General features: G+C 42.1%; 7 protein-coding genes across 7 annotated transcripts; 1 reads left to right on the top strand and 6 right to left on the bottom strand.

Annotated features, from left to right (window-relative positions):
* Positions 1–11119: 11119 nt before the first annotated feature.
* LOC146641323 (uncharacterized) lies at positions 11120–13702 on the top strand. Its single transcript, XM_085399488.1, has 4 exons — positions 11120–11235; positions 12205–12353; positions 13063–13227; positions 13305–13702. Exons 2-4 carry the CDS (start codon positions 12297–12299, stop codon positions 13470–13472), a joined length of 390 nt encoding a protein of 129 aa, XP_085255614.1. The 5' UTR covers positions 11120–11235; positions 12205–12296; the 3' UTR covers positions 13473–13702.
* Positions 13703–15558: 1856 nt separating this feature from the next.
* Positions 15559–17568, bottom strand: LOC146641324 (E3 SUMO-protein ligase ZBED1-like). The gene is made up of 2 exons (XM_085398499.1): positions 16435–17568; positions 15559–16193 (listed from the first exon to the last, which is right to left on the bottom strand). The coding sequence occupies exons 1-2, from the start codon at positions 17505–17507 to the stop codon at positions 15644–15646; spliced, it is 1623 nt and encodes a 540-aa protein (XP_085254625.1). The 5' UTR covers positions 17508–17568; the 3' UTR covers positions 15559–15643.
* A 6858-nt stretch (positions 17569–24426) lies between these two features.
* LOC146641325 (E3 SUMO-protein ligase ZBED1-like) lies at positions 24427–26456 on the bottom strand. The gene is made up of 2 exons (XM_085398500.1): positions 25323–26456; positions 24427–25061 (listed from the first exon to the last, which is right to left on the bottom strand). Exons 1-2 carry the CDS (start codon positions 26393–26395, stop codon positions 24512–24514), a joined length of 1623 nt encoding a protein of 540 aa, XP_085254626.1. The 5' UTR covers positions 26396–26456; the 3' UTR covers positions 24427–24511.
* Positions 26457–33418: 6962 nt separating this feature from the next.
* LOC146641326 (E3 SUMO-protein ligase ZBED1-like) lies at positions 33419–35813 on the bottom strand. The gene is made up of 3 exons (XM_085398420.1): positions 34680–35813; positions 34057–34408; positions 33419–33616 (listed from the first exon to the last, which is right to left on the bottom strand). The coding sequence occupies exons 1-3, from the start codon at positions 35750–35752 to the stop codon at positions 33419–33421; spliced, it is 1623 nt and encodes a 540-aa protein (XP_085254546.1). The 5' UTR covers positions 35753–35813.
* A 6973-nt stretch (positions 35814–42786) lies between these two features.
* LOC146641327 (E3 SUMO-protein ligase ZBED1-like) lies at positions 42787–44749 on the bottom strand. Its single transcript, XM_085398467.1, has 2 exons — positions 43616–44749; positions 42787–43336 (listed from the first exon to the last, which is right to left on the bottom strand). Exons 1-2 carry the CDS (start codon positions 44686–44688, stop codon positions 42787–42789), a joined length of 1623 nt encoding a protein of 540 aa, XP_085254593.1. The 5' UTR covers positions 44689–44749.
* Positions 44750–51746: 6997 nt separating this feature from the next.
* LOC146641328 (E3 SUMO-protein ligase ZBED1-like) lies at positions 51747–53636 on the bottom strand. The gene is made up of 2 exons (XM_085398536.1): positions 52564–53636; positions 51747–52296 (listed from the first exon to the last, which is right to left on the bottom strand). Exons 1-2 carry the CDS (start codon positions 53634–53636, stop codon positions 51747–51749), a joined length of 1623 nt encoding a protein of 540 aa, XP_085254662.1.
* A 6959-nt stretch (positions 53637–60595) lies between these two features.
* Positions 60596–62603, bottom strand: LOC146641329 (E3 SUMO-protein ligase ZBED1-like). Its single transcript, XM_085398516.1, has 2 exons — positions 61470–62603; positions 60596–61230 (listed from the first exon to the last, which is right to left on the bottom strand). The coding sequence occupies exons 1-2, from the start codon at positions 62540–62542 to the stop codon at positions 60681–60683; spliced, it is 1623 nt and encodes a 540-aa protein (XP_085254642.1). The 5' UTR covers positions 62543–62603; the 3' UTR covers positions 60596–60680.
* Positions 62604–70071: the final 7468 nt, after the last annotated feature.

The following is a 70071-nucleotide window of genomic DNA, read 5'->3' on the forward strand; positions in this document are numbered from 1 at the left end:
TGTGGTCATAAATATGTTGTACTTGTAAAAAAGATTTGTATGTGTAAAAAAGATTTGTGTGTGTAAAAAAGATTTGTGTGTGTAAAAAAGATTTGTGTGTGGACTTAGCCAAAAAGTACATGTGAAACTCGAAGCAGCAACCTTCCGATTACAAGGCGAACTCCCAACTCTTGAACCACGACTGCCCCACAAATAATTAACAAAATATTTATGACCACAATTTGAGCCCATAGATGAGAAGCAAAAAAGAGCCGGCAGGTGCTAAAAATAAACCTTAGACTCAAACGTTAGAACAGGCCTTTCCCCGCAGCACGCCGTTGAATAAATACTCACGAAGAAAACGGCGGCCGTTACAACTTATGTATCGTTTCATGCATCGGTTAAAACACTCAACTCCAGGTACACGATGCCCAGCTCAGTCGAGCTGCCCGAGATTCACAGAATTTACAGAAAATGTTACATTTTTGTGATTTCTATGTTATCGGGGCTATAGATGCTTATATTGGGATATGTGATTTTGGTCACATCGCACAGCCCTACTCTGAGGTCATAGCAAATTAGAACAAATGAAATATTTCACTGGAGCTTTAGATCCCTCTCTGTCCACAACAGAGGAAAAACAAGGCACCAGTGAAGGATCACCCTGCTGTGCTTTGATCAACATTTCTCTGGTCATATTCGCATGACACAACTGCGGATCAATGTCAGTTTTCGGGTTTTGTTCAGCCTCCGCGTGCACCTTTGGCAAGCAAGCGGTTTTAATCAAACCCACGCCTGCGGGGAATTTAGTGCCCATCGCTTCTTTTCTTTTTAATACTGGACACGCAGCAATCAAATGTCCTGAGTCGTGACAATAAAAACATTCTCGACCGTTTGATCTAGCAATGAACGCTGATACATTTTTACGCACTGCTCGTGGTGACTTTTTTCGTTCAGAGAAATTTTCCTGAAACGAATTCTGTGCACAGAACACACTTTTGTGCGTTAAAACAAACTCGTCAGCCAGGAGTGCCGCGTTAGTGAGAGACGACACCTTTTGTTCGTTTAAATAAGTCACGATGCGTTCCGGCAAACACTTTTTAAACTCCTCCAGCAAAATAAGGGTTTAACTCTTCCACGGTTTTAACTTTACATGAACAACACCATTTCTCAAACAACACATTCTTTTCTCGCGCAAACTCAACAAAAGTCTGGTTAGCAGTTTTATTAAGATTCCTAAATTTCTGCCGATATGCTTCAGGGACAAGTTCATACGCCTGCAGCACAGTTTTCTTAAGAGTTTCATAATCTAAACTCTGCTCAATAGACAGGCTTGAACACACTTCTTGGGCTTTTTCCACAAGCTTACATTGGAGTAAGAGGGACCAAAACTCTTTCGGCCACTACCTATAACTATAACTAAACTAAAACACAAGCGGTTCATTAAAAGACATGAGGGTTTTTTTTTTTAACTTTATTATTGCTCAGTAATAAGACAAAAGTATTTATTACCTGAGTACGAGATTCATAAAAATACACCATAGCCATGCATTAGTTTAGTTTGTTTATTTTTAGCAAATGCATTTTGCAATTTAGAATAAATCTGCATTCATGTGCAAAATGTAGCATTTCCCAATGAGATTGAGAACATGCAGTGCCCTCACAGAAAGGGCCAAACAATTTCAACAACAGTGAGAGGTTCTGAATCGAGGTGTTTTAAATTGTAAGGTAAAAACCTTACAAAATTAAAGCTCCAACCCAAACAATCCCCCACGAGCAAGCACTTGGCAACAGTGGGGAGGAAAAACTCCCTTTCAACAGGAAGAAACCTCCAGCAGAACCAGGCTCAGAGAGGGTCAGCCATCTGCCGCGACCTGTTTGGATGGGGCTGATGCGAGACAGAACCAACACTGTAGGATTTTAAAATTGTTGAAATCTTGTGAATTGTATATATCATAGTCGAAATCATAGCCTGATTTCGACTATGATTTTGTAGGGAAACAATGTTTTCAAAAATTTCCCAAAACAACAACAGTTCCTAGTGGTGTTTGAAGAGGATTGTTCAGATGAATTGTTGTTATTATTCTCCTTAACAACAAAAACCTTAATCCTCTTCTCCTTCATCCTGTTCACTTCAGATATCAACATTCTTGCTACATTATCTTCAAAGTTTAACTGCCTGAATTCCATGGCAGTCTGTACCATCAGTTTAGACTTATATGTCTTCTTTAGACTCTTATAAACGGCTCTAACAAGTTTGTCTAAAGATTTTGGAAGTTGTGTGGGTAGTTTACCCACAGCCATTTCAATGAGGTTTTCTAAAATGGCAAAAATGTTGACCTGCTTTGTTGCTGTGCCTGTCTTTAAGGCGACCATGTTGTTCAGCCTAACAAGAAACTGAATTATAAAGTTTCTTTCTTTAGTTTCTTGTGTCCTTTGCCCTGGACTGGGGATCTGTTCTTCAGACGTTTCAGCAGGACTGGTCTGATTTTCCCAAACAACAGAACCCTTTATCCTTTTCTCCTTTACCTTATTGATCTCTGATATTAAAATTCTTGAGACATTTTCTTCAAATGTTGACTGACGAAATACAATGAAAAATTGTAGCAAGTCCTTGGAGTTGTACATCTTGTGCAGTCCACGGAAAACAGACTTAACCACCCTGTTTATAGATGTTGGCAGTTCTGCAGGTAATTTTCCTGCAGTTTTTTCTGTGACTGTTTTGATGAGTGAAAACATGTCGATGGGTTTTATGACTAATTTAGTTTTTGTTGTAATGGTGTTTGAAAGCTTTACAACAAACTGAACGATAAAGTTTTTTTCATCCATTTCTCGTCTCTCTGCCTGTGTACGGGTCATAAAGACGGATTTGAAGAGAAGTGTCTGCATCTCCTCTTCAGATATTTCTATGGGCCTGGTTTCCTGTGGACTGTCTCCTTTAAAGGAATCCATTTGAGTTTTTTTCTGTGCTGTTCTCTGATCCCGTTGCTAGTGTCTGTAATAACTTTTGTTTCTAATGTCTCTGCAAAGCAAACCATCGGTGTCGAATTGTGCGATACAAATAAACTTGCCTTGCCTCCGCCCCTATTTATGAGCTGGTAGGACCAGATCAAAGCTGAAAATGTATCACGTGACACCGACGTCAGCTCTGGAGTGTGATGTCACAGCAGGGTGTAGCGACTGTTTTTATGTGTTGTCGTTAGCAACAAGGACGGTAAAACCATCGTGTACGCTTGTTTATTTCCCTTTCACAATAAAGCTCAAGATCCTGTTGAGACTTTTCAAAATAAACTGAATGACGTGAAAGAGTGTTTACGGATGAGTATGGGCTCAAATTGTGGTCATAAATATGTTGTACTTGTAAAAAAGATTTGTATGTGTAAAAAAGATTTGTGTGTGGACTTAGCCAAAAAGTACATGTGAAACTCGAAGCAGCAACCTTCCGATTACAAGGCGAACTCCCAACTCTTGAACCACGACTGCCCCACAAATAAATAGCAAAATATTTATGACCACAATTTGAGCCCATAGATGAGAAGCAAAAAAGAGCCGCCAGGTGCTAAAAATAAACCTTAGACTCAAACGTTAGAACAGGCCTTTCCCCGCAGCACGCCGTTGAATAAATACTCACGAAGAAAACGGCGGCCGTTACAACTTATGTATCGTTTCATGCATCGGTTAAAACACTCAAATCCAGGTACACGATGCCCAGCTGAGTCGAGCTGCCCGAGATTCACAGAATTTACAGAAAATGTTACATTTTTGTGATTTCTATCGTTATCGGGGCTATAGATGCTTATATTGGGATATGTGATTTTGGTCACATCGCACAGCCCTACTCTGAGGTCATAGCAAATTAGAACAAATGAAATATTTCACTGGAGCTTTAGATCCCTCTCTGTCCACAACAGAGGAAAAACAAGGCACCAGTGAAGGATCACCCTGCTGTGCTTTGATCAACATTTCTCTGGTCATATTCGCATGACACAACTGCGGATCAATGTCAGTTTTCGGGTTTTGTTCAGCCTCCGCCTGCACCTTTGGCAAGCAAGCGGTTTTAATCAAACCCACGCCTGCGGGGAATTTAGTGCCCCTCGCTTCTTTTCTTTTTAATACTGGACACGCAGCAATCAAATGTCCTGAGTCGTGACAATAAAAACATTCTCGACCGTTTGATCTAGCAATGAACGCTGATACATTTTTACGCACTGCTCGTGGTGACTTTTTTCGTTCAGAGAAATTTTCCTGAAACGAATTCTGTGCACAGAACACACTTTTGTGCGTTAAAACAAACTCGTCAGCCAGGAGTGCCGCGTTAGTGAGAGACGACACCTTTTGTTCGTTTAAATAAGTCACGATGCGTTCCGGCAAACACTTTTTAAACTCCTCCAGCAAAATAAGGGTTTAACTCTTCCACGGTTTTAACTTTACATGAACAACACCATTTCTCAAACAACACATTCTTTTCTCGCGCAAACTCAACAAAAGTCTGGTTAGCAGTTTTATTAAGATTCCTAAATTTCTGCCGATATGCTTCAGGGACAAGTTCATACGCCTGCAGCACAGTTTTCTTAAGAGTTTCATAATCTAAACTCTGCTCAATAGACAGGCTTGAACACACTTCTTGGGCTTTTTCCACAAGCTTACATTGGAGTAAGAGGGACCAAAACTCTTTCGGCCACTACCTATAACTATAACTAAACTAAAACACAAGCGGTTCATTAAAAGACATGAGGGTTTTTTTTTTTAACTTTATTATTGCTCAGTAATAAGACAAAAGTATTTATTACCTGAGTACGAGATTCATAAAAATACACCATAGCCATGCATTAGTTTAGTTTGTTTATTTTTAGCAAATGCATTTTGCAGTTTAGAATAAATCTGCATTCATGTGCAAAATGTAGCATTTCCCAATGAGATTGAGAACATGCAGTGCCCTCACAGAAAGGGCCAAACAATTTCAACAACAGTGAGAGGTTCTGAATCGAGGTGTTTTAAATTGTAAGGTAAAAACCTTACAAAATTAAAGCTCCAACCCAAACAATCCCCCACGAGCAAGCACTTGGCAACAGTGGGGAGGAAAAACTCCCTTTCAACAGGAAGAAACCTCCAGCAGAACCAGGCTCAGAGAGGGTCAGCCATCTGCCGCGACCTGTTTGGATGGGGCTGATGCGAGACAGAACCAACACTGTAGGATTTTAAAATTGTTGAAATCTTGTGAATTGTATATATCATAGTCGAAATCATAGCCTGATTTCGACTATGATTTTGTAGGGAAACAATGTTTTCAAAAATTTCCCAAAACAACAACAGTTCCTAGTGGTGTTTGAAGAGGATTGTTCAGATGAATTGTTGTTATTATTCTCCTTAACAACAAAAACCTTAATCCTCTTCTCCTTCATCCTGTTCACTTCAGATATCAACATTCTTGCTACATTATCTTCAAAGTTTAACTGCCTGAATTCCATGGCAGTCTGTACCATCAGTTTAGACTTATATGTCTTCTTTAGACTCTTATAAACGGCTCTAACAAGTTTGTCTAAAGATTTTGGAAGTTGTGTGGGTAGTTTACCCACAGCCATTTCAATGAGGTTTTCTAAAATGGCAAAAATGTTGACCTGCTTTGTTGCTGTGCCTGTCTTTAAGGCGACCATGTTGTTCAGCCTAACAAGAAACTGAATTATAAAGTTTCTTTCTTTAGTTTCTTGTGTCCTTTGCCCTGGACTGGGGATCTGTTCTTCAGACGTTTCAGCAGGACTGGTCTGATTTTCCCAAACAACAGAACCCTTTATCCTTTTCTCCTTTACCTTATTGATCTCTGATATTAAAATTCTTGAGACATTTTCTTCAAATGTTGACTGACGAAATACAATGAAAAATTGTAGCAAGTCCTTGGAGTTGTACATCTTGTGCAGTCCACGGAAAACAGACTTAACCACCCTGTTTATAGATGTTGGCAGTTCTGCAGGTAATTTTCCTGCAGTTTTTTCTGTGACTGTTTTGATGAGTGAAAACATGTCGATGGGTTTTATGACTAATTTAGTTTTTGTTGTAATGGTGTTTGAAAGCTTTACAACAAACTGAACGATAAAGTTTTTTTCATCCATTTCTCGTCTCTCTGCCTGTGTACGGGTCATAAAGACGGATTTGAAGAGAAGTGTCTGCATCTCCTCTTCAGATATTTCTATGGGCCTGGTTTCCTGTGGACTGTCTCCTTTAAAGGAATCCATTTGAGTTTTTTTCTGTGCTGTTCTCTGATCCCGTTGCTAGTGTCTGTAATAACTTTTGTTTCTAATGTCTCTGCAAAGCAAACCATCGGTGTCGAATTGTGCGATACAAATAAACTTGCCTTGCCTCCGCCCCTATTTATGAGCTGGTAGGACCAGATCAAAGCTGAAAATGTATCACGTGACACCGACGTCAGCTCTGGAGTGTGATGTCACAGCAGGGTGTAGCGACTGTTTTTATGTGTTGTCGTTAGCAACAAGGACGGTAAAACCATCGTGTACGCTTGTTTATTTCCCTTTCACAATAAAGCTCAAGATCCTGTTGAGACTTTTCAAAATAAACTGAATGACGTGAAAGAGTGTTTACGGATGAGTATGGGCTCAAATTGTGGTCATAAATATGTTGTACTTGTAAAAAAGATTTGTATGTGTAAAAAAGATTTGTGTGTGGACTTAGCCAAAAAGTACATGTGAAACTCGAAGCAGCAACCTTCCGATTACAAGGCGAACTCCCAACTCTTGAACCACGACTGCCCCACAAATAAACAGCAAAATATTTATGACCACAATTTGAGCCCATAGATGAGAAGCAAAAAAGAGCCGCCAGGTGCTAAAAATAAACCTTAGACTCAAACGTTAGAACAGGCCTTTCCCCGCAGCACGCCGTTGAATAAATACTCACGAAGAAAACGGCGGCCGTTACAACTTATGTATCGTTTCATGCATCGGTTAAAACACTCAACTCCAGGTACACGATGCCCAGCTGAGTCGAGCTGCCCGAGATTCACAGAATTTACAGAAAATGTTACATTTTTGTGATTTCTATCGTTATCGGGGCTATAGATGCTTATATTGGGATATGTGATTTTGGTCACATCGCACAGCCCTACTCTGAGGTCATAGCAAATTAGAACAAATGAAATATTTCACTGGAGCTTTAGATCCCTCTCTGTCCACAACAGAGGAAAAACAAGGCACCAGTGAAGGATCACCCTGCTGTGCTTTGATCAACATTTCTCTGGTCATATTCGCATGACACAACTGCGGATCAATGTCAGTTTTCGGGTTTTGTTCAGCCTCCGCGTGCACCTTTGGCAAGCAAGCGGTTTTAATCAAACCCACGCCTGCGGGGAATTTAGTGCCCCTCGCTTCTTTTCTTTTTAATACTGGACACGCAGCAATCAAATGTCCTGAGTCGTGACAATAAAAACATTCTCGACCGTTTGATCTAGCAATGAACGCTGATACATTTTTACGCACTGCTCGTGGTGACTTTTTTCGTTCAGAGAAATTTTCCTGAAACGAATTCTGTGCACAGAACACACTTTTGTGCGTTAAAACAAACTCGTCAGCCAGGAGTGCCGCGTTAGTGAGAGACGACACCTTTTGTTCGTTTAAATAAGTCACGATGCGTTCCGGCAAACACTTTTTAAACTCCTCCAGCAAAATAAGGGTTTAACTCTTCCACGGTTTTAACTTTACATGAACAACACCATTTCTCAAACAACACATTCTTTTCTCGCGCAAACTCAACAAAAGTCTGGTTAGCAGTTTTATTAAGATTCCTAAATTTCTGCCGATATGCTTCAGGGACAAGTTCATACGCCTGCAGCACAGTTTTCTTAAGAGTTTCATAATCTAAACTCTGCTCAATAGACAGGCTTGAACACACTTCTTGGGCTTTTTCCACAAGCTTACATTGGAGTAAGAGGGACCAAAACTCTTTCGGCCACTACCTATAACTATAACTAAACTAAAACACAAGCGGTTCATTAAAAGACATGAGGGTTTTTTTTTTTAACTTTATTATTGCTCAGTAATAAGACAAAAGTATTTATTACCTGAGTACGAGATTCATAAAAATACACCATAGCCATGCATTAGTTTAGTTTGTTTATTTTTAGCAAATGCATTTTGCAGTTTAGAATAAATCTGCATTCATGTGCAAAATGTAGCATTTCCCAATGAGATTGAGAACATGCAGTGCCCTCACAGAAAGGGCCAAACAATTTCAACAACAGTGAGAGGTTCTGAATCGAGGTGTTTTAAATTGTAAGGTAAAAACCTTACAAAATTAAAGCTCCAACCCAAACAATCCCCCACGAGCAAGCACTTGGCAACAGTGGGGAGGAAAAACTCCCTTTCAACAGGAAGAAACCTCCAGCAGAACCAGGCTCAGAGAGGGTCAGCCATCTGCCGCGACCTGTTTGGATGGGGCTGATGCGAGACAGAACCAACACTGTAGGATTTTAAAATTGTTGAAATCTTGTGAATTGTATATATCATAGTCGAAATCATAGCCTGATTTCGACTATGATTTTGTAGGGAAACAATGTTTTCAAAAATTTCCCAAAACAACAACAGTTCCTAGTGGTGTTTGAAGAGGATTGTTCAGATGAATTGTTGTTATTATTCTCCTTAACAACAAAAACCTTAATCCTCTTCTCCTTCATCCTGTTCACTTCAGATATCAACATTCTTGCTACATTATCTTCAAAGTTTAACTGCCTGAATTCCATGGCAGTCTGTACCATCAGTTTAGACTTATATGTCTTCTTTAGACTCTTATAAACGGCTCTAACAAGTTTGTCTAAAGATTTTGGAAGTTGTGTGGGTAGTTTACCCACAGCCATTTCAATGAGGTTTTCTAAAATGGCAAAAATGTTGACCTGCTTTGTTGCTGTGCCTGTCTTTAAGGCGACCATGTTGTTCAGCCTAACAAGAAACTGAATTATAAAGTTTCTTTCTTTAGTTTCTTGTGTCCTTTGCCCTGGACTGGGGATCTGTTCTTCAGACGTTTCAGCAGGACTGGTCTGATTTTCCCAAACAACAGAACCCTTTATCCTTTTCTCCTTTACCTTATTGATCTCTGATATTAAAATTCTTGAGACATTTTCTTCAAATGTTGACTGACGAAATACAATGAAAAATTGTAGCAAGTCCTTGGAGTTGTACATCTTGTGCAGTCCACGGAAAACAGACTTAACCACCCTGTTTATAGATGTTGGCAGTTCTGCAGGTAATTTTCCTGCAGTTTTTTCTGTGACTGTTTTGATGAGTGAAAACATGTCGATGGGTTTTATGACTAATTTAGTTTTTGTTGTAATGGTGTTTGAAAGCTTTACAACAAACTGAACGATAAAGTTTTTTTCATCCATTTCTCGTCTCTCTGCCTGTGTACGGGTCATAAAGACGGATTTGAAGAGAAGTGTCTGCATCTCCTCTTCAGATATTTCTATGGGCCTGGTTTCCTGTGGACTGTCTCCTTTAAAGGAATCCATTTGAGTTTTTTTCTGTGCTGTTCTCTGATCCCGTTGCTAGTGTCTGTAATAACTTTTGTTTCTAATGTCTCTGCAAAGCAAACCATCGGTGTCGAATTGTGCGATACAAATAAACTTGCCTTGCCTCCGCCCCTATTTATGAGCTGGTAGGACCAGATCAAAGCTGAAAATGTATCACGTGACACCGACGTCAGCTCTGGAGTGTGATGTCACAGCAGGGTGTAGCGACTGTTTTTATGTGTTGTCGTTAGCAACAAGGACGGTAAAACCATCGTGTACGCTTGTTTATTTCCCTTTCACAATAAAGCTCAAGATCCTGTTGAGACTTTTCAAAATAAACTGAATGACGTGAAAGAGTGTTTACGGATGAGTATGGGCTCAAATTGTGGTCATAAATATGTCGTACTTGTAAAAAAGATTTGTGTGTGGACTTAGCCAAAAAAGTACATGTGAAACTCGAAGCGGCAACCTTCCGATTACAAGGCGAACTCCCAACTCTTGAACCACGACTGCCCCACAAATAATTAACAAAATATTTATGACCACAATTTGAGCCCATAGATGAGAAGCAAAAAAGAGCCGGCAGGTGCTAAAAATAAACCTTAGACTCAAACGTTAGAACAGGCCTTTCCCCGCAGCACGCCGTTGAATAAATACTCACGAAGAAAACGGCGGCCGTTACAACTTATGTATCGTTTCATGCATCGGTTAAAACACTCAACTCCAGGTACACACTCAGAAAAATTATGGTTCTTAAATGGTTCTTCAGATGGCTTCATGGTTCTTTATTAAAGAACCATCATACGTCAAAGAACCTTTTTATTTTGTGGATGGTCCTTCAGCTATTACAAATGGTTCTTTAAAGAACAAAAGGTTCTTCATCCTTAGCAATCTAAGTTTGATGGTGTAAATGGCATAAATATTTATTCACTATAATGAGGCTGTGAATTATACTGTGTGTTTTCTTTGTGTGCATGTGTGTGCGAAGGGAGAGGGCGGGTTACCTGGCAATTACCCTTTAAGAGAAGATGGTAGGAAACTGAATATTCAAATAAAAGTTAGAAATATTTGCTTAAAAATATACTGGTGGCAGGGGTGGGGGCCAAAGCCTAAAGACCCTAACCCCCCCCCCCCCCCCCCCCACACACACACACACCCCTAACCCCACAAACACATTATGAATATGGTGAGTTAACAAACAGTAGACACAATACACACATTCAAGTACTGTACTTTAGTTTTAAATTTTAATAAAGCATTACTATTTTCTACTCCAAGGCATTACTTTTGAGATTATTATATATTTTTGAAAATACAGCATAATGATAATACTAGTTATTGTAAACTTTACAAACCACCCAGCAGTATGTAAAGTCAAATTATAAGATACAAGTAAATAACAATTGCAGAACAGAATGTCAGTGTAATGAACACACACTTCGTTTTGACAAAGCACAGCTTAGGTAAATGATCTGAGTAGTTGTTCATCACTGAGCAATTTGTTAATATGTGTTTCGAGCCAAATAAATGACAGAGAGAGAGTGACGTCAGAACACGTCATACTATAACCTCCCGGGAGCGAACGGAGGGGGTCAGTCGTTGGGATGCGCATGCGCAGACAGAGTGTGCGAGCGGCGGGCCTTGACCTTTCGGGGAAAAAAAACTCACGGACGGTGACAGCGAAACGGATAACAGTCTTCAGTACCTGCTGGACTTTGAAGCTGTGGATTCTGGGACTGTTAGAAAAGGTAAAACATTTCCATTAAAACCTTATTACTGTTTTGTTTTTGTTACTCGTCATTGTAGCTTGCTGTTAATGTTGTGCTAACAGTAGCGATTAGCTAGATACGTTAGCCGTTGAGGTCAGCGCAATTTAGTATCCGGTATACAGAAACTGTTTTCCTAACAAAACCACTGTTATAATTACGTGAAGGTGCTCCCAGCTAATTTGAACCTTTGGCTTCTAAAATATGTGGTTCAATTGCGTGCTGCGTACATAACCTAATGTCAGCTAGACCGAAATTAAAATTTAATATATTGTTAAAGTCACTAAAATGGCGCCTGAAGCCTGTTGTGAGCTCTGTGTCTGCTCTAGAAACTGAAATTCTGTAGATCTGAGCCGTACATTAAATACTCACATGAACCTGTACTTTGAATTCTGTATGAGCTGTATAAAATACAGCTATGCATAAGAGTTTTGAATGAATAATTAGATTAGATAACTCTTCATTGTCTAATCGAATTATATAGAAATGAATAGAAAGTGGTTCTTTAGACTGATGCCATAGAAGAACCTGTTTTGGTGCCACAAAGAACCTTTCAAACAATGGTTTCAAACATGAGAAGGTGTGTCTTTGACTGTTCCTGCATAACTTAGTTTCGGACTAGTTGACAAGTTATGCTCCGGTCATTTGATGTTTCCAAGATAGATGTTCTTTTGTAATATAGTTAAATTTTTTTGTATATTTAATTTATCCACCATCATACATCATACATACAAGCTAAGAAGAGGTCGTTATACTAACAAGAGGTATCAACGCTGGGCCAAAGTTCAGCACATGGTTAAAGTTTGTAATCCAGCCAGAGCTGAAGCAGGTAGCATCAACACATAAATCTACTCTACCCGGCTTAAATCACAAGAGCACCTCTGACCAAAAAGCTGTAGATTTTTCTTGTTTGCACAAATTAATCCAGATTCACATTAACTGTGTTCACAGCTCCAACAAAATGAGGAAGAGGAGGGGCAGAAACACAATTAGATTGAATTACAATTGGATGGAAGTTGAGGACAAGGAGAAGGAAGCTTTGGATGAGGAGGAAGAGAAGCAGCAGGAGCATCTTTAGGGATCCCTATGATGTCATTGAGGTTTGTTTCATTAATATGGTCCTCTCACAAAGAACGATGACATGTTTTAGTTCACGTACTTCCTGTATTAAATAGTGATATGCAAAATGTTGTGAAAAACCATGGAGCAGGTACGTATAGTGCATCTGCAGGTAAATGAACATCAAATCTCTAAGACAGACTGAAATCTGTATATTTATCACCCTTATGATAAAACCCATGTCAGCCATTGGTTTATGGACTTTGTATTTTGAAGCCTCAACATTTGCATTATTGCTGTTGCTATGTTGGGACCATATTAGGATGAGGGATCAGAATCTGGAGTCATGCACACTATTATTTCATTTAGTGTGTATCCATAAGATTCGTACAGCAGATCCAAGTTGTGCCTTGAAAACAGGAAAGTCGTCTGCATAGAGGAGAACTGTAATAGCAGGCTTGTACAAAGTGAGGCTTTGTGCTCACATTTGCTGCAAACACTCATTTTACCCTGTTTTGATGCAGCTTTCACTTGAAATCAGGCAAGAACTGGACTTATTTTTTACAATGTGTTCTTGTGAATTGATTGTGTATCGCATATGTTTGGTTTGACTTTCTGCAAGACAACAGTCGTCCACTGGCCAAAACAATTTTCCAAATACCTCCACGTGATCAAGCCTGGATTTAGAAAAGAATAGCAAAAAAAATCTGCACCTCCTGCTTCAGATGCAATTTGTGTTTGTGCGTTCAGAGGCAGCGGCGAGAGGGGAGACCTCGGGTCATCCAGCTGGAGAGCCTGACCAGGAGGAGTCGAACATTAACTCAGCTCTTCCAGGGCACCCTGCAGACTCGGCTGTTGGCATCGACGAGGGATGACGTGAACGCCAAACTGGAGTCCATCACAGGTCAACTGCAGGTATGCGAGTCAGACCTTCTGAGGAGGGTTTCACTTTTCTCTCTTCTTTATAATTGACTCTTTTCTCTCTCTTTCAGCTCCTTGTCTCAGAGTGGGAGGGATTTGAAGCACAAAGGGAGGAACTTGTCATTTGGTTGGCTGATATGGATGTCCGCCTGAGTGAGGTTGACCAGCTGACAGGAAACACCAGTGAAAAACTGAAACAACTGCAGGTGTGGGCTTGTTTTGATATGACATATATTTGATATGAAACATACGTCAGAGACATTGTCCTAAACTGGACTAACAAAGGACCATGAGTACAACATGAAACGTACATTACATAGCGTAAGGCTGAAGTTCATTGATCATTTTAATCATAAACTTGTTGTTGAAATGTTTTTACTGAACATGCAAATATCTGCTGATGAAAATGTGTTGATTTATTGGTCTGTTATGAAGCTATTGCTATTTCTAATGTGTTTTATCACTTTCTGATGTTTTATTAATTAAACAATACATGTATTATTTGTTGTGTTATCTGTAGATATAGTATTTATATATATATATATTTATTTATAGTATAGCCAATATATTTAATTATTACTTTTTAAAACACTAATATGTGACATGTATTAGTAGTGATGTTGTGCTGAGGGTTAAAATGCCTTTTTGTCTTTTGGTAACTACAAAATGACAATAAACCATTAATATATGTCTATGCTGTGCTCGTATTTATTTTACCCTACTCAAATTCAATTTATGATGCATTTTATTTTGAAAGATTTAAAATGGTTTTTTTAAAGAACCACTCAAAAAAGGTTCTTTAAAATGGTTCTTTTAAAGAACCATTTGAAGGACCTTTTTAAAAATGGTTCTTTAAAGAACCATTTTTAAAAAGGTTCTTTGAAAAACCATTAAAGGTGCCCCAAAGAACCATTTCTTGAAGCAGTTTAAGAGTCTGAATGCTCGGAAAGCTCCCGGCCCAGACGGTGTGTCTCGTCTACTGGACGCAGCCGGAGGGTTCACTTGGTTGTTTGCTCTCAATAGAAGCTGAGCGCGTCTCCGTGTCTGTGCTGGTAAACGATACTGAGTCCCAGTGCTCAGTAAACTGTACACCTGACCGTTATTCTCCCACTGAATCCGGTGTGTCCACGGTCCAACACGTGCTCAACACGATGGTGCTGACCGGTGCCCAAACACACCAGAACACCAAATAAGTAAAATAACACAAACACGAACTTCTCCATGGCTCGTCGGGATGGCAACTGCTCCAAAAGTGACACATGAAATAGGCTGACATTTGAGTTTGACACGGGAGGTGAGGGGGTGTTTTGAATATGCTTGACTCCGTCACGAGGTTGCGCACAGCATCACCGGCAAGGGGGCTTGGTTTGAGAGGTTTTTGGCATCTGTGATGTGATTTACAACCATCCACCCATGTACAGCAAGAAGCCGCACTCACAACCGTGGGCATCAGCAAGTTGGTGAAATTTAAACAAAACAAAACAGCATTCCATCTGAAACTCTCTTATTGTACCCAAAATACAAATTTTAGTGATTACATGTGGCTTCATTAATTATGTTCAAACGGATGAATACATAACGCAAGTAATAACTTTATGATCAGTCAGTGAATGAAGGAGCTCAAGAGTGCAAATATAGTTGCAATAAAGTGACAAATATGCCCTTTTATGTCAAACAAAGACCGAAATAAGTGGCATCAGTGTGAGGATGAGAATGAGCGATCCAACCTCACACTGCAGATATCAGGGCAAAGCACAGTGGGGGGGTTGCAGTCTGCGCGCACAAGAGGGCTAACAACGCTGTGAGTGACGGAATCCACCCAAACTGAGGAACAGCTTGTTCCCCAGAGCTGAAGCCTGCACTGTTTGCACTATAATATAATATAATATAATATAATATAATATAATATAATATAATATAATATAATTAGGGCTGTCAAATGATTAAAATTTTTAATCAGATTAATCACAGCCTAAAAATTAATTAATCATGATTAATCACAACTCGAAATATGACCAAAATGTGTGCAAACATACGGACAGATAGCGGATTTTTACACACTTGTTAGTGTTATTTAATGCTAAGACCACGCTGAGTGGCCTGCGTTCACTCAGCGTGGTCTGACGTAGGCTGGGTGTTGTGCTGGAAGCGAATTCATCACAGCCTAAAAATTTATTAATCGCAACTCGAAATATATGTGTATATGTGTGTATATATGTGTAAAAATCGGGACAGATAGTGGTTTTTAACACACTTGTTTGTTTTATTTATTATTAATTGTGAGTACAAGCAGTACAAGCAGAACAGGGCTTCAAATAATTGTGAGGGATTTTTACTGAATGTTTTCCACCCGTTTAAATCTAGCACATTGTTTTATCCATATACATCTTCAAGTTCACAGAACATAGGCCTAATTCAACAGGCAAAATGTGGAGGCAGGAGTGGCCAGGTATCTGCGAGCAAGGCGGGCCAGCTGGCTGTGGGCTCCTGCATGAGCTGCCCACCACTGTAAGGGACAGTCCTCTAAGGCAGTGCAGGGCTCTGCTCTGTAGCACTGTATGGCTCTGTCCTGCTGTACCTCCTCCTCTGACTCAGAGTCAGAGTCCATCTGCAGCAGGCTCAGCCTCTTCTTGGCTGGACCTTCTTCTGCAGTGTGTGATCTTCTAGGAGAGTCTTCATGCAGCATGCCTGCCAGTGTGGTCCACACTGCTTCTCTGTCAGTCTTGGGCACACTGCGTAGGTCTTTAAAACGTGGGTCCAGTGCAGTTGCGATCTGGAGCCATGCATAGTTGGTATGTTCCTGGCGGGAAGCAAGGTCTTCCTTAAACTTCTCTTTAAACCTCACCACATATGCAGGGTCCTCATCAGTTACTTCCATGACACGGCGCAGGTGGCAGAAGGCTGGTAGAACTACAGAGCAGGAGACGTAGGCCTCTCCTCCCAGCAGTTCAGTCACATATCTGCAGTGGAATACACACACACACACACACACACACACACACACACACACACACACACACACACACACAGAGATAAGACAGCAAATTAAAAAAAGCTTTTTAATACTAGGTAATATTAATAAAATATTTGATTTCATTTATTTTTTAAATAAGACATTTTCATAATAACAAAACTGATTTAAGATGTATGTTTGATACATTTAATCTAAACCTACAATTATGGTCACAATGACAGGCTCACCTGCAGGGCTCTAGAAGTGTCTCCAGTCTCTGGAGTTTGTCCCACTCTGGAGGCGTCAGGAGGACAAGTTTATGCTTTTGTTTATCCAGAGTCGCGGTTACTGCAGTTTGGTTGCGGATCAAGCGCTTCACCATCTCCAGCGTGGAGTTCCAGCGCGTAGGCACGTCCTGGGCCAACGGCTCCTGCTTGCGCCCCAGTGACACCTGCTCTGCGTTCAGCTCTGCTGTGTTTGCTGGGCTGTGCTTAAAATGGCCAACAATTTTGCGGCATTTGGCCAGCGCAGTGACAAAGCCACTGTCTGCGAGACTCACTGTGATGCATCTCTGTAGAATGTGCGCGGTACACGGCATGTGATTGAATGGCATGATGCGAGCCGCGGCGATCATATTGCGCGCACTGTCCGTGCCTACTGTTGTCACCTTCTCCTCAATTCTCCACCTGCGAGCAACAGTCTGGAACTGCTCTGCACAAGCCTCCGCAAAGTGCCGCTCTTCCGTTTTCATTATAGTCAGCGCAAAGGATGTCAGACCCCAGGCTTCAGTGATTAAATGCGCAGTAACTCCCAGGTAATTGTCATTACTCAATGATGTCCAGTGGTCTCCTGTCAGAGCCACGCATTCTGTGTGAACTAAAGCCTCTTCTTTTTTCTTTTTCTCCGTTTCATACAGTTCGTGGATTCGAATTGTTATTGTGCTTCTCGCTGGGGGCTTGTAGGACGCGTCCTGAGATGCAACCTTTAAAACATCCGCAAAGCCCTTGTCCTCCACAATGCTTAGCGGTCTGCAGTCCTTTGCTATCCATTTGGCTATATTGTCGGTCAGTTTGTCCAAAGAAGACTTACCGAGTGGCCTGCGTTCACTAAGAGTGGTCTGACGCAGGCCGGGTGAAGCTGCTGCCCCGACAAACGCGTGTTTGGCATTAAGGTGGTATTTTAAGGTCGAATTTGAACGGTGAAATTGAAACTCTTTACTACAGTGAGTGCAAATTACAACGCGTTTGTTTATTGTCCCATCTATGTTCTTCTTGTATTTAAATTCCCCATCCAGAAGGCCATCCGCTTCCTGCTTCTCCATTTTCAGTGGCGCGGTAAACAAATCAAGTGGAATTATGGGAGCGACTTATCTGCGTGTTGCGCTAAATAGTTAAATATTCTAACGTAATTAATTCCAAAATTTAATTATCGCAATTAACGCGTTAATTTCGACAGCTATAAATATAATATAATATAATATAATATAATATAATATAATATATCATGTTGCTATTTAATGTTTTTTGTTCGTGTTGCAGCTGCTCTGTGAGCCAAGCTTTCGTTGTCTAAATTCAATGGCAATATATCTCTGCACCACACGATGGCGATAGATTCTCACAGACAGTCTGTGCTCTGCTTCCGCCACCAGTCATCTTTAAATCTTTTTTTTAATTCAATGAAACCTTTATTTAACTGTCCATCTCGCGGCATTACTTAAAAAAAAATCATATTTAAATACAAAGAAGATTAAATACATGAACGACAGTAAATTGATAAAATAAGAGCAAATAAATATATTTACAAATGATAGCAACATCAATGGAATAAAAGCATGAACAGCAGCAGAAGGAGAAAGAGGCCTGTATCTACATTATTACTCTGGCAGCTCTCAGTCTCCATACAGACAGGACACGTTGCAGCGTAATTGCAGACAGGTGCGTGGGCCTGAGCTCCGCCCAGGCAGAATGACGAGTGGAAGAAAGCAGCAACACAATAAACATATGTAGCCTTGCGGAGCCGGCCGGGCAGACACCGAGACAGAGTGCAAAGATTTTATACGTGACAACACACACAAAAAAACACACACAACAAAAATCAGAATGTGTTTGTGATTTGGATTTTTATTTAAAGGTGAAACCTTTTTTCTTTTCTTGTTTTGCCAGATTAGACATTTTGATTCATTTCATTTAGTTTTTTTGTTTTACTTTGATGCTATAATAGATGTTTTTAAAATGTAGTCATATTTAATACTATATTGCATCATGGCAAAACAACAGTCTCCTCAAGCTGCTTTATACTGTAAGGTGAAAACACTACAGTAAAAGCCAGAAAACCCCAACAATCCAATGATCCCCTTTGAGCAAGCACTGGGCGACAGTGGGGAGGAAAAACTCCCTTTAGGAAGAAACCTCCGGCAGAACCAGGCTCAAGAAGGGGCGGCCATCTGCTGCGACCGGTTGGGGGTGGGTGGGCAATCTCAGTCCACGAGGGCCGGTGTCCCTGCAGGTTTTAGATGTGTCCTCGAACCAACACAGCTGATTTAAACGGCTAAATTAGCTCCTCAACATGTCCTGAAGTTCTCCAGAGGCCTGGTAACGAACTAATCATGTGATTCAGGTGTGTTGAGCCAAGGTGAGATCTAAAACCTGCAGGGACACCGGCCCTCGTGGACTGAGAATGCCCACCCATGATATAGGGAGACAAGATGAAGTATACTTCTAATGGCCTATTTTAGCAGTTAATTTTTAACAATCAACTGGTGGTAATCCATCATCAGAATTGAGGAAAGGTGGTGTTGATGGAGACTCTACAGGAGGATTCACTGGGGAAGCCATACCTGCACTTCTGCCAGGGTGTCTTGGACGTACCTGAATAAATGTAGTTTTCCCTGGAAGTGGACGAGGATTAATCTGAGACGGAGTCTCCTCAGAACATCTCCCCATCATGCTTCTATGGTCCAACGATGCCAGCTTTTGTCCTTTCTGTTTTTCTAATTTAAGCTGGAGTTGAGCGTCTTTCACTCTAGATTTTAGATGACCTATCTCTTTTTCTTCATTGCCAGCCTTTTGGATAATCTGGTTCACTGGTCCAATGAGCTCCTCTCTTTGTCGGAATAAAGCGTACTCGGAAGACTTTACCATGTCATTGTACTGCTTTTTAAATGATTCCAGCTCCCGTGTTTTATCTAGTAAAGCTGCATCTAGATCCTTGCATCTGATACGTAGACAGTTCAGCTGTTTTTCAAGAAACTCCTTCGTTGTTCCAACAAAGGGGGTGCCTTCCACTCCGTCTACGTATTTCTTTTTCAAGTTGTGGAACATATCCCTAAATTCCACCTTTTCTTTTCCTCTCAAGTGACCTGCATGTGGAAATGCCTTTTCAAAGGACAAAACGCACTGGCACAATTCCTCTTGGAAGTAGCGCTCTTTCTTCTCCAGCCAATTCACTTTGGATATAAATCTTTCCCGTTGCTTTTTTGTGGAGCGCAGTTTCTCTTCCAGCGCCACCTTTTCAGCCAGTGCCTGATTGTGTGCCGCTTTTACTTTGTGCCGGTCCACTGCTGTCTTTCTGTGGTTTTCCTGCTCTGTGCTTAGGGCCTTTTTGATGTCTTCAATTTTCTTTTTCAAAGAATCAACTTCGTCTTCAAGCATAGCCTTCATTTTCTTTTCCAAGGCCAGAGCTCTAATATTACTCTGGCATTTCTGCTTGATCGCCATATTCTGGGCCTTTTGGTCGTCTATCACTTTGCCCATTTGATCTGTCTCCTCTGTTAATTCTTTCATGTTTTTAACCATAAATTCATTTTCGTCTTGTAACTTTGTATTACGCGACAAAACACCGTCAATCCAACACTGCGAGGATTGACGTTCTTCCTCGCGTTCCTTAACCGCATTGACGGTCACACCTCTACTATTTTTTACTGCCGTCTGCAGCTTTTCTATTTTGGAGTCATACATGTTGATCACCTCTTCTAACTTCCTGTCTGCAGCATTTGCTTTGTTTTCCAGTTTTTTAGTATTTTCCTGGTAAAACTGCTGCATCTTATTTTTTTCCTCTGTGTGGCGTTTCAATAATAATTCAACAACTTGGCTGTTGTGAAATTGCTGACGTGCCACCTTTTCTTTCTCTGTTTCCAGCAGTCCTTGCAGGACTTGGACTTCGTCCTCGTGTTTTTCTTTAAGCTCAGCCAGAGTTTTCTCCGTCTCTGCGCGGAACTTTACCAGAGCTTCGTGGTCATCTTTTATCGAGTCCAACCTGTCTGCGATGTTTGTCCTGTCATCCAAGACCGAACCCAGCAGCTTATTATTCTGCAAAAGTTCATTGTTTTCTTTTGTTAGATCCTCGATCCGTTTCTTATTGACTGTATGCAGGTTTTTGAAGTAGTCAAGCTCAGTTTTGAGCTTTTCAACCTCGTCGATCATTGGCTGCAGTCTTTGCTCGAACTGTCTGGCATATGTTTCTTTTTCTTTTTCACTTTTTTTAACCATTGTTTTCGAGAAATTAACATTTCTGTCTTTGTTAGCTTTCGAACTCATTTCTGCTTTTTTATGTGCTGTATCACTCCAACAAAACGATAGCTTAATGAATTCCCTTTGACAGCTGTCCTCTATTTATAGACTTGAACATCAAAGGATGAAAGGACTGTCACTATGACATCACCACGTTCTGTGACGTAACAGGGCTTTGGAGCGTGATGTCACGGGGGTGGGCGTGGAAAGGATTTTGGGGGTCTAAACAAAGCGTGTCTTTTTTTTAAAACTTTATTTAACAAACAATGAGTATACAACATACGAACAGATGAAGTATACAACAGAACATGAACACAAAAAGCCAAGGGTGAAAGAAAAAGGTAACAATTATAAGAATACACGCAAAAATTCACATACATATATTGTTGTGAGAGCCTTTTTGTTGGTGCAGTCTGATATTGATTGTATGTGCATGTGCACATCCTTAAAATAATGACAGAAATATGGTGTTTTGTTAGTAAACTTACATTTATGGATAAAAAATTTAGCTAAAAGTATTAAGAAATTTATCATAAAAAACATTTCTCATACTTCTTGGGGAACTTAAAGAAACAGAATAAAACATTTTCCCATCGTAAAGAAAACTCCCTTAAAATATGGACAATAACAAAGCTGCTAAATTCCTTCCAGAATCTCTGTGTAAAAGAACAGTACCAAAAAAGATGTGTCACCGTTTCTGGATGATCCCCACAGAAAGTACAATTAGTATTTATGTCCCTTTTAAATTTGACCATGTAGTGACTGGCTGGATAACATGTATGTCGAATTTTAAAAGAGACTTCTTTCACCTTATTTACAATCAAATATTTATGGGGGACCATCCAGACTGTCTTCCGCTTGATATCTGGAACACTGATTGGAAAATTATATAGTGCAATAAAGTCGTTGTAAGTAAGTAGTTGTCCCTCTTTACTAACCAGCTGAGCCACCAATAGGATCCCATTTTGGAGCCAAGTTTCCAGGAAAAGTGATTAATTTTTCTATAAAATATCTCTGTTGTTCCAGATAAGGTATTTGTGAGGTGAGAAGTTGTGTTTATAAATGAGGGTCCACGCTAAGAGGACCTGCTTATGGAAGGATGAAAGCTTTATAGGGACTTTCTCAACATTGTAATTACAATTTCAAATAAAAGTAAAGCCACCAAAACGAGAGAAAATGTGGTATGGTATAAAGTTCCAGATAGAGGTAGGGTTTTAAGAAAATGTTTGGCCCAATTAATTTTGAAAGTGTTATTTAAAGTAGAAAAGTCTAAGACGTTAAGCCCACCTGATTCGTACTTATTCATCACAACAGTTTTTCTAATATAGTGCGTACGGTTTTTCCATATAAAATTAAAGAGCATACGGTCAATATCTTTACTACTTTTCTTATCCAGATGTAAGGAGAGAGCAGCATATGTTCATCGGGATATCCCTTCAGCTTTAGTAATTAACACTCTACCTTTCAAAGACAAGTCCCTTGTTCCAAGATGGCGCCGCCGCGTATGGATGCCCCGGTGCTTCAGTGCGTTACTTCTGTTTTGTTTTTGTGCATAACTTCTGTGTCTGGGCACTCCTCTGGATATTCTTACACTAGAGAAGAGCTTCTTAACTACAGGACTACAACACCTGTGGATTTACTTCCAATATTTGTCGCATCTGCGGCAGATTTACTGCAGACTCTGATCAGGAAAGTGAGACGCCGAAAGCGAGGAAAGCGAGCCGGCGCACTCGTGCGTCTGAGGAGACGCGGACTGCGAACTGCTCTTCCTGGGATCTTCCTTTCCAACGTACGCTCACTCAGGAATGAGATGGACGAGCTGGCCCTGATGAGAAGCATGAACAGAGACGTTGCCTCCTCCTGTGTCTTGTGTTTTACGGAGTCGTGGCTCTGTGAGGACATCCCGGACAGCGCGCTCAAGCTGGAGGGCTTTCATCTGCTGCGCGCGGACCGGCAGGCCTCTCTCTCTGGTAAGACCACAGGTGGACGTGTCTGCTTCTACATTAATAGTGGCTGGTGCACAGATGTAACAGTGATTGCTCAGCACTGCTCTTCCTCTCTGGAATACCTTTTTATTCACTGCAAACCGTTTTATTCTCCGCGGGAGTTTGCTTCATTCATCTTGGCCGCTGTTTACATCCCGCCAGATGCGGATGCGCAGGCAGCTCAGTGCGCACTCGCGGAGCAGATACTGCACATGGAGCGGACATTCCCGGACTCTCTCATCATTGCTCTTGGGGACTTTTACAACACCCCCCTCCTCACCCCACACAAAAGAGGATTTCACACCACCTCCTCCCACCACAACCCTTCATATTCATGAAGCAGATGCGAGGAAGCAGTTTAAGAGTCTGAATGCTCGGAAAGCTCCCGGCCCAGACGGTGTGTCTCGTCTACTGGACGCAGCCGGAGGGTTCACTTGGTTGTTTGCTCTCAATAGAAGCTGAGCGCGTCTCCGTGTCTGTGCTGGTAAACGATACTGAGTCCCAGTGCTCAGTAAACTGTACACCTGACCGTTATTCTCCCACTGAATCCGGTGTGTCCACGGTCCAACACGTGCTCAACACGATGGTGCTGACCGGTGCCCAAACACACCAGAACACCAAATAAGTAAAATAACACAAACACGAACTTCTCCATGGCTCGTCGGGATGGCAACTGCTCCAAAAGTGACACATGAAATAGGCTGACATTTGAGTTTGACACGGGAGGTGAGGGGGTGTTTTGAATATGCTTGACTCCGTCACGAGGTTGCGCACAGCATCACCGGCAAGGGGGCTTGGTTTGAGAGGTTTTTGGCATCTGTGATGTGATTTACAACCATCCACCCATGTACAGCAAGAAGCCGCACTCACAACCGTGGGCATCAGCAAGTTGGTGAAATTTAAACAAAACAAAACAGCATTCCATCTGAAACTCTCTTATTGTACCCAAAATACAAATTTTAGTGATTACATGTGGCTTCATTAATTATGTTCAAACGGATGAATACATAACGCAAGTAATAACTTTATGATCAGTCAGTGAATGAAGGAGCTCAAGAGTGCAAATATAGTTGCAATAAAGTGACAAATATGCCCTTTTATGTCAAACAAAGACCGAAATAAGTGGCATCAGTGTGAGGATGAGAATGAGCGATCCAACCTCACACTGCAGATATCAGGGCAAAGCACAGTGGGGGGGTTGCAGTCTGCGCGCACAAGAGGGCTAACAACGCTGTGAGTGACGGAATCCACCCAAACTGAGGAACAGCTTGTTCCCCAGAGCTGAAGCCTGCACTGTTTGCACTATAATATAATATAATATAATATAATATAATATAATATAATATAATTAGGGCTGTCAAATGATTAAAATTTTTAATCAGATTAATCACAGCCTAAAAATTAATTAATCATGATTAATCACAACTCGAAATATGACCAAAATGTGTGCAAACATACGGACAGATAGCGGATTTTTACACACTTGTTAGTGTTATTTAATGCTAAGACCACGCTGAGTGGCCTGCGTTCACTCAGCGTGGTCTGACGTAGGCTGGGTGTTGTGCTGGAAGCGAATTCATCACAGCCTAAAAATTTATTAATCGCAACTCGAAATATATGTGTATATGTGTGTATATATGTGTAAAAATCGGGACAGATAGTGGTTTTTAACACACTTGTTTGTTTTATTTATTATTAATTGTGAGTACAAGCAGTACAAGCAGAACAGGGCTTCAAATAATTGTGAGGGATTTTTACTGAATGTTTTCCACCCGTTTAAATCTAGCACATTGTTTTATCCATATACATCTTCAAGTTCACAGAACATAGGCCTAATTCAACAGGCAAAATGTGGAGGCAGGAGTGGCCAGGTATCTGCGAGCAAGGCGGGCCAGCTGGCTGTGGGCTCCTGCATGAGCTGCCCACCACTGTAAGGGACAGTCCTCTAAGGCAGTGCAGGGCTCTGCTCTGTAGCACTGTATGGCTCTGTCCTGCTGTACCTCCTCCTCTGACTCAGAGTCAGAGTCCATCTGCAGCAGGCTCAGCCTCTTCTTGGCTGGACCTTCTTCTGCAGTGTGTGATCTTCTAGGAGAGTCTTCATGCAGCATGCCTGCCAGTGTGGTCCACACTGCTTCTCTGTCAGTCTTGGGCACACTGCGTAGGTCTTTAAAACGTGGGTCCAGTGCAGTTGCGATCTGGAGCCATGCATAGTTGGTATGTTCCTGGCGGGAAGCAAGGTCTTCCTTAAACTTCTCTTTAAACCTCACCACATATGCAGGGTCCTCATCAGTTACTTCCATGACACGGCGCAGGTGGCAGAAGGCTGGTAGAACTACAGAGCAGGAGACGTAGGCCTCTCCTCCCAGCAGTTCAGTCACATATCTGCAGTGGAATACACACACACACACACACACACACACACACACACACACACACACACACACACACACACACACACACACACACACACAGAGATAAGACAGCAAATTAAAAAAAGCTTTTTAATACTAGGTAATATTAATAAAATATTTGATTTCATTTATTTTTTAAATAAGACATTTTCATAATAACAAAACTGATTTAAGATGTATGTTTGATACATTTAATCTAAACCTACAATTATGGTCACAATGACAGGCTCACCTGCAGGGCTCTAGAAGTGTCTCCAGTCTCTGGAGTTTGTCCCACTCTGGAGGCGTCAGGAGGACAAGTTTATGCTTTTGTTTATCCAGAGTCGCGGTTACTGCAGTTTGGTTGCGGATCAAGCGCTTCACCATCTCCAGCGTGGAGTTCCAGCGCGTAGGCACGTCCTGGGCCAACGGCTCCTGCTTGCGCCCCAGTGACACCTGCTCTGCGTTCAGCTCTGCTGTGTTTGCTGGGCTGTGCTTAAAATGGCCAACAATTTTGCGGCATTTGGCCAGCGCAGTGACAAAGCCACTGTCTGCGAGACTCACTGTGATGCATCTCTGTAGAATGTGCGCGGTACACGGCATGTGATTGAATGGCATGATGCGAGCCGCGGCGATCATATTGCGCGCACTGTCCGTGCCTACTGTTGTCACCTTCTCCTCAATTCTCCACCTGCGAGCAACAGTCTGGAACTGCTCTGCACAAGCCTCCGCAAAGTGCCGCTCTTCCGTTTTCATTATAGTCAGCGCAAAGGATGTCAGACCCCAGGCTTCAGTGATTAAATGCGCAGTAACTCCCAGGTAATTGTCATTACTCAATGATGTCCAGTGGTCTCCTGTCAGAGCCACGCATTCTGTGTGAACTAAAGCCTCTTCTTTTTTCTTTTTCTCCGTTTCATACAGTTCGTGGATTCGAATTGTTATTGTGCTTCTCGCTGGGGGCTTGTAGGACGCGTCCTGAGATGCAACCTTTAAAACATCCGCAAAGCCCTTGTCCTCCACAATGCTTAGCGGTCTGCAGTCCTTTGCTATCCATTTGGCTATATTGTCGGTCAGTTTGTCCAAAGAAGACTTACCGAGTGGCCTGCGTTCACTAAGAGTGGTCTGACGCAGGCCGGGTGAAGCTGCTGCCCCGACAAACGCGTGTTTGGCATTAAGGTGGTATTTTAAGGTCGAATTTGAACGGTGAAATTGAAACTCTTTACTACAGTGAGTGCAAATTACAACGCGTTTGTTTATTGTCCCATCTATGTTCTTCTTGTATTTAAATTCCCCATCCAGAAGGCCATCCGCTTCCTGCTTCTCCATTTTCAGTGGCGCGGTAAACAAATCAAGTGGAATTATGGGAGCGACTTATCTGCGTGTTGCGCTAAATAGTTAAATATTCTAACGTAATTAATTCCAAAATTTAATTATCGCAATTAACGCGTTAATTTCGACAGCTATAAATATAATATAATATAATATAATATAATATAATATAATATAATATAATATAATATAATATAATATATCATGTTGCTATTTAATGTTTTTTGTTCGTGTTGCAGCTGCTCTGTGAGCCAAGCTTTCGTTGTCTAAATTCAATGGCAATATATCTCTGCACCACACGATGGCGATAGATTCTCACAGACAGTCTGTGCTCTGCTTCCGCCACCAGTCATCTTTAAATCTTTTTTTTAATTCAATGAAACCTTTATTTAACTGTCCATCTCGCGGCATTACTTAAAAAAAATCATATTTAAATACAAAGAAGATTAAATACATGAACGACAGTAAATTGATAAAATAAGAGCAAATAAATATATTTACAAATGATAGCAACATCAATGGAATAAAAGCATGAACAGCAGCAGAAGGAGAAAGAGGCCTGTATCTACATTATTACTCTGGCAGCTCTCAGTCTCCATACAGACAGGACACGTTGCAGCGTAATTGCAGACAGGTGCGTGGGCCTGAGCTCCGCCCAGGCAGAATGACGAGTGGAAGAAAGCAGCAACACAATAAACATATGTAGCCTTGCGGAGCCGGCCGGGCAGACACCGAGACAGAGTGCAAAGATTTTATACGTGACAACACACACAAAAAAACACACACAACAAAAATCAGAATGTGTTTGTGATTTGGATTTTTATTTAAAGGTGAAACCTTTTTTCTTTTCTTGTTTTGCCAGATTAGACATTTTGATTCATTTCATTTAGTTTTTTTGTTTTACTTTGATGCTATAATAGATGTTTTTAAAATGTAGTCATATTTAATACTATATTGCATCATGGCAAAACAACAGTCTCCTCAAGCTGCTTTATACTGTAAGGTGAAAACACTACAGTAAAAGCCAGAAAACCCCAACAATCCAATGATCCCCTTTGAGCAAGCACTGGGCGACAGTGGGGAGGAAAAACTCCCTTTAGGAAGAAACCTCCGGCAGAACCAGGCTCAAGAAGGGGCGGCCATCTGCTGCGACCGGTTGGGGGTGGGTGGGCAATCTCAGTCCACGAGGGCCGGTGTCCCTGCAGGTTTTAGATGTGTCCTCGAACCAACACAGCTGATTTAAACGGCTAAATTAGCTCCTCAACATGTCCTGAAGTTCTCCAGAGGCCTGGTAACGAACTAATCATGTGATTCAGGTGTGTTGAGCCAAGGTGAGATCTAAAACCTGCAGGGACACCGGCCCTCGTGGACTGAGAATGCCCACCCATGATATAGGGAGACAAGATGAAGTATACTTCTAATGGCCTATTTTAGCAGTTAATTTTTAACAATCAACTGGTGGTAATCCATCATCAGAATTGAGGAAAGGTGGTGTTGATGGAGACTCTACAGGAGGATTCACTGGGGAAGCCATACCTGCACTTCTGCCAGGGTGTCTTGGACGTACCTGAATAAATGTAGTTTTCCCTGGAAGTGGACGAGGATTAATCTGAGACGGAGTCTCCTCAGAACATCTCCCCATCATGCTTCTATGGTCCAACGATGCCAGCTTTTGTCCTTTCTGTTTTTCTAATTTAAGCTGGAGTTGAGCGTCTTTCACTCTAGATTTTAGATGACCTATCTCTTTTTCTTCATTGCCAGCCTTTTGGATAATCTGGTTCACTGGTCCAATGAGCTCCTCTCTTTGTCGGAATAAAGCGTACTCGGAAGACTTTACCATGTCATTGTACTGCTTTTTAAATGATTCCAGCTCCCGTGTTTTATCTAGTAAAGCTGCATCTAGATCCTTGCATCTGATACGTAGACAGTTCAGCTGTTTTTCAAGAAACTCCTTCGTTGTTCCAACAAAGGGGGTGCCTTCCACTCCGTCTACGTATTTCTTTTTCAAGTTGTGGAACATATCCCTAAATTCCACCTTTTCTTTTCCTCTCAAGTGACCTGCATGTGGAAATGCCTTTTCAAAGGACAAAACGCACTGGCACAATTCCTCTTGGAAGTAGCGCTCTTTCTTCTCCAGCCAATTCACTTTGGATATAAATCTTTCCCGTTGCTTTTTTGTGGAGCGCAGTTTCTCTTCCAGCGCCACCTTTTCAGCCAGTGCCTGATTGTGTGCCGCTTTTACTTTGTGCCGGTCCACTGCTGTCTTTCTGTGGTTTTCCTGCTCTGTGCTTAGGGCCTTTTTGATGTCTTCAATTTTCTTTTTCAAAGAATCAACTTCGTCTTCAAGCATAGCCTTCATTTTCTTTTCCAAGGCCAGAGCTCTAATATTACTCTGGCATTTCTGCTTGATCGCCATATTCTGGGCCTTTTGGTCGTCTATCACTTTGCCCATTTGATCTGTCTCCTCTGTTAATTCTTTCATGTTTTTAACCATAAATTCATTTTCGTCTTGTAACTTTGTATTACGCGACAAAACACCGTCAATCCAACACTGCGAGGATTGACGTTCTTCCTCGCGTTCCTTAACCGCATTGACGGTCACACCTCTACTATTTTTTACTGCCGTCTGCAGCTTTTCTATTTTGGAGTCATACATGTTGATCACCTCTTCTAACTTCCTGTCTGCAGCATTTGCTTTGTTTTCCAGTTTTTTAGTATTTTCCTGGTAAAACTGCTGCATCTTATTTTTTTCCTCTGTGTGGCGTTTCAATAATAATTCAACAACTTGGCTGTTGTGAAATTGCTGACGTGCCACCTTTTCTTTCTCTGTTTCCAGCAGTCCTTGCAGGACTTGGACTTCGTCCTCGTGTTTTTCTTTAAGCTCAGCCAGAGTTTTCTCCGTCTCTGCGCGGAACTTTACCAGAGCTTCGTGGTCATCTTTTATCGAGTCCAACCTGTCTGCGATGTTTGTCCTGTCATCCAAGACCGAACCCAGCAGCTTATTATTCTGCAAAAGTTCATTGTTTTCTTTTGTTAGATCCTCGATCCGTTTCTTATTGACTGTATGCAGGTTTTTGAAGTAGTCAAGCTCAGTTTTGAGCTTTTCAACCTCGTCGATCATTGGCTGCAGTCTTTGCTCGAACTGTCTGGCATATGTTTCTTTTTCTTTTTCACTTTTTTTAACCATTGTTTTCGAGAAATTAACATTTCTGTCTTTGTTAGCTTTCGAACTCATTTCTGCTTTTTTATGTGCTGTATCACTCCAACAAAACGATAGCTTAATGAATTCCCTTTGACAGCTGTCCTCTATTTATAGACTTGAACATCAAAGGATGAAAGGACTGTCACTATGACATCACCACGTTCTGTGACGTAACAGGGCTTTGGAGCGTGATGTCACGGGGGTGGGCGTGGAAAGGATTTTGGGGGTCTAAACAAAGCGTGTCTTTTTTTTAAAACTTTATTTAACAAACAATGAGTATACAACATACGAACAGATGAAGTATACAACAGAACATGAACACAAAAAGCCAAGGGTGAAAGAAAAAGGTAACAATTATAAGAATACACGCAAAAATTCACATACATATATTGTTGTGAGAGCCTTTTTGTTGGTGCAGTCTGATATTGATTGTATGTGCATGTGCACATCCTTAAAATAATGACAGAAATATGGTGTTTTGTTAGTAAACTTACATTTATGGATAAAAAATTTAGCTAAAAGTATTAAGAAATTTATCATAAAAAACATTTCTCATACTTCTTGGGGAACTTAAAGAAACAGAATAAAACATTTTCCCATCGTAAAGAAAACTCCCTTAAAATATGGACAATAACAAAGCTGCTAAATTCCTTCCAGAATCTCTGTGTAAAAGAACAGTACCAAAAAAGATGTGTCACCGTTTCTGGATGATCCCCACAGAAAGTACAATTAGTATTTATGTCCCTTTTAAATTTGACCATGTAGTGACTGGCTGGATAACATGTATGTCGAATTTTAAAAGAGACTTCTTTCACCTTATTTACAATCAAATATTTATGGGGGACCATCCAGACTGTCTTCCGCTTGATATCTGGAACACTGATTGGAAAATTATATAGTGCAATAAAGTCGTTGTAAGTAAGTAGTTGTCCCTCTTTACTAACCAGCTGAGCCACCAATAGGATCCCATTTTGGAGCCAAGTTTCCAGGAAAAGTGATTTATTTTTCTATAAAATATCTCTGTTGTTCCAGATAAGGTATTTGTGAGGTGAGAAGTTGTGTTTATAAATGAGGGTCCACGCTAAGAGGACCTGCTTATGGAAGGATGAAAGCTTTACAGGGACTTTCTCAACATTGTAATTACAATTTCAAATAAAAGTAAAGCCACCAAAACGAGAGAAAATGTGGTATGGTATAAAGTTCCAGATAGAGGTAGGGTTTTAAGAAAATGTTTGGCCCAATTAATTTTGAAAGTGTTATTTAAAGTAGAAAAGTCTAAGACGTTAAGCCCACCTGATTCGTACTTATTCATCACAACAGTTTTTCTAATATAGTGCGTACGGTTTTTCCATATAAAATTAAAGAGCATACGGTCAATATCTTTACTACTTTTCTTATCCAGATGTAAGGAGAGAGCAGCATATGTTCATCGGGATATCCCTTCAGCTTTAGTAATTAACACTCTACCTTTCAAAGACAAGTCCCTTGTTCCAAGATGGCGCCGCCGCGTATGGATGCCCCGGTGCTTCAGTGCGTTACTTCTGTTTTGTTTTTGTGCATAACTTCTGTGTCTGGGCACTCCTCTGGATATTCTTACACTAGAGAAGAGCTTCTTAACTACAGGACTACAACACCTGTGGATTTACTTCCAATATTTGTCGCATCTGCGGCAGATTTACTGCAGACTCTGATCAGGAAAGTGAGACGCCGAAAGCGAGGAAAGCGAGCCGGCGCACTCGTGCGTCTGAGGAGACGCGGACTGCGAACTGCTCTTCCTGGGATCTTCCTTTCCAACGTACGCTCACTCAGGAATGAGATGGACGAGCTGGCCCTGATGAGAAGCATGAACAGAGACGTTGCCTCCTCCTGTGTCTTGTGTTTTACGGAGTCGTGGCTCTGTGAGGACATCCCGGACAGCGTGCTCAAGCTGGAGGGCTTTCATCTGCTGCGCGCGGACCGGCAGGCCTCTCTCTCTGGTAAGACCACAGGTGGACGTGTCTGCTTCTACATTAATAGTGGCTGGTGCACAGATGTAGCAGTGATTGCTCAGCACTGCTCTTCCTCTCTGGAATACCTTTTTATTCACTGCAAACCGTTTTATTCTCCGCGGGAGTTTGCTTCATTCATCTTGGCCGCTGTTTACATCCCGCCAGATGCGGATGCGCAGGCAGCTCAGTGCGCACTCGCGGAGCAGATACTGCACATGGAGCGGACATTCCCGGACTCTCTCATCATTGCTCTTGGGGACTTTTACAACACCCCCCTCCTCACCCCACACAAAAGAGGATTTCACACCACCTCCTCCCACCACAACCCTTCATATTCATGAAGCAGATGCGAGGAAGCAGTTTAAGAGTCTGAATGCTCGGAAAGCTCCCGGCCCAGACGGTGTGTCTCGTCTACTGGACGCAGCCGGAGGGTTCACTTGGTTGTTTGCTCTCAATAGAAGCTGAGCGCGTCTCCGTGTCTGTGCTGGTAAACGATACTGAGTCCCAGTGCTCAGTAAACTGTACACCTGACCGTTATTCTCCCACTGAATCCGGTGTGTCCACGGTCCAACACGTGCTCAACACGATGGTGCTGACCGGTGCCCAAACACACCAGAACACCAAATAAGTAAAATAACACAAACACGAACTTCTCCATGGCTCGTCGGGATGGCAACTGCTCCAAAAGTGACACATGAAATAGGCTGACATTTGAGTTTGACACGGGAGGTGAGGGGGTGTTTTGAATATGCTTGACTCCGTCACGAGGTTGCGCACAGCATCACCGGCAAGGGGGCTTGGTTTGAGAGGTTTTTGGCATCTGTGATGTGATTTACAACCATCCACCCATGTACAGCAAGAAGCCGCACTCACAACCGTGGGCATCAGCAAGTTGGTGAAATTTAAACAAAACAGCATTCCATCTGAAACTCTATTATTGTACCCAAAATACAAATTTTAGTGATTACATGTGGCTTCATTAATTATGTTCAAACGGATGAATACATAACGCAAGTAATAACTTTATGATCAGTCAGTGAATGAAGGAGCTCAAGAGTGCAAATATAGTTGCAATAAAGTGACAAATATGCCCTTTTATGTCAAACAAAGACCGAAATAAGTGGCATCAGTGTGAGGATGAGAATGAGCGATCCAACCTCACACTGCAGATATCAGGGCAAAGCACAGTGGGGGGGTTGCAGTCTGCGCGCACAAGAGGGCTAACAACGCTGTGAGTGACGGAATCCACCCAAACTGAGGAACAGCTTGTTCCCCAGAGCTGAAGCCTGCACTGTTTGCACTATAATATAATATAATATAATATAATATAATATAATATAATATAATTAGGGCTGTCAAATGATTAAAATTTTTAATCAGATTAATCACAGCCTAAAAATTAATTAATCATGATTAATCACAACTCGAAATATGACCAAAATGTGTGCAAACATACGGACAGATAGCGGATTTTTACACACTTGTTAGTGTTATTTAATGCTAAGACCACGCTGAGTGGCCTGCGTTCACTCAGCGTGGTCTGACGTAGGCTGGGTGTTGTGCTGGAAGCGAATTAATCACAGCCTAAAAATTTATTAATCGCAACTCGAAATATATGTGTATATGTGTGTATATATGTGTAAAAATCGGGACAGATAGTGGTTTTTAACACACTTGTTTGTTTTATTTATTATTAATTGTGAGTACAAGCAGTACAAGCAGAACAGGGCTTCAAATAATTGTGAGGGATTTTTACTGAATGTTTTCCACCCGTTTAAATCTAGCACATTGTTTTATCCATATACATCTTCAAGTTCACAGAACATAGGCCTAATTCAACAGGCAAAATGTGGAGGCAGGAGTGGCCAGGTATCTGCGAGCAAGGCGGGCCAGCTGGCTGTGGGCTCCTGCATGAGCTGCCCACCACTGTAAGGGACAGTCCTCTAAGGCAGTGCAGGGCTCTGCTCTGTAGCGCTGTATGGCTCTGTCCTGCTGTACCTCCTCCTCTGACTCAGAGTCAGAGTCCATCTGCAGCAGGCCAACCCGTTCTCACTCCCAAAGCGTAACATTTTACGCTAGGTGACAAATCGTCACCATATTACGTTTTCGGCTACCCACCACGTTCCTAAATGACGACCTCGGAAAAAAGAGGACATATGAGAACCGTCTGGACTGAATCTACACATGTTCGCTCTTTTTCTTCAAATCGCTTAGAAACACGCTATTTAACATCATTAAAGACCTGGTTAAGGTCAGGAATAAGGTTATGGTTAGGGCTAGGGATAAGGTTAGGTTTAGGGCTGGAATACAGGGCTGGAACGTCTATTACCGCGGGAGTGTCATTCACTGGATTCCAGCCATAACCCGCCGCGTACCATAAGAACGCCGAAGGTCTCCTTTCGCGTTCCTCAGGAACGCCGCGGGACGTGACAAAACGTCGACATGTTACGCCTCGGGAGTGAGAACGCTCTGAGCAGGCTCAGCCTCTTCTTGGCTGGACCTTCTTCTGCAGTGTGTGATCTTCTAGGAGAGTCTTCATGCAGCATGCCTGCCAGTGTGGTCCACACTGCTTCTCTGTCAGTCTTGGGCACACTGCGTAGGTCTTTAAAACGTGGGTCCAGTGCAGTTGCGATCTGGAGCCATGCATAGTTGGTATGTTCCTGGCGGGAAGCAAGGTCTTCCTTAAACTTCTCTTTAAACCTCACCACATATGCAGGGTCCTCATCAGTTACTTCCATGACACGGCGCAGGTGGCAGAAGGCTGGTAGAACTACAGAGCAGGAGACGTAGGCCTCTCCTCCCAGCAGTTCAGTCACATATCTGCAGTGGAATACACACACACACACACACACACACACACACACACACACACACACACACACACACACACACACACACACACACACACACACACACACAGAGATAAGACAGCAAATTAAAAAAAGCTTTTTAATACTAGGTAATATTAATAAAATATTTGATTTCATTTATTTTTTAAATAAGACATTTTCATAATAACAAAACTGATTTAAGATGTATGTTTGATACATTTAATCTAAACCTACAATTATGGTCACAATGACAGGCTCACCTGCAGGGCTCTAGAAGTGTCTCCAGTCTCTGGAGTTTGTCCCACTCTGGAGGCGTCAGGAGGACAAGTTTATGCTTTTGTTTATCCAGAGTCGCGGTTACTGCAGTTTGGTTGCGGATCAAGCGCTTCACCATCTCCAGCGTGGAGTTCCAGCGCGTAGGCACGTCCTGGGCCAACGGCTCCTGCTTGCGCCCCAGTGACACCTGCTCTGCGTTCAGCTCTGCTGTGTTTGCTGGGCTGTGCTTAAAATGGCCAACAATTTTGCGGCATTTGGCCAGCGCAGTGACAAAGCCACTGTCTGCGAGACTCACTGTGATGCATCTCTGTAGAATGTGCGCGGTACACGGCATGTGATTGAATGGCATGATGCGAGCCGCGGCGATCATATTGCGCGCACTGTCCGTGCCTACTGTTGTCACCTTCTCCTCAATTCTCCACCTGCGAGCAACAGTCTGGAACTGCTCTGCACAAGCCTCCGCAAAGTGCCGCTCTTCCGTTTTCATTATAGTCAGCGCAAAGGATGTCAGACCCCAGGCTTCAGTGATTAAATGCGCAGTAACTCCCAGGTAATTGTCATTACTCAATGATGTCCAGTGGTCTCCTGTCAGAGCCACGCATTCTGTGTGAACTAAAGCCTCTTCTTTTTTCTTTTTCTCCGTTTCATACAGTTCGTGGATTCGAATTGTTATTGTGCTTCTCGCTGGGGGCTTGTAGGACGCGTCCTGAGATGCAACCTTTAAAACATCCGCAAAGCCCTTGTCCTCCACAATGCTTAGCGGTCTGCAGTCCTTTGCTATCCATTTGGCTATATTGTCGGTCAGTTTGTCCAAAGAAGACTTACCGAGTGGCCTGCGTTCACTAAGAGTGGTCTGACGCAGGCCGGGTGAAGCTGCTGCCCCGACAAACGCGTGTTTGGCATTAAGGTGGTATTTTAAGGTCGAATTTGAACGGTGAAATTGAAACTCTTTACTACAGTGAGTGCAAATTACAACGCGTTTGTTTATTGTCCCATCTATGTTCTTCTTGTATTTAAATTCCCCATCCAGAAGGCCATCCGCTTCCTGCTTCTCCATTTTCAGTGGCGCGGTAAACAAATCAAGTGGAATTATGGGAGCGACTTATCTGCGTGTTGCGCTAAATAGTTAAATATTCTAACGTAATTAATTCCAAAATTTAATTATCGCAATTAACGCGTTAATTTCGACAGCTATAAATATAATATAATATAATATAATATAATATAATATAATATAATATATCATGTTGCTATTTAATGTTTTTTGTTCGTGTTGCAGCTGCTCTGTGAGCCAAGCTTTCGTTGTCTAAATTCAATGGCAATATATCTCTGCACCACACGATGGCGATAGATTCTCACAGACAGTCTGTGCTCTGCTTCCGCCACCAGTCATCTTTAAATCTTTTTTTTAATTCAATGAAACCTTTATTTAACTGTCCATCTCGCGGCATTACTTAAAAAAAATCATATTTAAATACAAAGAAGATTAAATACATGAACGACAGTAAATTGATAAAATAAGAGCAAATAAATATATTTACAAATGATAGCAACATCAATGGAATAAAAGCATGAACAGCAGCAGAAGGAGAAAGAGGCCTGTATCTACATTATTACTCTGGCAGCTCTCAGTCTCCATACAGACAGGACACGTTGCAGCGTAATTGCAGACAGGTGCGTGGGCCTGAGCTCCGCCCAGGCAGAATGACGAGTGGAAGAAAGCAGCAACACAATAAACATATGTAGCCTTGCGGAGCCGGCCGGGCAGACACCGAGACAGAGTGCAAAGATTTTATACGTGACAACACACACAAAAAAACACACACAACAAAAATCAGAATGTGTTTGTGATTTGGATTTTTATTTAAAGGTGAAACCTTTTTTCTTTTCTTGTTTTGCCAGATTAGACATTTTGATTCATTTCATTTAGTTTTTTTGTTTTACTTTGATGCTATAATAGATGTTTTTAAAATGTAGTCATATTTAATACTATATTGCATCATGGCAAAACAACAGTCTCCTCAAGCTGCTTTATACTGTAAGGTGAAAACACTACAGTAAAAGCCAGAAAACCCCAACAATCCAATGATCCCCTTTGAGCAAGCACTGGGCGACAGTGGGGAGGAAAAACTCCCTTTAGGAAGAAACCTCCGGCAGAACCAGGCTCAAGAAGGGGCGGCCATCTGCTGCGACCGGTTGGGGGTGGGTGGGCAATCTCAGTCCACGAGGGCCGGTGTCCCTGCAGGTTTTAGATGTGTCCTCGAACCAACACAGCTGATTTAAACGGCTAAATTAGCTCCTCAACATGTCCTGAAGTTCTCCAGAGGCCTGGTAACGAACTAATCATGTGATTCAGGTGTGTTGAGCCAAGGTGAGATCTAAAACCTGCAGGGACACCGGCCCTCGTGGACTGAGAATGCCCACCCATGATATAGGGAGACAAGATGAAGTATACTTCTAATGGCCTATTTTAGCAGTTAATTTTTAACAATCAACTGGTGGTAATCCATCATCAGAATTGAGGAAAGGTGGTGTTGATGGAGACTCTACAGGAGGATTCACTGGGGAAGCCATACCTGCACTTCTGCCAGGGTGTCTTGGACGTACCTGAATAAATGTAGTTTTCCCTGGAAGTGGACGAGGATTAATCTGAGACGGAGTCTCCTCAGAACATCTCCCCATCATGCTTCTATGGTCCAACGATGCCAGCTTTTGTCCTTTCTGTTTTTCTAATTTAAGCTGGAGTTGAGCGTCTTTCACTCTAGATTTTAGATGACCTATCTCTTTTTCTTCATTGGCAGCCTTTTGGATAATCTGGTTCACTGGTCCAATGAGCTCCTCTCTTTGTCGGAATAAAGCGTACTCGGAAGACTTTACCATGTCATTGTACTGCTTTTTAAATGATTCCAGCTCCCGTGTTTTATCTAGTAAAGCTGCATCTAGATCCTTGCATCTGATACGTAGACAGTTCAGCTGTTTTTCAAGAAACTCCTTCGTTGTTCCAACAAAGGGGGTGCCTTCCACTCCGTCTACGTATTTCTTTTTTAAGTTGTGGAACATATCCCTAAATTCCACCTTTTCTTTTCCTCTCAAGTGACCTGCATGTGGAAATGCCTTTTCAAAGGACAAAACGCACTGGCACAATTCCTCTTGGAAGTAGCGCTCTTTCTTCTCCAGCCAATTCACTTTGGATATAAATCTTTCCCGTTGCTTTTTTGTGGAGCGCAGTTTCTCTTCCAGCGCCACCTTTTCAGCCAGTGCCTGATTGTGTGCCGCTTTTACTTTGTGCCGGTCCACTGCTGTCTTTCTGTGGTTTTCCTGCTCTGTGCTTAGGGCCTTTTTGATGTCTTCAATTTTCTTTTTCAAAGAATCAACTTCGTCTTCAAGCATAGCCTTCATTTTCTTTTCCAAGGCCAGAGCTCTAATATTACTCTGGCATTTCTGCTTGATCGCCATATTCTGGGCCTTTTGGTCGTCTATCACTTTGCCCATTTGATCTGTCTCCTCTGTTAATTCTTTCATGTTTTTAACCATAAATTCATTTTCGTCTTGTAACTTTGTATTACGCGACAAAACACCGTCAATCCAACACTGCGAGGATTGACGTTCTTCCTCGCGTTCCTTAACCGCATTGACGGTCACACCTCTACTATTTTTTACTGCCGTCTGCAGCTTTTCTATTTTGGAGTCATACATGTTGATCACCTCTTCCAACTTCCTGTCTGCAGCATTTGCTTTGTTTTCCAGTTTTTTAGTATTTTCCTGGTAAAACTGCTGCATCTTATTTTTTTCCTCTTTGTGGCGTTTCAATAATAATTCAACAACTTGGCTGTTGTGAAATTGCTGACGTGCCACCTTTTCTTTCTCTGTTTCCAGCAGTCCTTGCAGGACTTGGACTTCGTCCTCGTGTTTTTCTTTAAGCTCAGCCAGAGTTTTCTCCGTCTCTGCGCGGAACTTTACCAGAGCTTCGTGGTCATCTTTTATCGAGTCCAACCTGTCTGCGATGTTTGTCCTGTCATCCAAGACCGAACCCAGCAGCTTATTATTCTGCAAAAGTTCATTGTTTTCTTTTGTTAGATCCTCGATCCGTTTCTTATTGACTGTATGCAGGTTTTTGAAGTAGTCAAGCTCAGTTTTGAGCTTTTCAACCTCGTCGATCATTGGCTGCAGTCTTTGCTCGAACTGTCTGGCATATGTTTCTTTTTCTTTTTCACTTTTTTTAACCATTGTTTTCGAGAAATTAACATTTCTGTCTTTGTTAGCTTTCGAACTCATTTCTGCTTTTTTATGTGCTGTATCACTCCAACAAAACGATAGCTTAATGAATTCCCTTTGACAGCTGTCCTCTATTTATAGACTTGAACATCAAAGGATGAAAGGACTGTCACTATGACATCACCACGTTCTGTGACGTAACAGGGCTTTGGAGCGTGATGTCACGGGGGTGGGCGTGGAAAGGATTTTGGGGGTCTAAACAAAGCGTGTCTTTTTTTTAAAACTTTATTTAACAAACAATGAGTATACAACATACGAACAGATGAAGTATACAACAGAACATGAACACAAAAAGCCAAGGGTGAAAGAAAAAGGTAACAATTATAAGAATACACGCAAAAATTCACATACATATATTGTTGTGAGAGCCTTTTTGTTGGTGCAGTCTGATATTGATTGTATGTGCATGTGCACATCCTTAAAATAATGACAGAAATATGGTGTTTTGTTAGTAAACTTACATTTATGGATAAAAAAATTTAGCTAAAAGTATTAAGAAATTTATCATAAAAAACATTTCTCATACTTCTTGGGGAACTTAAAGAAACAGAATAAAACATTTTCCCATCGTAAAGAAAACTCCCTTAAAATATGGACAATAACAAAGCTGCTAAATTCCTTCCAGAATCTCTGTGTAAAAGAACAGTACCAAAAAAGATGTGTCACCGTTTCTGGATGATCCCCACAGAAAGTACAATTAGTATTTATGTCCCTTTTAAATTTGACCATGTAGTGACTGGCTGGATAACATGTATGTCGAATTTTAAAAGAGACTTCTTTCACCTTATTTACAATCAAATATTTATGGGGGACCATCCAGACTGTCTTCCGCTTGATATCTGGAACACTGATTGGAAAATTATATAGTGCAATAAAGTCGTTGTAAGTAAGTAGTTGTCCCTCTTTACTAACCAGCTGAGCCACCAATAGGATCCCATTTTGGAGCCAAGTTTCCAGGAAAAGTGATTAATTTTTCTATAAAATATCTCTGTTGTTCCAGATAAGGTATTTGTGAGGTGAGAAGTTGTGTTTATAAATGAGGGTCCACGCTAAGAGGACCTGCTTATGGAAGGATGAAAGCTTTACAGGGACTTTCTCAACATTGTAATTACAATTTCAAATAAAAGTAAAGCCACCAAAACGAGAGAAAATGTGGTATGGTATAAAGTTCCAGATAGAGGTAGGGTTTTAAGAAAATGTTTGGCCCAATTAATTTTGAAAGTGTTATTTAAAGTAGAAAAGTCTAAGACGTTAAGCCCACCTGATTCGTACTTATTCATCACAACAGTTTTTCTAATATAGTGCGTACGGTTTTTCCATATAAAATTAAAGAGCATACGGTCAATATCTTTACTACTTTTCTTATCCAGATGTAAGGAGAGAGCAGCATATGTTCATCGGGATATCCCTTCAGCTTTAGTAATTAACACTCTACCTTTCAAAGACAAGTCCCTTGTTCCAAGATGGCGCCGCCGCGTATGGATGCCCCGGTGCTTCAGTGCGTTACTTCTGTTTTGTTTTTGTGCATAACTTCTGTGTCTGGGCACTCCTCTGGATATTCTTACACTAGAGAAGAGCTTCTTAACTACAGGACTACAACACCTGTGGATTTACTTCCAATATTTGTCGCATCTGCGGCAGATTTACTGCAGACTCTGATCAGGAAAGTGAGACGCCGAAAGCGAGGAAAGCGAGCCGGCGCACTCGTGCGTCTGAGGAGACGCGGACTGCGAACTGCTCTTCCTGGGATCTTCCTTTCCAACGTACGCTCACTCAGGAATGAGATGGACGAGCTGGCCCTGATGAGAAGCATGAACAGAGACGTTGCCTCCTCCTGTGTCTTGTGTTTTACGGAGTCGTGGCTCTGTGAGGACATCCCGGACAGCGCGCTCAAGCTGGAGGGCTTTCATCTGCTGCGCGCGGACCGGCAGGCCTCTCTCTCTGGTAAGACCACAGGTGGACGTGTCTGCTTCTACATTAATAGTGGCTGGTGCACAGATGTAACAGTGATTGCTCAGCACTGCTCTTCCTCTCTGGAATACCTTTTTATTCACTGCAAACCGTTTTATTCTCCGCGGGAGTTTGCTTCATTCATCTTGGCCGCTGTTTACATCCCGCCAGATGCGGATGCGCAGGCAGCTCAGTGCGCACTCGCGGAGCAGATACTGCACATGGAGCGGACATTCCCGGACTCTCTCATCATTGCTCTTGGGGACTTTTACAACACCCCCCTCCTCACCCCACACAAAAGAGGATTTCACACCACCTCCTCCCACCACAACCCTTCATATTCATGAAGCAGATGCGAGGAAGCAGTTTAAGAGTCTGAATGCTCGGAAAGCTCCCGGCCCAGACGGTGTGTCTCGTCTACTGGACGCAGCCGGAGGGTTCACTTGGTTGTTTGCTCTCAATAGAAGCTGAGCGCGTCTCCGTGTCTGTGCTGGTAAACGATACTGAGTCCCAGTGCTCAGTAAACTGTACACCTGACCGTTATTCTCCCACTGAATCCGGTGTGTCCACGGTCCAACACGTGCTCAACACGATGGTGCTGACCGGTGCCCAAACACACCAGAACACCAAATAAGTAAAATAACACAAACACGAACTTCTCCATGGCTCGTCGGGATGGCAACTGCTCCAAAAGTGACACATGAAATAGGCTGACATTTGAGTTTGACACGGGAGGTGAGGGGGTGTTTTGAATATGCTTGACTCCGTCACGAGGTTGCGCACAGCATCACCGGCAAGGGGGCTTGGTTTGAGAGGTTTTTGGCATCTGTGATGTGATTTACAACCATCCACCCATGTACAGCAAGAAGCCGCACTCACAACCGTGGGCATCAGCAAGTTGGTGAAATTTAAACAAAACAAAACAGCATTCCATCTGAAACTCTCTTATTGTACCCAAAATACAAATTTTAGTGATTACATGTGGCTTCATTAATTATGTTCAAACGGATGAATACATAACGCAAGTAATAACTTTATGATCAGTCAGTGAATGAAGGAGCTCAAGAGTGCAAATATAGTTGCAATAAAGTGACAAATATGCCCTTTTATGTCAAACAAAGACCGAAATAAGTGGCATCAGTGTGAGGATGAGAATGAGCGATCCAACCTCACACTGCAGATATCAGGGCAAAGCACAGTGGGGGGGTTGCAGTCTGCGCGCACAAGAGGGCTAACAACGCTGTGAGTGACGGAATCCACCCAAACTGAGGAACAGCTTGTTCCCCAGAGCTGAAGCCTGCACTGTTTGCACTATAATATAATATAATATAATATAATATAATATAATATAATATAATATAATATAATATAATATAATATAATTAGGGCTGTCAAATGATTAAAATTTTTAATCAGATTAATCACAGCCTAAAAATTAATTAATCATGATTAATCACAACTCGAAATATGACCAAAATGTGTGCAAACATACGGACAGATAGCGGATTTTTACACACTTGTTAGTGTTATTTAATGCTAAGACCACGCTGAGTGGCCTGCGTTCACTCAGCGTGGTCTGACGTAGGCTGGGTGTTGTGCTGGAAGCGAATTCATCACAGCCTAAAAATTTATTAATCGCAACTCGAAATATATGTGTATATGTGTGTATATATGTGTAAAAATCGGGACAGATAGTGGTTTTTAACACACTTGTTTGTTTTATTTATTATTAATTGTGAGTACAAGCAGTACAAGCAGAACAGGGCTTCAAATAATTGTGAGGGATTTTTACTGAATGTTTTCCACCCGTTTAAATCTAGCACATTGTTTTATCCATATACATCTTCAAGTTCACAGAACATAGGCCTAATTCAACAGGCAAAATGTGGAGGCAGGAGTGGCCAGGTATCTGCGAGCAAGGCGGGCCAGCTGGCTGTGGGCTCCTGCATGAGCTGCCCACCACTGTAAGGGACAGTCCTCTAAGGCAGTGCAGGGCTCTGCTCTGTAGCGCTGTATGGCTCTGTCCTGCTGTACCTCCTCCTCTGACTCAGAGTCAGAGTCCATCTGCAGCAGGCTCAGCCTCTTCTTGGCTGGACCTTCTTCTGCAGTGTGTGATCTTCTAGGAGAGTCTTCATGCAGCATGCCTGCCAGTGTGGTCCACACTGCTTCTCTGTCAGTCTTGGGCACACTGCGTAGGTCTTTAAAACGTGGGTCCAGTGCAGTTGCGATCTGGAGCCATGCATAGTTGGTATGTTCCTGGCGGGAAGCAAGGTCTTCCTTAAACTTCTCTTTAAACCTCACCACATATACAGGGTCCTCATCAGTTACTTCCATGACACGGCGCAGGTGGCAGAAGGCTGGTAGAACTACAGAGCAGGAGACGTAGGCCTCTCCTCCCAGCAGTTCAGTCACATATCTGCAGTGGAATACACACACACACACACACACACACACACACACACACACACACACACACACACACACACACACACACACACACACACACACACACACACACACACACAGATAAGACAGCAAATTAAAAAAAGCTTTTTAATACTAGGTAATATTAATAAAATATTTGATTTCATTTATTTTTTAAATAAGACATTTTCATAATAACAAAACTGATTTAAGATGTATGTTTGATACATTTAATCTAAACCTACAATTATGGTCACAATGACAGGCTCACCTGCAGGGCTCTAGAAGTGTCTCCAGTCTCTGGAGTTTGTCCCACTCTGGAGGCGTCAGGAGGACAAGTTTATGCTTTTGTTTATCCAGAGTCGCGGTTACTGCAGTTTGGTTGCGGATCAAGCGCTTCACCATCTCCAGCGTGGAGTTCCAGCGCGTAGGCACGTCCTGGGCCAACGGCTCCTGCTTGCGCCCCAGTGACACCTGCTCTGCGTTCAGCTCTGCTGTGTTTGCTGGGCTGTGCTTAAAATGGCCAACAATTTTGCGGCATTTGGCCAGCGCAGTGACAAAGCCACTGTCTGCGAGACTCACTGTGATGCATCTCTGTAGAATGTGCGCGGTACACGGCATGTGATTGAATGGCATGATGCGAGCCGCGGCGATCATATTGCGCGCACTGTCCGTGCCTACTGTTGTCACCTTCTCCTCAATTCTCCACCTGCGAGCAACAGTCTGGAACTGCTCTGCACAAGCCTCCGCAAAGTGCCGCTCTTCCGTTTTCATTATAGTCAGCGCAAAGGATGTCAGACCCCAGGCTTCAGTGATTAAATGCGCAGTAACTCCCAGGTAATTGTCATTACTCAATGATGTCCAGTGGTCTCCTGTCAGAGCCACGCATTCTGTGTGAACTAAAGCCTCTTCTTTTTTCTTTTTCTCCGTTTCATACAGTTCGTGGATTCGAATTGTTATTGTGCTTCTCGCTGGGGGCTTGTAGGACGCGTCCTGAGATGCAACCTTTAAAACATCCGCAAAGCCCTTGTCCTCCACAATGCTTAGCGGTCTGCAGTCCTTTGCTATCCATTTGGCTATATTGTCGGTCAGTTTGTCCAAAGAAGACTTACCGAGTGGCCTGCGTTCACTAAGAGTGGTCTGACGCAGGCCGGGTGAAGCTGCTGCCCCGACAAACGCGTGTTTGGCATTAAGGTGGTATTTTAAGGTCGAATTTGAACGGTGAAATTGAAACTCTTTACTACAGTGAGTGCAAATTACAACGCGTTTGTTTATTGTCCCATCTATGTTCTTCTTGTATTTAAATTCCCCATCCAGAAGGCCATCCGCTTCCTGCTTCTCCATTTTCAGTGGCGCGGTAAACAAATCAAGTGGAATTATGGGAGCGACTTATCTGCGTGTTGCGCTAAATAGTTAAATATTCTAACGTAATTAATTCCAAAATTTAATTATCGCAATTAACGCGTTAATTTCGACAGCTATAAATATAATATAATATAATATAATATAATATAATATAATATATCATGTTGCTATTTAATGTTTTTTGTTCGTGTTGCAGCTGCTCTGTGAGCCAAGCTTTCGTTGTCTAAATTCAATGGCAATATATCTCTGCACCACACGATGGCGATAGATTCTCACAGACAGTCTGTGCTCTGCTTCCGCCACCAGTCATCTTTAAATCTTTTTTTTAATTCAATGAAACCTTTATTTAACTGTCCATCTCGCGGCATTACTTAAAAAAAATCATATTTAAATACAAAGAAGATTAAATACATGAACGACAGTAAATTGATAAAATAAGAGCAAATAAATATATTTACAAATGATAGCAACATCAATGGAATAAAAGCATGAACAGCAGCAGAAGGAGAAAGAGGCCTGTATCTACATTATTACTCTGGCAGCTCTCAGTCTCCATACAGACAGGACACGTTGCAGCGTAATTGCAGACAGGTGCGTGGGCCTGAGCTCCGCCCAGGCAGAATGACGAGTGGAAGAAAGCAGCAACACAATAAACATATGTAGCCTTGCGGAGCCGGCCGGGCAGACACCGAGACAGAGTGCAAAGATTTTATACGTGACAACACACACAAAAAAACACACACAACAAAAATCAGAATGTGTTTGTGATTTGGATTTTTATTTAAAGGTGAAACCTTTTTTCTTTTCTTGTTTTGCCAGATTAGACATTTTGATTCATTTCATTTAGTTTTTTTGTTTTACTTTGATGCTATAATAGATGTTTTTAAAATGTAGTCATATTTAATACTATATTGCATCATGGCAAAACAACAGTCTCCTCAAGCTGCTTTATACTGTAAGGTGAAAACACTACAGTAAAAGCCAGAAAACCCCAACAATCCAATGATCCCCTTTGAGCAAGCACTGGGCGACAGTGGGGAGGAAAAACTCCCTTTAGGAAGAAACCTCCGGCAGAACCAGGCTCAAGAAGGGGCGGCCATCTGCTGCGACCGGTTGGGGGTGGGTGGGCAATCTCAGTCCACGAGGGCCGGTGTCCCTGCAGGTTTTAGATGTGTCCTCGAACCAACACAGCTGATTTAAACGGCTAAATTAGCTCCTCAACATGTCCTGAAGTTCTCCAGAGGCCTGGTAACGAACTAATCATGTGATTCAGGTGTGTTGAGCCAAGGTGAGATCTAAAACCTGCAGGGACACCGGCCCTCGTGGACTGAGAATGCCCACCCATGATATAGGGAGACAAGATGAAGTATACTTCTAATGGCCTATTTTAGCAGTTAATTTTTAACAATCAACTGGTGGTAATCCATCATCAGAATTGAGGAAAGGTGGTGTTGATGGAGACTCTACAGGAGGATTCACTGGGGAAGCCATACCTGCACTTCTGCCAGGGTGTCTTGGACGTACCTGAATAAATGTAGTTTTCCCTGGAAGTGGACGAGGATTAATCTGAGACGGAGTCTCCTCAGAACATCTCCCCATCATGCTTCTATGGTCCAACGATGCCAGCTTTTGTCCTTTCTGTTTTTCTAATTTAAGCTGGAGTTGAGCGTCTTTCACTCTAGATTTTAGATGACCTATCTCTTTTTCTTCATTGGCAGCCTTTTGGATAATCTGGTTCACTGGTCCAATGAGCTCCTCTCTTTGTCGGAATAAAGCGTACTCGGAAGACTTTACCATGTCATTGTACTGCTTTTTAAATGATTCCAGCTCCCGTGTTTTATCTAGTAAAGCTGCATCTAGATCCTTGCATCTGATACGTAGACAGTTCAGCTGTTTTTCAAGAAACTCCTTCGTTGTTCCAACAAAGGGGGTGCCTTCCACTCCGTCTACGTATTTCTTTTTCAAGTTGTGGAACATATCCCTAAATTCCACCTTTTCTTTTCCTCTCAAGTGACCTGCATGTGGAAATGCCTTTTCAAAGGACAAAACGCACTGGCACAATTCCTCTTGGAAGTAGCGCTCTTTCTTCTCCAGCCAATTCACTTTGGATATAAATCTTTCCCGTTGCTTTTTTGTGGAGCGCAGTTTCTCTTCCAGCGCCACCTTTTCAGCCAGTGCCTGATTGTGTGCCGCTTTTACTTTGTGCCGGTCCACTGCTGTCTTTCTGTGGTTTTCCTGCTCTGTGCTTAGGGCCTTTTTGATGTCTTCAATTTTCTTTTTCAAAGAATCAACTTCGTCTTCAAGCATAGCCTTCATTTTCTTTTCCAAGGCCAGAGCTCTAATATTACTCTGGCATTTCTGCTTGATCGCCATATTCTGGGCCTTTTGGTCGTCTATCACTTTGCCCATTTGATCTGTCTCCTCTGTTAATTCTTTCATGTTTTTAACCATAAATTCATTTTCGTCTTGTAACTTTGTATTACGCGACAAAACACCGTCAATCCAACACTGCGAGGATTGACGTTCTTCCTCGCGTTCCTTAACCGCATTGACGGTCACACCTCTACTATTTTTTACTGCCGTCTGCAGCTTTTCTATTTTGGAGTCATACATGTTGATCACCTCTTCCAACTTCCTGTCTGCAGCATTTGCTTTGTTTTCCAGTTTTTTAGTATTTTCCTGGTAAAACTGCTGCATCTTATTTTTTTCCTCTTTGTGGCGTTTCAATAATAATTCAACAACTTGGCTGTTGTGAAATTGCTGACGTGCCACCTTTTCTTTCTCTGTTTCCAGCAGTCCTTGCAGGACTTGGACTTCGTCCTCGTGTTTTTCTTTAAGCTCAGCCAGAGTTTTCTCCGTCTCTGCGCGGAACTTTACCAGAGCTTCGTGGTCATCTTTTATCGAGTCCAACCTGTCTGCGATGTTTGTCCTGTCATCCAAGACCGAACCCAGCAGCTTATTATTCTGCAAAAGTTCATTGTTTTCTTTTGTTAGATCCTCGATCCGTTTCTTATTGACTGTATGCAGGTTTTTGAAGTAGTCAAGCTCAGTTTTGAGCTTTTCAACCTCGTCGATCATTGGCTGCAGTCTTTGCTCGAACTGTCTGGCATATGTTTCTTTTTCTTTTTCACTTTTTTTAACCATTGTTTTCGAGAAATTAACATTTCTGTCTTTGTTAGCTTTCGAACTCATTTCTGCTTTTTTATGTGCTGTATCACTCCAACAAAACGATAGCTTAATGAATTCCCTTTGACAGCTGTCCTCTATTTATAGACTTGAACATCAAAGGATGAAAGGACTGTCACTATGACATCACCACGTTCTGTGACGTAACAGGGCTTTGGAGCGTGATGTCACGGGGGTGGGCGTGGAAAGGATTTTGGGGGTCTAAACAAAGCGTGTCTTTTTTTTAAAACTTTATTTAACAAACAATGAGTATACAACATACGAACAGATGAAGTATACAACAGAACATGAACACAAAAAGCCAAGGGTGAAAGAAAAAGGTAACAATTATAAGAATACACGCAAAAATTCACATACATATATTGTTGTGAGAGCCTTTTTGTTGGTGCAGTCTGATATTGATTGTATGTGCATGTGCACATCCTTAAAATAATGACAGAAATATGGTGTTTTGTTAGTAAACTTACATTTATGGATAAAAAATTTAGCTAAAAGTATTAAGAAATTTATCATAAAAAACATTTCTCATACTTCTTGGGGAACTTAAAGAAACAGAATAAAACATTTTCCCATCGTAAAGAAAACTCCCTTAAAATATGGACAATAACAAAGCTGCTAAATTCCTTCCAGAATCTCTGTGTAAAAGAACAGTACCAAAAAAGATGTGTCACCGTTTCTGGATGATCCCCACAGAAAGTACAATTAGTATTTATGTCCCTTTTAAATTTGACCATGTAGTGACTGGCTGGATAACATGTATGTCGAATTTTAAAAGAGACTTCTTTCACCTTATTTACAATCAAATATTTATGGGGGACCATCCAGACTGTCTTCCGCTTGATATCTGGAACACTGATTGGAAAATTATATAGTGCAATAAAGTCGTTGTAAGTAAGTAGTTGTCCCTCTTTACTAACCAGCTGAGCCACCAATAGGATCCCATTTTGGAGCCAAGTTTCCAGGAAAAGTGATTTATTTTTCTATAAAATATCTCTGTTGTTCCAGATAAGGTATTTGTGAGGTGAGAAGTTGTGTTTATAAATGAGGGTCCACGCTAAGAGGACCTGCTTATGGAAGGATGAAAGCTTTACAGGGACTTTCTCAACATTGTAATTACAATTTCAAATAAAAGTAAAGCCACCAAAACGAGAGAAAATGTGGTATGGTATAAAGTTCCAGATAGAGGTAGGGTTTTAAGAAAATGTTTGGCCCAATTAATTTTGAAAGTGTTATTTAAAGTAGAAAAGTCTAAGACGTTAAGCCCACCTGATTCGTACTTATTCATCACAACAGTTTTTCTAATATAGTGCGTACGGTTTTTCCATATAAAATTAAAGGGCATACGGTCAATATCTTTACTACTTTTCTTATCCAGATGTAAGGAGAGAGCAGCATATGTTCATCGGGATATCCCTTCAGCTTTAGTAATTAACACTCTACCTTTCAAAGACAAGTCCCTTGTTCCAAGATGGCGCCGCCGCGTATGGATGCCCCGGTGCTTCAGTGCGTTACTTCTGTTTTGTTTTTGTGCATAACTTCTGTGTCTGGGCACTCCTCTGGATATTCTTACACTAGAGAAGAGCTTCTTAACTACAGGACTACAACACCTGTGGATTTACTTCCAATATTTGTCGCATCTGCGGCAGATTTACTGCAGACTCTGATCAGGAAAGTGAGACGCCAAAAGCGAGGAAAGCGAGCCGGCGCACTCGTGCGTCTGAGGAGACGCGGACTGCGAACTGCTCTTCCTGGGATCTTCCTTTCCAACGTACGCTCACTCAGGAATGAGATGGACGAGCTGGCCCTGATGAGAAGCATGAACAGAGACGTTGCCTCCTCCTGTGTCTTGTGTTTTACGGAGTCGTGGCTCTGTGAGGACATCCCGGACAGCGCGCTCAAGCTGGAGGGCTTTCATCTGCTGCGCGCGGACCGGCAGGCCTCTCTCTCTGGTAAGACCACAGGTGGACGTGTCTGCTTCTACATTAATAGTGGCTGGTGCACAGATGTAACAGTGATTGCTCAGCACTGCTCTTCCTCTCTGGAATACCTTTTTATTCACTGCAAACCGTTTTATTCTCCGCGGGAGTTTGCTTCATTCATCTTGGCCGCTGTTTACATCCCGCCAGATGCGGATGCGCAGGCAGCTCAGTGCGCACTCGCGGAGCAGATACTGCACATGGAGCGGACATTCCCGGACTCTCTCATCATTGCTCTTGGGGACTTTTACAACACCCCCCTCCTCACCCCACACAAAAGAGGATTTCACACCACCTCCTCCCACCACAACCCTTCATATTCATGAAGCAGATGCGAGGAAGCAGTTTAAGAGTCTGAATGCTCGGAAAGCTCCCGGCCCAGACGGTGTGTCTCGTCTACTGGACGCAGCCGGAGGGTTCACTTGGTTGTTTGCTCTCAATAGAAGCTGAGCGCGTCTCCGTGTCTGTGCTGGTAAACGATACTGAGTCCCAGTGCTCAGTAAACTGTACACCTGACCGTTATTCTCCCACTGAATCCGGTGTGTCCACGGTCCAACACGTGCTCAACACGATGGTGCTGACCGGTGCCCAAACACACCAGAACACCAAATAAGTAAAATAACACAAACACGAACTTCTCCATGGCTCGTCGGGATGGCAACTGCTCCAAAAGTGACACATGAAATAGGCTGACATTTGAGTTTGACACGGGAGGTGAGGGGGTGTTTTGAATATGCTTGACTCCGTCACGAGGTTGCGCACAGCATCACCGGCAAGGGGGCTTGGTTTGAGAGGTTTTTGGCATCTGTGATGTGATTTACAACCATCCACCCATGTACAGCAAGAAGCCGCACTCACAACCGTGGGCATCAGCAAGTTGGTGAAATTTAAACAAAACAAAACAGCATTCCATCTGAAACTCTCTTATTGTACCCAAAATACAAATTTTAGTGATTACATGTGGCTTCATTAATTATGTTCAAACGGATGAATACATAACGCAAGTAATAACTTTATGATCAGTCAGTGAATGAAGGAGCTCAAGAGTGCAAATATAGTTGCAATAAAGTGACAAATATGCCCTTTTATGTCAAACAAAGACCGAAATAAGTGGCATCAGTGTGAGGATGAGAATGAGCGATCCAACCTCACACTGCAGATATCAGGGCAAAGCACAGTGGGGGGGTTGCAGTCTGCGCGCACAAGAGGGCTAACAACGCTGTGAGTGACGGAATCCACCCAAACTGAGGAACAGCTTGTTCCCCAGAGCTGAAGCCTGCACTGTTTGCACTATAATATAATATAATATAATATAATATAATATAATATAATATAATATAATATAATATAATATAATATAATATAATATAATATAATATAATATAATATAATTAGGGCTGTCAAATGATTAAAATTTTTAATCAGATTAATCACAGCCTAAAAATTAATTAATCATGATTAATCACAACTCGAAATATGACCAAAATGTGTGCAAACATACGGACAGATAGCGGATTTTTACACACTTGTTAGTGTTATTTAATGCTAAGACCACGCTGAGTGGCCTGCGTTCACTCAGCGTGGTCTGACGTAGGCTGGGTGTTGTGCTGGAAGCGAATTCATCACAGCCTAAAAATTTATTAATCGCAACTCGAAATATATGTGTATATGTGTGTATATATGTGTAAAAATCGGGACAGATAGTGGTTTTTAACACACTTGTTTGTTTTATTTATTATTAATTGTGAGTACAAGCAGTACAAGCAGAACAGGGCTTCAAATAATTGTGAGGGATTTTTACTGAATGTTTTCCACCCGTTTAAATCTAGCACATTGTTTTATCCATATACATCTTCAAGTTCACAGAACATAGGCCTAATTCAACAGGCAAAATGTGGAGGCAGGAGTGGCCAGGTATCTGCGAGCAAGGCGGGCCAGCTGGCTGTGGGCTCCTGCATGAGCTGCCCACCACTGTAAGGGACAGTCCTCTAAGGCAGTGCAGGGCTCTGCTCTGTAGCGCTGTATGGCTCTGTCCTGCTGTACCTCCTCCTCTGACTCAGAGTCAGAGTCCATCTGCAGCAGGCTCAGCCTCTTCTTGGCTGGACCTTCTTCTGCAGTGTGTGATCTTCTAGGAGAGTCTTCATGCAGCATGCCTGCCAGTGTGGTCCACACTGCTTCTCTGTCAGTCTTGGGCACACTGCGTAGGTCTTTAAAACGTGGGTCCAGTGCAGTTGCGATCTGGAGCCATGCATAGTTGGTATGTTCCTGGCGGGAAGCAAGGTCTTCCTTAAACTTCTCTTTAAACCTCACCACATATGCAGGGTCCTCATCAGTTACTTCCATGACACGGCGCAGGTGGCAGAAGGCTGGTAGAACTACAGAGCAGGAGACGTAGGCCTCTCCTCCCAGCAGTTCAGTCACATATCTGCAGTGGAATACACACACACACACACACACACACACACACACACACACACACACACACACACACACACACACACACACACACACACACACACACAGATAAGACAGCAAATTAAAAAAAGCTTTTTAATACTAGGTAATATTAATAAAATATTTGATTTCATTTATTTTTTAAATAAGACATTTTCATAATAACAAAACTGATTTAAGATGTATGTTTGATACATTTAATCTAAACCTACAATTATGGTCACAATGACAGGCTCACCTGCAGGGCTCTAGAAGTGTCTCCAGTCTCTGGAGTTTGTCCCACTCTGGAGGCGTCAGGAGGACAAGTTTATGCTTTTGTTTATCCAGAGTCGCGGTTACTGCAGTTTGGTTGCGGATCAAGCGCTTCACCATCTCCAGCGTGGAGTTCCAGCGCGTAGGCACGTCCTGGGCCAACGGCTCCTGCTTGCGCCCCAGTGACACCTGCTCTGCGTTCAGCTCTGCTGTGTTTGCTGGGCTGTGCTTAAAATGGCCAACAATTTTGCGGCATTTGGCCAGCGCAGTGACAAAGCCACTGTCTGCGAGACTCACTGTGATGCATCTCTGTAGAATGTGCGCGGTACACGGCATGTGATTGAATGGCATGATGAGAGCCGCGGCGATCATATTGCGCGCACTGTCCGTGCCTACTGTTGTCACCTTCTCCTCAATTCTCCACCTGCGAGCAACAGTCTGGAACTGCTCTGCACAAGCCTCCGCAAAGTGCCGCTCTTCCGTTTTCATTATAGTCAGCGCAAAGGATGTCAGACCCCAGGCTTCAGTGATTAAATGCGCAGTAACTCCCAGGTAATTGTCATTACTCAATGATGTCCAGTGGTCTCCTGTCAGAGCCACGCATTCTGTGTGAACTAAAGCCTCTTCTTTTTTCTTTTTCTCCGTTTCATACAGTTCGTGGATTCGAATTGTTATTGTGCTTCTCGCTGGGGGCTTGTAGGACGCGTCCTGAGATGCAACCTTTAAAACATCCGCAAAGCCCTTGTCCTCCACAATGCTTAGCGGTCTGCAGTCCTTTGCTATCCATTTGGCTATATTGTCGGTCAGTTTGTCCAAAGAAGACTTACCGAGTGGCCTGCGTTCACTAAGAGTGGTCTGACGCAGGCCGGGTGAAGCTGCTGCCCCGACAAACGCGTGTTTGGCATTAAGGTGGTATTTTAAGGTCGAATTTGAACGGTGAAATTGAAACTCTTTACTACAGTGAGTGCAAATTACAACGCGTTTGTTTATTGTCCCATCTATGTTCTTCTTGTATTTAAATTCCCCATCCAGAAGGCCATCCGCTTCCTGCTTCTCCATTTTCAGTGGCGCCGTAAACAAATCAAGTGGAATTATGGGAGCGACTTATCTGCGTGTTGCGCTAAATAGTTAAATATTCTAACGTAATTAATTCCAAAATTTAATTATCGCAATTAACGCGTTAATTTCGACAGCTATAAATATAATATAATATAATATAATATAATATAATATAATATAATATAATATAATATAATATAATATATCATGTTGCTATTTAATGTTTTTTGTTCGTGTTGCAGCTGCTCTGTGAGCCAAGCTTTCGTTGTCTAAATTCAATGGCAATATATCTCTGCACCACACGATGGCGATAGATTCTCACAGACAGTCTGTGCTCTGCTTCCGCCACCAGTCATCTTTAAATCTATTTTTTAATTCAATGAAACCTTTATTTAACTGTCCATCTCGCGGCATTACTTAAAAAAAATCATATTTAAATACAAAGAAGATTAAATACATGAACGACAGTAAATTGATAAAATAAGAGCAAATAAATATATTTACAAATGATAGCAACATCAATGGAAAAAAAGCATGAACAGCAGCAGAAGGAGAAAGAGGCCTGTATCTACATTATTACTCTGGCAGCTCTCAGTCTCCATACAGACAGGACACGTTGCAGCGTAATTGCAGACAGGTGCGTGGGCCTGAGCTCCGCCCAGGCAGAATGACGGGTGGAAGAAAGCAGCAACACAATAAACATATGTAGCCTTGCGGAGCCGGCCGGGCAGACACCGAGACAGAGTGCAAAGATTTTATACGTGACAACACACACAAAAAAACACACACAACAAAAATCAGAATGTGTTTGTGATTTGGATTTTTATTTAAAGGTGAAACCTTTTTTCTTTTCTTGTTTTGCCAGATTAGACATTTTGATTCATTTCATTTAGTTTTTTTGTTTTACTTTGATGCTATAATAGATGTTTTTAAAATGTAGTCATATTTAATACTATATTGCATCATGGCAAAACAACAGTCTCCTCAAGCTGCTTTATACTGTAAGGTGAAAACACTACAGTAAAAGCCAGAAAACCCCAACAATCCAATGATCCCCTTTGAGCAAGCACTGGGCGACAGTGGGGAGGAAAAACTCCCTTTAGGAAGAAACCTCCGGCAGAACCAGGCTCAAGAAGGGGCGGCCATCTGCTGCGACCGGTTGGGGGTGGGTGGGCAATCTCAGTCCACGAGGGCCGGTGTCCCTGCAGGTTTTAGATGTGTCCTCGAACCAACACAGCTGATTTAAACGGCTAAATTAGCTCCTCAACATGTCCTGAAGTTCTCCAGAGGCCTGGTAACGAACTAATCATGTGATTCAGGTGTGTTGAGCCAAGGTGAGATCTAAAACCTGCAGGGACACCGGCCCTCGTGGACTGAGAATGCCCACCCATGATATAGGGAGACAAGATGAAGTATACTTCTAATGGCCTATTTTAGCAGTTAATTTTTAACAATCAACTGGTGGTAATCCATCATCAGAATTGAGGAAAGGTGGTGTTGATGGAGACTCTACAGGAGGATTCACTGGGGAAGCCATACCTGCACTTCTGCCAGGGTGTCTTGGACGTACCTGAATAAATGTAGTTTTCCCTGGAAGTGGACGAGGATTAATCTGAGACGGAGTCTCCTCAGAACATCTCCCCATCATGCTTCTATGGTCCAACGATGCCAGCTTTTGTCCTTTCTGTTTTTCTAATTTAAGCTGGAGTTGAGCGTCTTTCACTCTAGATTTTAGATGACCTATCTCTTTTTCTTCATTGGCAGCCTTTTGGATAATCTGGTTCACTGGTCCAATGAGCTCCTCTCTTTGTCGGAATAAAGCGTACTCGGAAGACTTTACCATGTCATTGTACTGCTTTTTAAATGATTCCAGCTCCCGTGTTTTATCTAGTAAAGCTGCATCTAGATCCTTGCATCTGATACGTAGACAGTTCAGCTGTTTTTCAAGAAACTCCTTCGTTGTTCCAACAAAGGGGGTGCCTTCCACTCCGTCTACGTATTTCTTTTTCAAGTTGTGGAACATATCCCTAAATTCCACCTTTTCTTTTCCTCTCAAGTGACCTGCATGTGGAAATGCCTTTTCAAAGGACAAAACGCACTGGCACAATTCCTCTTGGAAGTAGCGCTCTTTCTTCTCCAGCCAATTCACTTTGGATATAAATCTTTCCCGTTGCTTTTTTGTGGAGCGCAGTTTCTCTTCCAGCGCCACCTTTTCAGCCAGTGCCTGATTGTGTGCCGCTTTTACTTTGTGCCGGTCCACTGCTGTCTTTCTGTGGTTTTCCTGCTCTGTGCTTAGGGCCTTTTTGATGTCTTCAATTTTCTTTTTCAAAGAATCAACTTCGTCTTCAAGCATAGCCTTCATTTTCTTTTCCAAGGCCAGAGCTCTAATATTACTCTGGCATTTCTGCTTGATCGCCATATTCTGGGCCTTTTGGTCGTCTATCACTTTGCCCATTTGATCTGTCTCCTCTGTTAATTCTTTCATGTTTTTAACCATAAATTCATTTTCGTCTTGTAACTTTGTATTACGCGACAAAACACCGTCAATCCAACACTGCGAGGATTGACGTTCTTCCTCGCGTTCCTTAACCGCATTGACGGTCACACCTCTACTATTTTTTACTGCCGTCTGCAGCTTTTCTATTTTGGAGTCATACATGTTGATCACCTCTTCTAACTTCCTGTCTGCAGCATTTGCTTTGTTTTCCAGTTTTTTAGTATTTTCCTGGTAAAACTGCTGCATCTTATTTTTTTCCTCTGTGTGGCGTTTCAATAATAATTCAACAACTTGGCTGTTGTGAAATTGCTGACGTGCCACCTTTTCTTTCTCTGTTTCCAGCAGTCCTTGCAGGACTTGGACTTCGTCCTCGTGTTTTTCTTTAAGCTCAGCCAGAGTTTTCTCCGTCTCTGCGCGGAACTTTACCAGAGCTTCGTGGTCATCTTTTATCGAGTCCAACCTGTCTGCGATGTTTGTCCTGTCATCCAAGACCGAACCCAGCAGCTTATTATTCTGCAAAAGTTCATTGTTTTCTTTTGTTAGATCCTCGATCCGTTTCTTATTGACTGTATGCAGGTTTTTGAAGTAGTCAAGCTCAGTTTTGAGCTTTTCAACCTCGTCGATCATTGGCTGCAGTCTTTGCTCGAACTGTCTGGCATATGTTTCTTTTTCTTTTTCACTTTTTTTAACCATTGTTTTCGAGAAATTAACATTTCTGTCTTTGTTAGCTTTCGAACTCATTTCTGCTTTTTTATGTGCTGTATCACTCCAACAAAACGATAGCTTAATGAATTCCCTTTGACAGCTGTCCTCTATTTATAGACTTGAACATCAAAGGATGAAAGGACTGTCACTATGACATCACCACGTTCTGTGACGTAACAGGGCTTTGGAGCGTGATGTCACGGGGGTGGGCGTGGAAAGGATTTTGGGGGTCTAAACAAAGCGTGTCTTTTTTTTAAAACTTTATTTAACAAACAATGAGTATACAACATACGAACAGATGAAGTATACAACAGAACATGAACACAAAAAGCCAAGGGTGAAAGAAAAAGGTAACAATTATAAGAATACACGCAAAAATTCACATACATATATTGTTGTGAGAGCCTTTTTGTTGGTGCAGTCTGATATTGATTGTATGTGCATGTGCACATCCTTAAAATAATGACAGAAATATGGTGTTTTGTTAGTAAACTTACATTTATGGATAAAAAAATTTAGCTAAAAGTATTAAGAAATTTATCATAAAAAACATTTCTCATACTTCTTGGGGAACTTAAAGAAACAGAATAAAACATTTTCCCATCGTAAAGAAAACTCCCTTAAAATATGGACAATAACAAAGCTGCTAAATTCCTTCCAGAATCTCTGTGTAAAAGAACAGTACCAAAAAAGATGTGTCACCGTTTCTGGATGATCCCCACAGAAAGTACAATTAGTATTTATGTCCCTTTTAAATTTGACCATGTAGTGACTGGCTGGATAACATGTATGTCGAATTTTAAAAGAGACTTCTTTCACCTTATTTACAATCAAATATTTATGGGGGACCATCCAGACTGTCTTCCGCTTGATATCTGGAACACTGATTGGAAAATTATATAGTGCAATAAAGTCGTTGTAAGTAAGTAGTTGTCCCTCTTTACTAACCAGCTGAGCCACCAATAGGATCCCATTTTGGAGCCAAGTTTCCAGGAAAAGTGATTTATTTTTCTATAAAATATCTCTGTTGTTCCAGATAAGGTATTTGTGAGGTGAGAAGTTGTGTTTATAAATGAGGGTCCACGCTAAGAGGACCTGCTTATGGAAGGATGAAAGCTTTACAGGGACTTTCTCAACATTGTAATTACAATTTCAAATAAAAGTAAAGCCACCAAAACGAGAGAAAATGTGGTATGGTATAAAGTTCCAGATAGAGGTAGGGTTTTCAGAAAATGTTTGGCCCAATTAATTTTGAAAGTGTTATTTAAAGTAGAAAAGTCTAAGACGTTAAGCCCACCTGATTCGTACTTATTCATCACAACAGTTTTTCTAATATAGTGCGTACGGTTTTTCCATATAAAATTAAAGAGCATACGGTCAATATCTTTACTACTTTTCTTATCCAGATGTAAGGAGAGAGCAGCATATGTTCATCGGGATATCCCTTCAGCTTTAGTAATTAACACTCTACCTTTCAAAGACAAGTCCCTTGTTCCAAGATGGCGCCGCCGCGTATGGATGCCCCGGTGCTTCAGTGCGTTACTTCTGTTTTGTTTTTGTGCATAACTTCTGTGTCTGGGCACTCCTCTGGATATTCTTACACTAGAGAAGAGCTTCTTAACTACAGGACTACAACACCTGTGGATTTACTTCCAATATTTGTCGCATCTGCGGCAGATTTACTGCAGACTCTGATCAGGAAAGTGAGACGCCGAAAGCGAGGAAAGCGAGCCGGCGCACTCGTGCGTCTGAGGAGACGCGGACTGCGAACTGCTCTTCCTGGGATCTTCCTTTCCAACGTACGCTCACTCAGGAATGAGATGGACGAGCTGGCCCTGATGAGAAGCATGAACAGAGACGTTGCCTCCTCCTGTGTCTTGTGTTTTACGGAGTCGTGGCTCTGTGAGGACATCCCGGACAGCGCGCTCAAGCTGGAGGGCTTTCATCTGCTGCGCGCGGACCGGCAGGCCTCTCTCTCTGGTAAGACCACAGGTGGACGTGTCTGCTTCTACATTAATAGTGGCTGGTGCACAGATGTAGCAGTGATTGCTCAGCACTGCTCTTCCTCTCTGGAATACCTTTTTATTCACTGCAAACCGTTTTATTCTCCGCGGGAGTTTGCTTCATTCATCTTGGCCGCTGTTTACATCCCGCCAGATGCGGATGCGCAGGCAGCTCAGTGCGCACTCGCGGAGCAGATACTGCACATGGAGCGGACATTCCCGGACTCTCTCATCATTGCTCTTGGGGACTTTTACAACACCCCCCTCCTCACCCCACACAAAAGAGGATTTCACACCACCTCCTCCCACCACAACCCTTCATATTCATGAAGCAGATGCGAGGAAGCAGTTTAAGAGTCTGAATGCTCGGAAAGCTCCCGGCCCAGACGGTGTGTCTCGTCTACTGGACGCAGCCGGAGGGTTCACTTGGTTGTTTGCTCTCAATAGAAGCTGAGCGCGTCTCCGTGTCTGTGCTGGTAAACGATACTGAGTCCCAGTGCTCAGTAAACTGTACACCTGACCGTTATTCTCCCACTGAATCCGGTGTGTCCACGGTCCAACACGTGCTCAACACGATGGTGCTGACCGGTGCCCAAACACACCAGAACACCAAATAAGTAAAATAACACAAACACGAACTTCTCCATGGCTCGTCGGGATGGCAACTGCTCCAAAAGTGACACATGAAATAGGCTGACATTTGAGTTTGACACGGGAGGTGAGGGGGTGTTTTGAATATGCTTGACTCCGTCACGAGGTTGCGCACAGCATCACCGGCAAGGGGGCTTGGTTTGAGAGGTTTTTGGCATCTGTGATGTGATTTACAACCATCCACCCATGTACAGCAAGAAGCCGCACTCACAACCGTGGGCATCAGCAAGTTGGTGAAATTTAAACAAAACAGCATTCCATCTGAAACTCTCTTATTGTACCCAAAATACAAATTTTAGTGATTACATGTGGCTTCATTAATTATGTTCAAACGGATGAATACATAACGCAAGTAATAACTTTATGATCAGTCAGTGAATGAAGGAGCTCAAGAGTGCAAATATAGTTGCAATAAAGTGACAAATATGCCCTTTTATGTCAAACAAAGACCGAAATAAGTGGCATCAGTGTGAGGATGAGAATGAGCGATCCAACCTCACACTGCAGATATCAGGGCAAAGCACAGTGGGGGGGTTGCAGTCTGCGCGCACAAGAGGGCTAACAACGCTGTGAGTGACGGAATCCACCCAAACTGAGGAACAGCTTGTTCCCCAGAGCTGAAGCCTGCACTGTTTGCACTATAATATAATATAATATAATATAATATAATATAATATAATATAATATAATATAATATAATATAATTAGGGCTGTCAAATGATTAAAATTTTTAATCAGATTAATCACAGCCTAAAAATTAATTAATCATGATTAATCACAACTCGAAATATGACCAAAATGTGTGCAAACATACGGACAGATAGCGGATTTTTACACACTTGTTAGTGTTATTTAATGCTAAGACCACGCTGAGTGGCCTGCGTTCACTCAGCGTGGTCTGACGTAGGCTGGGTGTTGTGCTGGAAGCGAATTAATCACAGCCTAAAAATTTATTAATCGCAACTCGAAATATATGTGTATATGTGTGTATATATGTGTAAAAATCGGGACAGATAGTGGTTTTTAACACACTTGTTTGTTTTATTTATTATTAATTGTGAGTACAAGCAGTACAAGCAGAACAGGGCTTCAAATAATTGTGAGGGATTTTTACTGAATGTTTTCCACCCGTTTAAATCTAGCACATTGTTTTATCCATATACATCTTCAAGTTCACAGAACATAGGCCTAATTCAACAGGCAAAATGTGGAGGCAGGAGTGGCCAGGTATCTGCGAGCAAGGCGGGCCAGCTGGCTGTGGGCTCCTGCATGAGCTGCCCACCACTGTAAGGGACAGTCCTCTAAGGCAGTGCAGGGCTCTGCTCTGTAGCACTGTATGGCTCTGTCCTGCTGTACCTCCTCCTCTGACTCAGAGTCAGAGTCCATCTGCAGCAGGCTCAGCCTCTTCTTGGCTGGACCTTCTTCTGCAGTGTGTGATCTTCTAGGAGAGTCTTCATGCAGCATGCCTGCCAGTGTGGTCCACACTGCTTCTCTGTCAGTCTTGGGCACACTGCGTAGGTCTTTAAAACGTGGGTCCAGTGCAGTTGCGATCTGGAGCCATGCATAGTTGGTATGTTCCTGGCGGGAAGCAAGGTCTTCCTTAAACTTCTCTTTAAACCTCACCACATATGCAGGGTCCTCATCAGTTACTTCCATGACACGGCGCAGGTGGCAGAAGGCTGGTAGAACTACAGAGCAGGAGACGTAGGCCTCTCCTCCCAGCAGTTCAGTCACATATCTGCAGTGGAATACACACACACACACACACACACACACACACACACACACACACACACACACACACAGAGATAAGACAGCAAATTAAAAAAAGCTTTTTAATACTAGGTAATATTAATAAAATATTTGATTTCATTTATTTTTTAAATAAGACATTTTCATAATAACAAAACTGATTTAAGATGTATGTTTGATACATTTAATCTAAACCTACAATTATGGTCACAATGACAGGCTCACCTGCAGGGCTCTAGAAGTGTCTCCAGTCTCTGGAGTTTGTCCCACTCTGGAGGCGTCAGGAGGACAAGTTTATGCTTTTGTTTATCCAGAGTCGCGGTTACTGCAGTTTGGTTGCGGATCAAGCGCTTCACCATCTCCAGCGTGGAGTTCCAGCGCGTAGGCACGTCCTGGGCCAACGGCTCCTGCTTGCGCCCCAGTGACACCTGCTCTGCGTTCAGCTCTGCTGTGTTTGCTGGGCTGTGCTTAAAATGGCCAACAATTTTGCGGCATTTGGCCAGCGCAGTGACAAAGCCACTGTCTGCGAGACTCACTGTGATGCATCTCTGTAGAATGTGCGCGGTACACGGCATGTGATTGAATGGCATGATGCGAGCCGCGGCGATCATATTGCGCGCACTGTCCGTGCCTACTGTTGTCACCTTCTCCTCAATTCTCCACCTGCAAGCAACAGTCTGGAACTGCTCTGCACAAGCCTCCGCAAAGTGCCGCTCTTCCGTTTTCATTATAGTCAGCGCAAAGGATGTCAGACCCCAGGCTTCAGTGATTAAATGCGCAGTAACTCCCAGGTAATTGTCATTACTCAATGATGTCCAGTGGTCTCCTGTCAGAGCCACGCATTCTGTGTGAACTAAAGCCTCTTCTTTTTTCTTTTTCTCCGTTTCATACAGTTCGTGGATTCGAATTGTTATTGTGCTTCTCGCTGGGGGCTTGTAGGACGCGTCCTGAGATGCAACCTTTAAAACATCCGCAAAGCCCTTGTCCTCCACAATGCTTAGCGGTCTGCAGTCCTTTGCTATCCATTTGGCTATATTGTCGGTCAGTTTGTCCAAAGAAGACTTACCGAGTGGCCTGCGTTCACTAAGAGTGGTCTGACGCAGGCCGGGTGAAGCTGCTGCCCCGACAAACGCGTGTTTGGCATTAAGGTGGTATTTTAAGGTCGAATTTGAACGGTGAAATTGAAACTCTTTACTACAGTGAGTGCAAATTACAACGCGTTTGTTTATTGTCCCATCTATGTTCTTCTTGTATTTAAATTCCCCATCCAGAAGGCCATCCGCTTCCTGCTTCTCCATTTTCAGTGGCGCGGTAAACAAATCAAGTGGAATTATGGGAGCGACTTATCTGCGTGTTGCGCTAAATAGTTAAATATTCTAACGTAATTAATTCCAAAATTTAATTATCGCAATTAACGCGTTAATTTCGACAGCTATAAATATAATATAATATAATATAATATAATATAATATAATATAATATAATATAATATAATATAATATATCATGTTGCTATTTAATGTTTTTTGTTCGTGTTGCAGCTGCTCTGTGAGCCAAGCTTTCGTTGTCTAAATTCAATGGCAATATATCTCTGCACCACACGATGGCGATAGATTCTCACAGACAGTCTGTGCTCTGCTTCCGCCACCAGTCATCTTTAAATCTTTTTTTTAATTCAATGAAACCTTTATTTAACTGTCCATCTCGCGGCATTACTTAAAAAAAAATCATATTTAAATACAAAGAAGATTAAATACATGAACGACAGTAAATTGATAAAATAAGAGCAAATAAATATATTTACAAATGATAGCAACATCAATGGAATAAAAGCATGAACAGCAGCAGAAGGAGAAAGAGGCCTGTATCTACATTATTACTCTGGCAGCTCTCAGTCTCCATACAGACAGGACACGTTGCAGCGTAATTGCAGACAGGTGCGTGGGCCTGAGCTCCGCCCAGGCAGAATGACGAGTGGAAGAAAGCAGCAACACAATAAACATATGTAGCCTTGCGGAGCCGGCCGGGCAGACACCGAGACAGAGTGCAAAGATTTTATACGTGACAACACACACAAAAAAACACACACAACAAAAATCAGAATGTGTTTGTGATTTGGATTTTTATTTAAAGGTGAAACCTTTTTTCTTTTCTTGTTTTGCCAGATTAGACATTTTGATTCATTTCATTTAGTTTTTTTGTTTTACTTTGATGCTATAATAGATGTTTTTAAAATGTAGTCATATTTAATACTATATTGCATCATGGCAAAACAACAGTCTCCTCAAGCTGCTTTATACTGTAAGGTGAAAACACTACAGTAAAAGCCAGAAAACCCCAACAATCCAATGATCCCCTTTGAGCAAGCACTGGGCGACAGTGGGGAGGAAAAACTCCCTTTAGGAAGAAACCTCCGGCAGAACCAGGCTCAAGAAGGGGCGGCCATCTGCTGCGACCGGTTGGGGGTGGGTGGGCAATCTCAGTCCACGAGGGCCGGTGTCCCTGCAGGTTTTAGATGTGTCCTCGAACCAACACAGCTGATTTAAACGGCTAAATTAGCTCCTCAACATGTCCTGAAGTTCTCCAGAGGCCTGGTAACGAACTAATCATGTGATTCAGGTGTGTTGAGCCAAGGTGAGATCTAAAACCTGCAGGGACACCGGCCCTCGTGGACTGAGAATGCCCACCCATGATATAGGGAGACAAGATGAAGTATACTTCTAATGGCCTATTTTAGCAGTTAATTTTTAACAATCAACTGGTGGTAATCCATCATCAGAATTGAGGAAAGGTGGTGTTGATGGAGACTCTACAGGAGGATTCACTGGGGAAGCCATACCTGCACTTCTGCCAGGGTGTCTTGGACGTACCTGAATAAATGTAGTTTTCCCTGGAAGTGGACGAGGATTAATCTGAGACGGAGTCTCCTCAGAACATCTCCCCATCATGCTTCTATGGTCCAACGATGCCAGCTTTTGTCCTTTCTGTTTTTCTAATTTAAGCTGGAGTTGAGCGTCTTTCACTCTAGATTTTAGATGACCTATCTCTTTTTCTTCATTGGCAGCCTTTTGGATAATCTGGTTCACTGGTCCAATGAGCTCCTCTCTTTGTCGGAATAAAGCGTACTCGGAAGACTTTACCATGTCATTGTACTGCTTTTTAAATGATTCCAGCTCCCGTGTTTTATCTAGTAAAGCTGCATCTAGATCCTTGCATCTGATACGTAGACAGTTCAGCTGTTTTTCAAGAAACTCCTTCGTTGTTCCAACAAAGGGGGTGCCTTCCACTCCGTCTACGTATTTCTTTTTTAAGTTGTGGAACATATCCCTAAATTCCACCTTTTCTTTTCCTCTCAAGTGACCTGCATGTGGAAATGCCTTTTCAAAGGACAAAACGCACTGGCACAATTCCTCTTGGAAGTAGCGCTCTTTCTTCTCCAGCCGATTCACTTTGGATATAAATCTTTCCCGTTGCTTTTTTGTGGAGCGCAGTTTCTCTTCCAGCGCCACCTTTTCAGCCAGTGCCTGATTGTGTGCCGCTTTTACTTTGTGCCGGTCCACTGCTGTCTTTCTGTGGTTTTCCTGCTCTGTGCTTAGGGCCTTTTTGATGTCTTCAATTTTCTTTTTCAAAGAATCAACTTCGTCTTCAAGCATAGCCTTCATTTTCTTTTCCAAGGCCAGAGCTCTAATATTACTCTGGCATTTCTGCTTGATCGCCATATTCTGGGCCTTTTGGTCGTCTATCACTTTGCCCATTTGATCTGTCTCCTCTGTTAATTCTTTCATGTTTTTAACCATAAATTCATTTTCGTCTTGTAGCTTTGTATTATGCAACAAAACACCGTCAATCCAACACTGCGAGGATTGACGTTCTTCCTCGCGTTCCTTAACCGCATTGACGGTCACACCTCTACTATTTTTTACTGCCGTCTGCAGCTTTTCTATTTTGGAGTCATACATGTTGATCACCTCTTCTAACTTCCTGTCTGCAGCATTTGCTTTGTTTTCCAGTTTTTTAGTATTTTCCTGGTAAAACTGCTGCATCTTATTTTTTTCCTCTTTGTGGCGTTTCAATAATAATTCAACAACTTGGCTGTTGTGAAATTGCTGACGTGCCACCTTTTCTTTCTCTGTTTCCAGCAGTCCTTGCAGGACTTGGACTTCGTCCTCGTGTTTTTCTTTAAGCTCAGCCAGAGTTTTCTCCGTCTCTGCGCGGAACTTTACCAGAGCTTCGTGGTCATCTTTTATCGAGTCCAACCTGTCTGCGATGTTTGTCCTGTCATCCAAGACCGAACCCAGCAGCTTATTATTCTGCAAAAGTTCATTGTTTTCTTTTGTTAGATCCTCGATCCGTTTCTTATTGACTGTATGCAGGTTTTTGAAGTAGTCAAGCTCAGTTTTGAGCTTTTCAACCTCGTCGATCATTGGCTGCAGTCTTTGCTCGAACTGTCTGGCATATGTTTCTTTTTCTTTTTCACTTTTTTTAACCATTGTTTTCGAGAAATTAACATTTCTGTCTTTGTTAGCTTTCGAACTCATTTCTGCTTTTTTATGTGCTGTATCACTCCAACAAAACGATAGCTTAATGAATTCCCTTTGACAGCTGTCCTCTATTTATAGACTTGAACATCAAAGGATGAAAGGACTGTCACTATGACATCACCACGTTCTGTGACGTAACAGGGCTTTGGAGCGTGATGTCACGGGGGTGGGCGTGGAAAGGATTTTGGGGGTCTAAACAAAGCGTGTCTTTTTTTTTAAAACTTTATTTAACAAACAATGAGTATACAACATACGAACAGATGAAGTATACAACAGAACATGAACACAAAAAGCCAAGGGTGAAAGAAAAAGGTAACAATTATAAGAATACACGCAAAAATTCACATACATATATTGTTGTGAGAGCCTTTTTGTTGGTGCAGTCTGATATTGATTGTATGTGCATGTGCACATCCTTAAAATAATGACAGAAATATGGTGTTTTGTTAGTAAACTTACATTTATGGATAAAAAATTTAGCTAAAAGTATTAAGAAATTTATCATAAAAAACATTTCTCATACTTCTTGGGGAACTTAAAGAAACAGAATAAAACATTTTCCCATCGTAAAGAAAACTCCCTTAAAATATGGACAATAACAAAGCTGCTAAATTCCTTCCAGAATCTCTGTGTAAAAGAACAGTACCAAAAAAGATGTGTCACCGTTTCTGGATGATCCCCACAGAAAGTACAATTAGTATTTATGTCCCTTTTAAATTTGACCATGTAGTGACTGGCTGGATAACATGTATGTCGAATTTTAAAAGAGACTTCTTTCACCTTATTTACAATCAAATATTTATGGGGGACCATCCAGACTGTCTTCCGCTTGATATCTGGAACACTGATTGGAAAATTATATAGTGCAATAAAGTCGTTGTAAGTAAGTAGTTGTCCCTCTTTACTAACCAGCTGAGCCACCAATAGGATCCCATTTTGGAGCCAAGTTTCCAGGAAAAGTGATTTATTTTTCTATAAAATATCTCTGTTGTTCCAGATAAGGTATTTGTGAGGTGAGAAGTTGTGTTTATAAATGAGGGTCCACGCTAAGAGGACCTGCTTATGGAAGGATGAAAGCTTTACAGGGACTTTCTCAACATTGTAATTACAATTTCAAATAAAAGTAAAGCCACCAAAACGAGAGAAAATGTGGTATGGTATAAAGTTCCAGATAGAGGTAGGGTTTTAAGAAAATGTTTGGCCCAATTAATTTTGAAAGTGTTATTTAAAGTAGAAAAGTCTAAGACGTTAAGCCCACCTGATTCGTACTTATTCATCACAACAGTTTTTCTAATATAGTGCGTACGGTTTTTCCATATAAAATTAAAGAGCATACGGTCAATATCTTTACTACTTTTCTTATCCAGATGTAAGGAGAGAGCAGCATATGTTCATCGGGATATCCCTTCAGCTTTAGTAATTAACACTCTACCTTTCAAAGACAAGTCCCTTGTTCCAAGATGGCGCCGCCGCGTATGGATGCCCCGGTGCTTCAGTGCGTTACTTCTGTTTTGTTTTTGTGCATAACTTCTGTGTCTGGGCACTCCTCTGGATATTCTTACACTAGAGAAGAGCTTCTTAACTACAGGACTACAACACCTGTGGATTTACTTCCAATATTTGTCGCATCTGCGGCAGATTTACTGCAGACTCTGATCAGGAAAGTGAGACGCCAAAAGCGAGGAAAGCGAGCCGGCGCACTCGTGCGTCTGAGGAGACGCGGACTGCGAACTGCTCTTCCTGGGATCTTCCTTTCCAACGTACGCTCACTCAGGAATGAGATGGACGAGCTGGCCCTGATGAGAAGCATGAACAGAGACGTTGCCTCCTCCTGTGTCTTGTGTTTTACGGAGTCGTGGCTCTGTGAGGACATCCCGGACAGCGCGCTCAAGCTGGAGGGCTTTCATCTGCTGCGCGCGGACCGGCAGGCCTCTCTCTCTGGTAAGACCACAGGTGGACGTGTCTGCTTCTACATTAATAGTGGCTGGTGCACAGATGTAGCAGTGATTGCTCAGCACTGCTCTTCCTCTCTGGAATACCTTTTTATTCACTGCAAACCGTTTTATTCTCCGCGGGAGTTTGCTTCATTCATCTTGGCCGCTGTTTACATCCCGCCAGATGCGGATGCGCAGGCAGCTCAGTGCGCACTCGCGGAGCAGATACTGCACATGGAGCGGACATTCCCGGACTCTCTCATCATTGCTCTTGGGGACTTTTACAACACCCCCCTCCTCACCCCACACAAAAGAGGATTTCACACCACCTCCTCCCACCACAACCCTTCATATTCATGAAGCAGATGCGAGGAAGCAGTTTAAGAGTCTGAATGCTCGGAAAGCTCCCGGCCCAGACGGTGTGTCTCGTCTACTGGACGCAGCCGGAGGGTTCACTTGGTTGTTTGCTCTCAATAGAAGCTGAGCGCGTCTCCGTGTCTGTGCTGGTAAACGATACTGAGTCCCAGTGCTCAGTAAACTGTACACCTGACCGTTATTCTCCCACTGAATCCGGTGTGTCCACGGTCCAACACGTGCTCAACACGATGGTGCTGACCGGTGCCCAAACACACCAGAACACCAAATAAGTAAAATAACACAAACACGAACTTCTCCATGGCTCGTCGGGATGGCAACTGCTCCAAAAGTGACACATGAAATAGGCTGACATTTGAGTTTGACACGGGAGGTGAGGGGGTGTTTTGAATATGCTTGACTCCGTCACGAGGTTGCGCACAGCATCACCGGCAAGGGGGCTTGGTTTGAGAGGTTTTTGGCATCTGTGATGTGATTTACAACCATCCACCCATGTACAGCAAGAAGCCGCACTCACAACCGTGGGCATCAGCAAGTTGGTGAAATTTAAACAAAACAAAACAGCATTCCATCTGAAACTCTCTTATTGTACCCAAAATACAAATTTTAGTGATTACATGTGGCTTCATTAATTATGTTCAAACGGATGAATACATAACGCAAGTAATAACTTTATGATCAGTCAGTGAATGAAGGAGCTCAAGAGTGCAAATATAGTTGCAATAAAGTGACAAATATGCCCTTTTATGTCAAACAAAGACCGAAATAAGTGGCATCAGTGTGAGGATGAGAATGAGCGATCCAACCTCACACTGCAGATATCAGGGCAAAGCACAGTGGGGGGGTTGCAGTCTGCGCGCACAAGAGGGCTAACAACGCTGTGAGTGACGGAATCCACCCAAACTGAGGAACAGCTTGTTCCCCAGAGCTGAAGCCTGCACTGTTTGCACTATAATATAATATAATATAATATAATATAATATAATATAATATAAATTATATTATATTATATTATATTATATTATATTATATTATATTATATTATATAATATAATATAATATAATATAATATAATATAATATAATATAATATAATATAATATATCATGTTGCTATTTAATGTTTTTTGTTCGTGTTGCAGCTGCTCTGTGAGCCAAGCTTTCGTTGTCTAAATTCAATGGCAATATATCTCTGCACCACACGATGGCGATAGATTCTCACAGACAGTCTGTGCTCTGCTTCCGCCACCAGTCATCTTTAAATCTTTTTTTTAATTCAATGAAACCTTTATTTAACTGTCCATCTCGCGGCATTACTTAAAAAAAATCATATTTAAATACAAAGAAGATTAAATACATGAACGACAGTAAATTGATAAAATAAGAGCAAATAAATATATTTACAAATGATAGCAACATCAATGGAATAAAAGCATGAACAGCAGCAGAAGGAGAAAGAGGCCTGTATCTACATTATTACTCTGGCAGCTCTCAGTCTCCATACAGACAGGACACGTTGCAGCGTAATTGCAGACAGGTGCGTGGGCCTGAGCTCCGCCCAGGCAGAATGACGGGTGGAAGAAAGCAGCAACACAATAAACATATGTAGCCTTGCGGAGCCGGCCGGGCAGACACCGAGACAGAGTGCAAAGATTTTATACGTGACAACACACACAAAAAAACACACACAACAAAAATCAGAATGTGTTTGTGATTTGGATTTTTATTTAAAGGTGAAACCTTTTTTCTTTTCTTGTTTTGCCAGATTAGACATTTTGATTCATTTCATTTAGTTTTTTTGTTTTACTTTGATGCTATAATAGATGTTTTTAAAATGTAGTCATATTTAATACTATATTGCATCATGGCAAAACAACAGTCTCCTCAAGCTGCTTTATACTGTAAGGTGAAAACACTACAGTAAAAGCCAGAAAACCCCAACAATCCAATGATCCCCTTTGAGCAAGCACTGGGCGACAG

Source organism: Rhamphochromis longiceps, linkage group LG23 (genome assembly GCF_057381845.1).
Source record: "Rhamphochromis longiceps isolate RC_006_pf linkage group LG23, R_longiceps_female_GT1.1, whole genome shotgun sequence".
NCBI classification, from domain to species: domain Eukaryota; kingdom Metazoa; phylum Chordata; class Actinopteri; order Cichliformes; family Cichlidae; genus Rhamphochromis; species Rhamphochromis longiceps.

Bases quoted from the DNA above. Each gene is read 5' to 3' on its own strand.
- LOC146641324 (XM_085398499.1), bottom strand. From the start codon at position 17,507: ATGGAGAAGCAGGAAGCGGATGGCCTTCTGGATGGGGAATTTAAATAC. The intron at 16,194-16,434 runs GTGAGCCTGTCA...ATTCCACTGCAG, and splicing joins ACACTTCTAGAGCCCTGCAG to ATATGTGACTGAACTGCTGG.
- LOC146641323 (XM_085399488.1), top strand. From the start codon at position 12,297: ATGAGGAGGAAGAGAAGCAGCAGGAGCATCTTTAGGGATCCCTATGAT. The intron at 12,354-13,062 runs GTTTGTTTCATT...TTGTGCGTTCAG, and splicing joins ATCCCTATGATGTCATTGAG to AGGCAGCGGCGAGAGGGGAG. The intron at 13,228-13,304 runs GTATGCGAGTCA...TCTCTCTTTCAG, and splicing joins CCATCACAGGTCAACTGCAG to CTCCTTGTCTCAGAGTGGGA.
- LOC146641327 (XM_085398467.1), bottom strand. From the start codon at position 44,688: ATGGAGAAGCAGGAAGCGGATGGCCTTCTGGATGGGGAATTTAAATAC. The intron at 43,337-43,615 runs GTGAGCCTGTCA...ATTCCACTGCAG, and splicing joins ACACTTCTAGAGCCCTGCAG to ATATGTGACTGAACTGCTGG.
- LOC146641328 (XM_085398536.1), bottom strand. From the start codon at position 53,636: ATGGAGAAGCAGGAAGCGGATGGCCTTCTGGATGGGGAATTTAAATAC. The intron at 52,297-52,563 runs GTGAGCCTGTCA...ATTCCACTGCAG, and splicing joins ACACTTCTAGAGCCCTGCAG to ATATGTGACTGAACTGCTGG.
- LOC146641325 (XM_085398500.1), bottom strand. From the start codon at position 26,395: ATGGAGAAGCAGGAAGCGGATGGCCTTCTGGATGGGGAATTTAAATAC. The intron at 25,062-25,322 runs GTGAGCCTGTCA...ATTCCACTGCAG, and splicing joins ACACTTCTAGAGCCCTGCAG to ATATGTGACTGAACTGCTGG.
- LOC146641326 (XM_085398420.1), bottom strand. From the start codon at position 35,752: ATGGAGAAGCAGGAAGCGGATGGCCTTCTGGATGGGGAATTTAAATAC. The intron at 34,409-34,679 runs GTGAGCCTGTCA...ATTCCACTGCAG, and splicing joins ACACTTCTAGAGCCCTGCAG to ATATGTGACTGAACTGCTGG. The intron at 33,617-34,056 runs GCGTTCTCACTC...GGCCTGCTGCAG, and splicing joins AGAGGCTGAGCCTGCTCAGA to ATGGACTCTGACTCTGAGTC.
- LOC146641329 (XM_085398516.1), bottom strand. From the start codon at position 62,542: ATGGAGAAGCAGGAAGCGGATGGCCTTCTGGATGGGGAATTTAAATAC. The intron at 61,231-61,469 runs GTGAGCCTGTCA...ATTCCACTGCAG, and splicing joins ACACTTCTAGAGCCCTGCAG to ATATGTGACTGAACTGCTGG.